At 33.0% G+C, this 72,089-nt stretch overlaps 3 protein-coding genes across 3 annotated transcripts; 1 reads left to right on the top strand and 2 right to left on the bottom strand.

The window, feature by feature from the left end:
- Positions 1-8,438: 8,438 nt before the first annotated feature.
- Positions 8,439-10,820, bottom strand: LOC133327194 (uncharacterized). The gene is made up of 5 exons (XM_061535761.1): positions 10,772-10,820; positions 10,398-10,571; positions 9,194-9,562; positions 8,775-9,043; positions 8,439-8,708 (listed from the first exon to the last, which is right to left on the bottom strand). The coding sequence occupies exons 1-5, from the start codon at positions 10,803-10,805 to the stop codon at positions 8,439-8,441; spliced, it is 1,116 nt and encodes a 371-aa protein (XP_061391745.1). The 5' UTR covers positions 10,806-10,820.
- A 9,044-nt stretch (positions 10,821-19,864) lies between these two features.
- Positions 19,865-30,548, bottom strand: LOC133327227 (glutamate dehydrogenase, mitochondrial). Its single transcript, XM_061535791.1, has 7 exons — positions 30,086-30,548; positions 22,252-22,844; positions 21,441-21,602; positions 21,163-21,367; positions 20,773-20,811; positions 19,943-20,227; positions 19,865-19,903 (listed from the first exon to the last, which is right to left on the bottom strand). Exons 1-6 carry the CDS (start codon positions 30,492-30,494, stop codon positions 19,956-19,958), a joined length of 1,680 nt encoding a protein of 559 aa, XP_061391775.1. The 5' UTR covers positions 30,495-30,548; the 3' UTR covers positions 19,865-19,903; positions 19,943-19,955.
- A 4,080-nt stretch (positions 30,549-34,628) lies between these two features.
- On the top strand, positions 34,629-56,575 carry LOC133327205 (probable aminopeptidase NPEPL1). The gene is made up of 5 exons (XM_061535771.1): positions 34,629-35,656; positions 37,577-37,733; positions 38,844-39,020; positions 56,123-56,233; positions 56,444-56,575. Exons 1-5 carry the CDS (start codon positions 34,629-34,631, stop codon positions 56,573-56,575), a joined length of 1,605 nt encoding a protein of 534 aa, XP_061391755.1.
- The last annotated feature ends 15,514 nt before the right edge of the window (positions 56,576-72,089 follow it).

Raw genomic sequence — 72,089 nt, 5'->3', positions numbered from 1 at the left:
CCACCTATTCGTCGACTATAAAGCAGCATTCGACAGCCCTATCCATTCAGAGGTGTTTAAAAATATGTCTGCGTTTGGCATTCCTGCAAAATTAATACGGCAATGCAGGATAACTTTAACTGGTACAAGGTCAGCAGTTAAAGCCAGAAAAGACCTCTCGGATCCCTTCAATACCGAACGAGGATTCGGACAAGGTGACAGTTTGTCGTGCGGCCTGTTTAACATCCTGCTGGAAAAGCCATACGAGACGCCAAGGTGAACAGAAATGACACTCTGTACACCAAACAGAATATGTTACTTGCCTACGCCGACGACATCGACATTATGGGTCGAACATTTTGAGTGGTAACAGCCACCTTTGAACGAATTGAGAAGGAGTCTGCCAAATTGGAACTGGCAGTAAATTGCGAAAAGACGAAGCTGATGGTATCAACGCGCAAGACGTCCAGTAGACTTGGACCAACCGTGGAACTTGAAAACTATAGCTTCGAGGTAGTGAACAATTTTATATACCTCGGTACCGCCATAAACAAAACTAATAAAATCAGCTGCTTTCAAATCCGGCGGAGAACAGTGTTGGCGAAAAGACCAAGCTGATGGTATCAACGCGCAAGACGTCCAGTAGATTCGGGCCAACTGTGGAACTTGAAAAATACAGCATAGAGGTAGTGAATGATTTTATATACCTCTGTACCGCCATAAACAAAAATAATAACATCAGCTTTCAAAACCGGATGAGAACAGTGTTGGCCAACAGATGCTATTACGGTCTGAGTAAGCAACTCAAAAGCAATTTTTTATTTTCTAAAGCTTTAACGTTTTTTATCAACAGAAAAAGTTAAGTGTTTTGGAAACTTCCATCTCTGTGTGAACACATGTTAAATTTTGTTTAGATCTGGCAACTCCTTCATATAGAAACAGGTGTTCAAAAAAGACAATGGAAAAATAAGTGTGTGCTTTCATTGTAAAAAAATTTTGGATGCGTTATTTTTGAACACTTGTTTCTATATGAAGGAGTTGCCAGATAGAAACAAAATTTAACATGTGTTCATAACAGAGATGGAAGTTTCCAAAACACTTAACTTTTTCTGTTGATAAAAAACGTTAAAGCTTTAGAAAATAAAAAATTGCTTTTGAGTTTCTGTGCTAGGCTACGAACTTTCCGAACTGTATTATTAATCAAAATTATTTTTCAAATTTAATTTTATTACTTAACAATTATATTTTATTAAAAGCATGTTTCTCCTTTTGAACGACATATAAAAATAAGCTGTAAATTTTAATCTTATTGACGAGTCATTTATGTCGTAATCGTAAAGTCTGGTCAGGAAAGAGTATTTTCGGACTACCTGTACTGCAAGAATCTACTGGTTTTTACTAGTTTGTTAAACATAAAGGAAAACTTGTTATCGTAGGGCCCGATTATGTATCATTATGTTAATATGGATGTGTATTTTGATATGCCCAATTTAATGTATATAATAAAATCACACAAATTTGCGTGTGTGTTATATATTGTATATATCAATAATCTATGTCAATTAATATTTAATTAGACTATTTGCAAAATAGGTGCTAATTTATTTGAAAGAAATTTGCAATATGCTGGTTTTTTGGTGAGCAGTAGTTAAAACGTTGTTAAGGCAGTGAGACTAACGCACAATGATAACTATTAATTTGCTTTCTATAATAATATTAATCTTTGCTAAACCTGTGCTTCCAACTACTTCGCATGGAAGCCATACAACTAAATTCAGACTCAATAAACGTCAATTACCTTTAATATTTCAAGGTAGTTTTGAAATATAAATACAATATTACGAATTGTAATCATTTTGTATGATTCCCATAGATTTTGGGTTGTCGCAGTTTGTATGCGGTATTGGTATACCAATCGAATCGGACATCGAGTCAGTTACATCCGGAATTGTACTGAAGTCGCAGTTTCGTTTGCCCACAAAGTCGACAGATTTAAGAAATCATACAAATTACAATATAAAGGGGAGACTGTTTGATAATTTAAATGAACTACCGCCAATGAAACAAATGCGATGGAATCTATATAAGGCATTGGAGTTATGGGCTTCCAGGTACTCAATGAAATGGAAGTAATGACAAATTAAACAAGTTATTTTTTTTTAGTATTGGGCTCAATGGCCACACTTGTATTTTAAAGTCATTGTGTGAAGCAAATCAGATTCCTTTCATGGCTGATAGCGGTGACCTCTGGCATGAGATTGCTCATATAATATTTTCGTAAGTATTGTTATGGATGTAACAAGTAGGTTTAATAGCCTAGACAGACGACAGCCTTAATTTGCATTAACAGCCTTAATTCAAATTAACTTGTACATTATCCTCATTTTTATGTGTTGTTAATGCACAAAATCAAACTGAATTTATACTGAATTAAGCAATTTCAGTATGGCAATGCTGTAGAAAATAAATTGATTGTTGTCAAATTCGTTTACGTTTACGAAAATAAAAATTAAAAAAAGGCAAAATTCAACATTTCTTCAAATTTGAAGCTGTTTTATCTTCATTATAGCTGTTAGTTTTCCTTCCTGCCATGTATCAATTTCAAAAAGATGTAATCCTAAAAAGTATTGTAAAGAAATGTCAATATTTTCTTCCTACACACAGACAAACAATAGTTTTGAAACAAAAAACTGGTTCATAAATGCAGAAACTCTCGTCTGTCAGGGGTACATTTTAATTCAAATTAAGAACTTTTTAATGCAAATTAAGGCTGTCGTCTGTCTATGGTATAAAATAATTTAGATTAATTCCATTAATTTAAGAATTTGAATAGTATCGAAAATTTATACTTCGCAGTTTATTTGAAAAGTTTACTCCAACAACTACTGTATAGAATTTTCTACATCCTTCCGTTTATTTATTTTTGATGTAGTGATGTTAAGGCAGTAGTTAGTAAAGCTGTAATATGTCATTGTCGTAATCGTAATCTGCAGCGATCCGCATTTTGTTTGATACAGAGTATCGGGGAATAAAACACCGTCTACGCGGGTAAACATAAACCCAAAAATGTAACAGTATATATTTTGAGTACATTTAAACTCAACATGTTTTACAGAAATCGTCGTTTATTTCGAAAGTGGTTTAAGTAAATTTTGGGTTCTTTCAAAATTTTTAGTTTTTTTTTAATTACCGTAAATTGTTGAGTATTTTAATATAAAAATTTAAAACTTCTATTTCGTTTTCAATTTTTTATTTCATTTTGTTTTAGGCCATTCTCTAGCAATGACGATACAGGTGATTATTTAAACATGGAATATTATACAGCTGCCAAAGCTGGACTATATGGCAAATGTGATGATGCATTTAAGGATTGTCCCAAATCCATTTTACAAATAGTTTCTCAAGTACTTTGAATGTGTACAACATAAAAATAAATTATTATGGTATATGCACGAATAAAACTAATAATAAAAAACATGTGTCCTGTTATAATCAAAATTGTTTATCTTTTAAAATCTTTATAAAAAATGGAAATCCACATTTAAAGTGCATAGACTAATCCTTGTTGTTTAGACTGGTATTTAAATCACATATAGATAATTTGTTAGATTTGTACATACGTACATATTTTACTACTTTTATAAGTACTGTGTGTGTGTTTCATAATTTTTATAGGAATTGCTTCCCATTGCATAAAAAACATTCGTTGTTTTAAATTATAGTAAGATTTATTAAAAAATTAAAATTTTCATCAGCAACCATATTTTTGGTAGGCAACTTTTTTGAATTTTAACGTATTTTGTAACATACTTTAAGAAAAAGTAATACTTTTCTGCCACAAGGAAGGGTTGTATTTGAAATGATATCGATTTACCTTAGGATCGAGGTGTATTGGGCTCGATTTAACAATTAAATCGAGATAATGCACTTTAACATGATAAAGGTGTAGTCTAAATGCGCCTTTAGTACTGATTTATATTAGACTGTTGTAATTGCCTCAATTCTAAGTCTGTCGTTTGTAGGTGAGAGAGTTGAGGGGAATGCCAACTCTCAACTCCCTCACAAATTACCTAATGTAATTTATTTGATATATAGTTTTGGTTTAATGGGGCGACAGCGATATTATAAACATGTAAATGCCTTCATTTACATTGGGATACATATGCACTGGTATATTGAACAAAAAATGATTATCAACGGAAGTCTTGGAGTTTTTGCGGATATGTTGAGTAACACATCTCCATCTCTTCTCTATCTCTATCTTCTCTCTATATATAAAAATTACATGTATGTTCGTGATCGCTAAACTCAAAAACTACTTCACCGATTTGGACCAAATTGTATATACACGCTCTATGGGGCGTGAGGAGTGTTTCTGTGTAGTTTTAAGTTCATCCGACAGATGACGCAATATTTAGTTTTTTTGTGGTTTATCACCATAATTCAAGAACTACTGCACCGATTTTGACCAAACATTGCGTATATGCTCTATGGAGCGAGAGTATCGTACTTGTGTTTAATTTTAAGTTCGTCCAACAGATGTCGCGATATATATAGCTCCTTTGTGTTTTGCCCGATTAGAGATTGGATGCTTAATCGGCGTGTGCCGACGTTAAGTATTCCGAAACCGACTCATACATATGCTGTTTTCGTGAAAAGCCCATGGGAGTCAAACGATTAAAGAATAACTTATCAAACTCAAGTAAAATTAATGTAAATGTACTTATAAAAATTATGTACAAATGTATAGTAACTCATCTATTGAGAACGGCGGAACCGATTTGACTAAAAGTTTCTTTCAGTTGTCTGCAATTGAAGTGGGAAGGCTTTTATGAAAGAACATTTTGAGAAAAATCCACGAAAATCTTGCAAAACGTATTTTGAAGGAACGGCTGAACCGATTTGCCTACCATTATGTGGGACATACACCATAAAGTTCTATACCGACAATTTACAGAGAAGTTCCTTATCCTACATGAAATACCGAATTAAAGGCAATGTATACGGTATTTGTTACTACTTTCAAAGTACATAAAATCGTACATAAGGAAGCTTAAAAACGCACAATAATGGTGAGCCAATTTTTTACATTATAAAACCAACAAACCCACACTATTGGGTGAAACTTGAACGTATTTGAAATAGGAAATAAAACCAGCTTTATTTGTAAAAAATGTCAACACATATACATAGGATATACCAAAATGTCCATTACAAATACCTCAACAATTTAGCTAGCTATGGAAAGTATTATTGAAAATTTTATTATATTCGGGAAGTATATATATATATATAAATTTGAATCCTACATGGACACAATTGCGCATTAGATGCTCTAGGTTTCTAACTTATATGTGCTTTTATGGTTCCTCAAATATATTTTTCATGATATGAAAAATGTTTCCACTGAGAACGACTGTACCAATTTGACTCACATTTTACTTCGATTGTTTTTAATTGCAGTGGAAAGAGTTTTACCAAAGAAATTTTTGAGAAACAAATAAAAAGTCGGAGATTGGAGTAATTGAACACAACACACCTTTTATAGGACTTATGAATCCTATGTGATCAAAATAGGAATAGTTATTATCTTTTGAGATAAGAGTAGTTAGAACAAAACATGACCTTCTCCTGAAAAATGTTTGATGGAATAAGTTCGATCAATTGATAAACTGAAATACCACACATACTGACATAATTTAATACGGCATTTACATTAGAACTTTTTAATATTTAATATATTCAAAGGAATTGAAAATTTAAACCCACTCGGTTAACCAAATGCGGTTCAATGTAAACGACCTTTAATATTTAAAAATGTTTACCGCCATGAGCAAAATATTATGCATATTTTTTGATTGTGGAAATTTGACGAACATTTTTTGGTAAATTGTTTCTGAAATATATTTTCCATGAATTCGTTAAATTTTACCAACCCCATATTGAAGCAATTCTGATAAGGCAAAAAAACGTTTGCCGGGTCTGCTAGTTTCTTTATATGTATATTCTGAATTAAATTCATGGCATAACTATACAAGGTAGTCTCATGCAGTCATATGTTTCCAATTTTTTCATAAATTTGCTTTTGACAACATTCAACTCTTAAAATTTAAAGGATATTCTTCCTTCGAAATGTACGCAAATCTTGTGTCCAGTGGCAAAAAATGTTGAATCATTTATATTTATTAATATTTTTAAGTTCCCGGCCTATAAAACCTATAAATATAAATAACAACATTCTTAGTTAAATCTTGAGAACAATGTGGAGCTTTAGAAAAAAATATTTTTTTTTTAATTTGTTAAAAATTTACCAATCGCCATGCGTAATATTTTAAGGAATTTATATTTCATTTTATTTGAAATTGAGGTTCGTACTTAAGGGTCGTACCTAAATTCATGCGTATGTGTACGATTTTATTCACCTCAAAAGTTAAATACATGTATTTCAATGAATGTTATTCAAATACGCATTGCGTATAAAAATATAAAGTTGAAAATGTTCAACATTGACAATGCGTATTTTGGATTTTTTGTTTTTTGAAAATAGAATTGCATTCATTCAAAATTTGTTTTTCTATATTTGTAAACATTTTTCGGTTAATTGAGAAAATGTTTTCATCCATTTTCGCCGTTTTCAATTGGCACAGATGCAAATAATGCCTTTGCGTATTTGGGTAATACGGACGTCCAAGGTAGATATACAAGGTGGCCGCATCGGCGAATTTCTACAACAAACATCGGTTGTTGTATTTTGATATGTCAAAAATATTTTGCCAAAACAAACAGATTGACAAGATTTTTTTACACAGATTCTTGTAGAAAATGTTAATAAAAGTATTGCAAAAAAAACTCTTCGGAGATTTTCATTCACAATTTTGTTTTTTTAATTTTTTGGTTCAACATTACAACAACATTTTTGACATTTATTTGTCCAACAGCTGGGCCGATGCGGCTACCTTATTAAATATACCTTGCCGACGTCTATCAAACCCTAAAAAGGTGAGTATTTTTGTACGGATCGCAATAAATTAGGTAGGACCCTGATACATGAATTACAAATTAAGAAGGATTGCCATTATCAATTTCTCAAATGAAACAACTTTGTAAGTTATGTCATGATTAAATTGTACAAAAATTTTTATAAACGCTTTTTTAACCCATATATGACGAGTATACTACATGTAGTGCAGACCATATCGCTCTGTTTACCGTTATGTTCTGCACAACCTTAGCATTCTGATTAAAAATTTTAACATGAACCTAAAAGAATCTACTCATTTTACATGTTTTGCAACTTTTTACTCGAAAACCGTGCTTCAACCCACAAAACTGGTAAAACATTGACTCAAATTTAAGAGAGCACAAAACAAAATGGCGTTCCCTTTGTAAACTTTTTACTCGAGAAATTTGGCCGAGTAAAAATGGTAAGCAGGAATGCCTACTTCTGATTGGCTGTTATGTTGATTTTGAAGTATTGCCATCTAATTTTGGCATATTTACTAGTTTAGCGTTCCCGAACTTTTCAAATTATTTTGTACTCTGAGAGCAATTTTTAAATGTTTCGCTTTTATTAGCTTTACTATTAAAAATTTAATGGAACGGACCAGAAGTATACACATTAACCTAACTTTTTTATATATTTGCAATGAATCATCCAAAGGCAACTTTATTACCCATTGTGTTCAAATTGTTGGTAGAAAGTTCGGACCTATTTCTGAAATTTTAATACAACCAATCCTCTACATCCTGGCATTTTTTCGACACCTATTATAGCTATGTTTTTCGATAGTTTTTATCGGATATGTTGACAAAATGTCGGTCATATAAAATTGAAAGACTTCGATCGCAACAACTTGGTATCGACTGTCTGAAATTGCCCCCTGATTAAAATGACGAAGTCTAATTTTCATTTTTGGCACAAAAATATGACAAGTTTATTGTTACAAGTAATATCCACAAATGTGTATTTTTACAAAATTAAATTAAAGAACCACAAATTTCTGTTAACGTCAGAATAATATCAATCAATAATGTAAAGTTTTCACTTTCAGTCCTGGACAAAAATGTATCAAAAATGACTATCATAATACTATAAGTACACTTAGAGGAGAGGAATGGTTAGGCGAATATTCACTCGCCAGATACTGTGATTAGACAATTTTTTTCTGTCTTTTTTTAATTACATACTAAATTTTATACAGTTTAATGTCGGGCAAAAATAGGTGGTATTAGCTCATATGAGAGTAAATGAAAGTAATACGTTTTAAGGTTAAAATAAAATATGATAAATTTTAGGTTACATTCTAATGCAAATTTTATAACTATCATGTGGAAGGATTTAACTTGCATATCCTTTTCTAATTTACCCAACATTAAACTTGAATGAGAAACCATTTAATGGGTGCAGTCTAAACATTCTAGCACAGCACATTCAGATTATAACACATGTCTGCTTGTAATTAAAAAGTCAACGACTTCGGGAATAGTTTTTGCTCGACATAGTCATCAATAATGGCCTTGACGAGTTCTTTTGTCACCTTGGGATGTTTTAGTTGATAGCCGAATTCTTTTAACTTGCTATTGTCCAAATTCAGATGTTTGTGATAGAGCTGTTCTTCATCTAAATAAGGCGTCAAGGGTGTATTTGACAGACCATTTTGTTGGCAAATTTCCGCCCAAGGTTCCATGTGTTTGTCGTTGACTTCGCTCACAGTATCCGAGAGGCTGAGCTGTAAATGAAAGATAAATTCGTTAATTAAACACGATTTTGACTGACTTTGTTATTACGTTCTTACTTTGGTGAGATTTGACATCACTATGCCAAAGTAATCAATACTTATGGAAAATATTTCTCCCAAAATATCACTTATTGTGCCCTGGGTGGATTCCGCATCGTCTACGATGTTGTAAATTTCTCGGTTAGCTTTTTCACTTAAAGCCAACTGCCAAATGGCGGCGCAGACATCGTCGACATGAACAGTAGCAAGTCGCATGGCGTCGTTCCACAATAATTTCATTGTTTCGTTTAAATGTTTGTAAATGGCAGCAATAATAATTCGTGGCACTACAAATATTTATAAGCTTAATATAATAATAAACAGAGGAATTAGGGAATGGTATTATTAGGTAGCCTAGTAAGTATGCCTTTCGAATATATTGTCTGCTAGAGGTATTCATATCTACATATGACCGAAACTGCATATCAAATACTTACTAAGGTAACGCTTATCGCCAATGCCATAGACAATAGGAAGGCGGACGATGGTATAACTAAAGTTCTCCATTGATTGCAGTTCCTTTTCCACCTTTAATTTTTGTTTAGCCACTGCTGTCCATGGATCGGTTTTACAGTCTTCCTTCAAAGGACTCTTTTCGGAGCTATTAATACAGCCAGAACTTAATTCAATATAACGCTTTGACTGAATGTTCATGGATTCGTTGATACAGTTCGTGCTCAACTTAAGAATTCCCTCCTTGTAAACAGCATCAGTTTGATTTGGTCGAGTTTCAGCAGCGCAGTTAATTACTATGTCCCAAGAACGACCGGTTGTTGGGTGTGGCACAAATGCATTTTTACAGGAGTCTAAAATGAGAATTAAATTGCAGTTATAAATATGCATAGCTACAGATTTAATTGCTGGTAAATTTGAGTTACCAATATTGCTTAATATTGGAAATATGGCAAAGGGTTTTTATATTTCAACATGGTATTTGATTGAAAACAATCTGATCTGCTGCAAGCCGCTGTCTAGTTGTAACAAACGTATTTGTAATGTTGAAGTTAATCTTAATAATAATTATTTAATTGCTGGTAAATTTGAGTTACCAATATTGCTTAATATTGGAAATATGGCAAAGGGTTTTTATATTTCAACATGGTATTTGATTGAAAACAATCTGATCTGCTGCAAGCCGCTGTCTAGTTGTAACAAACGTATTTGTAATGTTGAAGTTAATCTTAATAATAATTATTTAATTGCTGGTAAATTTGAGTTACCAATATTGCTTAATATTGGAAATATGGCAAAGGGTTTTTATATTTCAACATGGTATTTGATTGAAAACAATCTGATCTGCTGCAAGCCGCTGTCTAGTTGTAACAAACGTATTTGTAATGTTGAAGTTAATCTTAATAATAATTACACCACAGCCTCCATTATACGTATATTAATATATATGAGTAATCTAGTTTTATTATCAAGTTTTACGTGCATCCATAAGTACGCATGTAAAGAGCGGTGAACATAAAATTTGCATTTCTCCGTACAATGTCGTTTATAGCATCATGTTTAGTCGTAAGAAATTATTAGAATATGTACACTGAAATTCAATAAAAATTTAAAGAAAGCGGCCTGACCATGAAATAACATTGTCTCGCATAACGTATGATTCACCCTAATGTACGTTTTCCTACTTACTTGCGTTTATCAAGTTAGCACTGCAAAAGTCCACTTTTTCATTGTCGAAAGCCTTCGATTGTGTTGCATTCAGCCAAGCCATTTGCGGAGGCGTTTTATCAACCACACGTATTTCGGCGGACAAGTTATTGTCGACCAAATATGTCAGCAAGTTGCGTCCGATAAAGCCGCAACCTAAAAAGAGTCATCAGAAGTTATATTTGTTTGCAACTTAAGAAAAATTGCCATTTTCTATAAATAGACGAATTGGATTTTTGGAAGCCACTTTGCGCTGAGCCCGCTTCGTTGGCCAATGTAACATAACAAGTGTGTGAATGGCAGAAGAACGCAACAATTACTCATTGCCAATGTAATCCTCCAATGTTGTAACCTACCTCCCAGTAATAAAACAGTTGGTTTTTCAGCCATATTTTGTTTGTGTTCGCTTTCAGCTCGGCAAAAACACAGTATCGCTAATTTCTACGATAAATTAAGAAACAGAAAACAATTATTTAACTTATTTATATACGGCAATTCTTATCAAAAGGGAGGGAGTTGATATTGTTTGAATCACAGCACACAGCAACAATAGAAGACTGGTTGCTTCCTCTAAGAAAAACGGCACGAAAACGAACCGCTGGCGAAGTAAATTTTTAAACAACGAAAACGTTCCGCTTTTGCGATACGTAATTGCACCGTAAACGTTAAGTTCGGAATTACGCCAAGGCGTAAGCTAAGTTAGTAAGTTTACGTAACACTAAAGAGGTCCCTTTTCGTAACGCAAAAGCGACACGTATACGTATCACTTATGGGGTACACTTTTTTATCGCCAGACGTGCAGTTTCCGTACTGAATTTGGAACAACTCTAGTTTAGTAAAAACGATCAGATTTATCTGAAATTTTTTCAGAGGTAGGTATTTTTACCCTAATTATGGGAATATCTTTTTTTTTCTTGGGGGACGTATCTGGTTACCCGGTTATATCCGGTTCTACGGATTCGGTTAATATAAAATGGGTATCATTTTAAAGATTTCCATTGAGTGGTGATATGATGGGGTTATCTCAAACCGTTTTGGAGATACAGCCAAAAAACCTTTTTAGAAAAACTCCCTAAAAGTCGAACTTGGGTCCATTATACTCCCTCTCCAATCCTGAATCCAAATGATAGACCACCCTTTGCCCTTTCCAAAATGGTGCGATATGTGGCTGTATCTGTTGTGGATCGAAAGATATGAGCCTTAAAACCCTATAAAAACGAGGAAATTCTTTCGCGTAGCCGGTGTTGGTATCTGTCCACAGGAAAGTCTTAAATCCCCGAATCCGTAGAACCGGTCAAATAACCGGGTACGTCCCCCAAGAAAAAAATATATTCCCATAATTAGGGTAAAAATACTTACCCCTGGAAAAAAATTTCAGAAAAATCTAATCGTTTTAACTAAAACCGTTTATTTTGACTGCGAGTTTCCACTGCCAGTCCTTTGCATATTGGAACCACATTTTGACGACAACAATAAAATCGGTTATCCTCGCGTTGGAAAGTTTGGCCACTGTACATTCTGTATTAATAAATGAAAGAGACGTGATGATCAGTAATTCCATGTCAAATATAGAATTGTTTACCTTTTATTGTAAAGTCTATTTCTTCATCTACAATGTTTTTTACTTCTTTACACAACCAATAATTCGACAAAAACAATTCAAGTTTCATCATGGCGTCCCCATAAACAAAACCAGTTATGCAGTCCGCACCCATTATGAAAAATCAGTTTGTTTTCGTAACGCAATAGCCATGATGCAATAATAAGGTGATGTATAAAAACAAAAACCTTTGTTTTTGTCTAGACCTTCTGATAATATTTCACATGGTCGGCAACATTGCACATCGAATTTAAGTAGAAATTATACATTTCGACAGTTAATCGAGACATCAGCTGCTCTAAATGGACTACCTATTTATTGTGCCATAGCAAGGTAGATATATGTACAAGGTAGCCGCATCGTCGAATTTCTACAACAAAACATCGGTTGTTGTATTTTGATATGTCAAAAATATTTTGCCAAAACAAACAGATTGACAAGATTTTTTACACAAATTCTTGTAGAAAATGTTAATAAAAGTATTGCTAAACAAGCTCTTCGAAATTCAGAGATTTTGTTTTTTAATTTTTTGGTTCAACATTTTTGACATTTATTTGCACCAACAGCTGGACCGATGCGGCTACCTTATTAAATATACCTTGTGCCATAGCAATAGCGGCACGTAAACGGACTGTTTTTGTTACTTGTAGGTTAAAATCAGTTCGTTTCCATTACGCAAAATCACTTCGCTTTCGTACCGTAAAAAACGGCACAGTTGCGAAGCCTTTTATGCCATGTATAGACGAGCGTTGTTCGCTCTCTCATTCGTTGTTCGACCCTTAATTATGAAGTAATTACTTAGTTCCCCATACAAAATTGTCTGAGCGAACACCGACTTTTGTAAGTTGTTCAATTCGAATCACTCTCTGAATAACCAAGAAATTTGTCCCATCCTAACAATTGAGAGTATTTATCGAAGATAAATTAATTTTGACATCATGAAAATTTTAATAAAATTTTCAAACTTTTCAGTAGAATTGATAAATGGTTCGTTCCCGTACTTTTTGATAGTAAAGCTAGTAAAAGAGCGAACTATCAAAAATTACTCTCACATACAAGATTTGCGCAAAAAATAAAGGAACGAAAAATAGTTAAAACATGAAAAAACGTCAAAATCAAAAATTTCATTTGTTAAGGACAAAAAAGACTACAGAAACCTAATGCACAAAAAAATAAAACAAAAAGTTAAACGGCGTCCATTGCGTGATTTTGATAATATAAATATTTTTTGTTTATTTTTTTATTTGTATAATTTAGAGGAAAGCCTTATCGAATATTTGGAAGTGGAGTTTTCGACGACTCCGAGCCCGGAAAGGCTTACATGGCTGGACGCTCCCATAATGTTAATGCTATTGAAATTGGTAGATATTTTGCGAACTAGAACAACAAGATATGGAACAAGTCAAGTTTAGGGGCTCCATTCGGATCATTTTGAAATGATTACCGTAAGTAGCCCTCCTTGTGCGGATTACAGTGATATACATTTCATGTGGGAAAATGCATACTTCCCGAGATATTGGCCGTGGAATTTCGGAACATATTTTGTTTAAAACCCTTTTCCTATTGCCACCAAGGCAATATGGGTATTATTAAAAGTTTATACCGGGTATTTTTTAGAGAACTTAAGAATAAGACATTCACATATGAACAGGCTCATACATGGCTACGCAATATATTCTTCATCTAGTTATATAACACAGACCATAATCTTTAAAATGATACGGCTAAATAAAACAACATACTCTCCGAACTTTCAAGGCCCATATCTCGGGAAGTATGCATTTCTCCCCATATCACTGTAATCAGTTCACCGAGGACTACTTACTGTAAAAATGTCAAAGCGATCCAAGATGAGCCCCTAAACTTGTCTTAAGCCCAAGATATTTTGGATATTTTGGTACGATTGACCAACCCAAGTCTTCATTATATAGTATCTTCATTTGAATCTTCTGCCAGCCATTCATCTTCATTCAAAAGAGAATAAAAAAACTGTTTGTCCATTTTTAAATTTCTTATTTGTTTTTTTTTTTTAAGCAAATGTGTGTGCGTCTGTGCGTGTGTCCCTTTTGTTGAAGCCCTAACTTTCATATGCTTTATTTCGGACTGTATATCTCTGGTAATCAAATGTCAAATTCATAATTTACTACATTTACTAAATGTATTAAATTAAATGTATTAAAAACAACAAAATTTTCAGAAAAAATGGAAAACAAGAATGAAAAGTAAATAGCTATGGATTCTTACTATATTCGGGAGAAAGAGAATATTTTTTCTATTTAAATTCATAGGTAATACACACAAATAAGTTGAGATTTCGGTGTAAAAAAAGAAGCTACAAATTTGAAAAAGAAAATTCTGATGACATGAATTAAGAATAGTGTTGTATGAACGGGTTAATTCATGTAAGTAATTCTGAGATCGAACTACGTTGTTCGAACGCTCGTCGGAACATGGTATTACACAGATTCAATTTCGTCTTATTTTTATATGAAAAAATATACAAGAGTTAGTGAAACGGCGGTCCGTATGTGGTTCATTTTCGCTTCGCAAAATGCGCTACGTTTAGTTTTCTTATGTACAGACGAGCGTTGTTCGCTCTCTCATTCGTTGTTCGACCCTTAATTATGAATTAGTTCCCCAAACAAAATTTTCTGAGCGAACACCGACTTTTGTACATTGTTCAATTCGAATCACTCTCTTAATAACCAAAAAATTGTCCAATCCCTAACAATTAAGAGCATTTATCAAAAATAAATTAATTTTTACAGTATGAAAATATTTATAAAATTTTCAAACTTTATCAGTAAAATTAAAAATTGTATAGTTTTTATATATGCAGTAGGATGTAAATTTTGTTTTCTACATAATGCCATATGCATTTCTTTCCCCTTGGTTCTAATTAGCGTACAAAACACGAAACAAATGTGGGAAACTCAAACCAAAAATTCTCCAATTTTTTATATGAGACATTTGAATTTAGAAAATATAAAAATGTATAAAAACAACAAAACAAACTATAATCACGAGAAAGATAATTACGTTTTCTATTTAGATCTATATACGCAAAATTGTAACATATTCACGCAAATATGTTACAATTTTGGTGTAAAACAAGAAACTATAAGTTTGAAAAAATAAACTCTGATGACATGAATTAAGAATAGTGTTGTATGAACGGGTTAACTCATGTACGTAATTCTGAGAGCGAACTACGCTGTTCGAATGCCCATCAGAACATAGCAACAGCCATATAGTTGGTGCTGGTTATGAACAGGGCTGCCAGATTATTTTTATGGAAAATCGTCAAAATGACGATAAATCGTCCAATCTGGCAGCCGCGATATGAATGCTTTCCTTGAGCGCTTTTTACCAACTGAAAAAAACGTTCCACCTGCTAACGAATGGGAGGAGAAGACAACATTTACGAATGACGTGGGATGGAGACTAAATGAGAACCGAATTGTTTACCATGGCCTATAAATAAGGTCACCCAGGGAGACCAGCTGATAATCGATACCTCTCAAGTTTGCTGTCAAAATGCATTATTGTGAATTGACTTCCATTATGAAAACGTAAAAAAGTCGAAATTTCTGACATTAGACTTGAGAAAAAACAGCTGTTTTCCGATTTCGATTGCTATCTTCGTGACCTTATTAAAAGATCTTGTTGTTTACGAATGAGTTATAGGCTATCTCATGGCCTATAAATAAGGTCACCAAGGGAGACCATCTGATTATCGACACCTCTCAAGTTTGCTGTCAAAATGCATTATTGTGAATTGACTTCCATTATGAAAACGTAAACAAAGTCGAAATTTTTGACATTAGACTTGAGAAAAAACAGCTGTTTTCCGATTTCGATTGCTATCTTGGTGACCTTATGAATAGATCTTGCGGTATCTATGGTTAGCGATAAGTAAATCGACTTTTTTATTGAAAAGTCTAATGCTATGTTCTGATGGAAACGTTCGATGGAAACGTAGGTCGCTTTCTGAATTGTGTACATGATTCAACCCGTTCATGCAACACTATTCATAATTCATGTCATCAGGATTTATTTTATTCAAACTTTTGGTTTCTTGTTTTACACGAACATTTCAACTTATTTGCTAGCATCACCTATGGATCTAAATAGAAAAAAAAATCTTTCTCCTGCTGGCATCACCTATGGATCTAAATAGGAAAATATATTTTCTTTCTCCTGGCTATGTTAGGTTCGTTCGTTTACTTAATAATTTGTACGAATTTGTACAAATTATTACAAAATGTTGTTCGTTTACCCAAAATTCCAGTAAAAGAGAGTGAATTGAGAGAGCAGATTTGACAGTTGTGTTACAGAGTATTTGCAAATTCTTACAAGGAAAATTTACTCAGTAAGAATTTTCTTGTACCATCAGCTGATATTTAATCAGCTGTTTTGTAAACAAACAAAAAATTGTTCTCAAGAAAATTGATTGTTTTGTGAATTTTATTTTGATTTTGTATCATTAAATACCAAAATGGATGAAGAAAATGCAAGTATTTAAAATAAATAAAAAAAGGTAATACAAGTGTAATTGGCGAACGGTTTTTTAGGTTCCAAATCCAAACAAAAAAGTGTGCATCCCTAACATGTCTGGAACACCATCGGTTATGTCCACCCCAATATCAATTGCAGATACAGGAATAACAGGTCACAACCCTTTTAAATGTTTGTGGGGAACAAACAACATCAATTTTCCGCTTGTTATCCATTTTTCTAATAAAAATGCTGTTTTTTAGTTTGCGCCAATTTGTTTGTTGTTTTAATCAGCTGTGTCGAAACAATCTTTTTACTGGATGTTGTTCGTTTACTTTTTGCAGTTTTCTCTCTTGAAAAGGAAAAATTCGTATTTACTCTCTGCAAAGTCTTACTGAGTAAATATTACTGGGAAAGTAAACGAACGAACCTGAGAGAGTCAAGTGAGAGAGCAAGTTTGACAGTTCAACAACAACAAACTTACTGGAGTTTACTGAAAGAATTTTATGCAGTAAGATTTTGCAAACTCATTCGTTTTTGGATCAGCTGTTTTATGACCAAACACAAAAATGTTTCAAAACTTTTTTTTTTAATTTGCAAAGTTCAAATTGAAGATAAGTGGTCTGTTCCCGTACTGCTATGGTAAGAACCCATGGCATAAAAGCTCTGTCTGTTTGCTCGATATTTGGTAACAATTGTTACCAAATGTTGTCTGTTTACTCAAAAATTCAGTAAAAGAGAGTCAAGTGAGAGAGCAAGTTTGACAGTTCAACAACAACAAACTTACTGGAGTTTATTGAAAGAATTTTATGCAGTAAGATTTTGCAAACTCATTCGTTTTTGGATCAGCTGTTTTATGACCAAACACAAAAATGTTTCAAAACTTTTTTTAATTTGCAAAGTTCAAATTAAAGATAAGTGGTCTGTTCCCGTACTGCAAGAATCTACTAGATTTTACTATTTTCTTCGATATCATAAGGGAAAATATGTTATCGTAGTAAAAAATAGTATATTCTTGCAGTACGGGAACAGGCCAAAGTTGTATAAAAATTAGAAACTAATTCCTTATATATTTTTATGCAGGTTCCAGATAGAGGGCAATGTATTGATGCAGGAAGCTTAAATGTTCCCGGGGAACATACCACATCAATTTTTCTTTTATTGTTCATTTTATTTTTAATATTAAATGCAATATGAATAATTATGTTCGTCCTTTGTTTGTTGTTTATTTTGGCGTAAATAAAAAGTTTTCTTTAATTAGCTGTTTATTTGCTAAATCTTACTAAATGTTGTCTGTTTACTTTTCTCAGTATTATCGCAAAAGAGAGTAAAAACGGCTTTCTCTCTGAACTAGAACTTACTGAGTAAATCTTACTGGAAAAGTAACCAGACACACCTATTATTACATAAATTAAAGTTTGAAAATATGACATGTGAAACAGGTGTTTATTGTTTTGATGCTATTTGGTGCAACAACTACAACAAATTACAAATAAAAGGACGTTTTTTATGATTTCAAAACCCGCATTGAACGATTTGATATTATATTATTTAATTATTTATTATTTAATTTCATTTTATTAAGCATAGTAACAAATCATAGTAACAAAGCCAAATAGGCCATTTAAGTTACACAAAACAACATAACTTATACTACTCGAAAAACTTATACCTATAATAAAATAACATATAAAAATTCAATTATTTATCCTTAATAACAATTTAACATAAAGCTAAAAAACGATTCATGTAACCGCAGTTATGTAAAAACAGAAATAAACAAACAAACCAAATTAACTAAAGTTTAGATATCATGAGATTGAACATATAATAGAAGTTTCTTTTTAAACGTACACGGAGAAAAATTGAACGCCTTAAGATATGGTGGAAGATTATTAAAAATTCGAGCAATTCTTACCAAAAATGACCTTTCCAAAATAGAGGTTAATTTCGGCAAAATAATTTGTGCGTTGCGTGTTGATCGCCCAAAGGAAAACAGTTCAATGACAGTAGACGGGAGTTGAAGTTTAAACATCTTATAAAAACAATACAAATTACGTATATTGACATAATTCTTAAAACTAGTACCAAGAAAATTTTCTACATGAAAGGAAATATGCTGATGCCAACCTACAGAAAACACATAGCGCATAACCCTGTTAAACAATAAACGCAATCTACGCATCACAAAACCACAACTACCACTGAAGACTTCAAGGCCATACAAAAATATTGGCATTATAAGAGCATGCACGAGACGTATCTTAATAAAACGTGGCAAAACAATGTCTAATGTGTATAACTTTCTTAATGTAAAGTTAACCTTAGACACAATAGAATTATTTATATTATTATTTAATATAATTTAATTCTACTATTTAATTTGATATTATATCTTCCCAAATTCTTAAAGTGTCCAATTATTATATGATTTGCTGCTCCTCCTTTATTTCGCCCTTCAAATTATGCACATGATAAATTTGAAAGAACAATATTTTTTGTAGTTTTATTGTTGTTCTTTCATAATTCTTATTTCAATTTATTTCATAAACGTGAATCTAGCCCAAAGGTCCAAAAGCGATTCAAATTCGGCTTAAGTGTTTCTTATAGCCTTTATACATTCTGTGGCAATATTTGATTGAGTATGCATCGTTAACAATAGGATTTCCAATGACATTTTATTTGTAGTTTTTGAGTTAAAACTATGCATACAACTATTTATAATATTCAAAATCGTCATAGAATAAATATTGTGTAGATATTTTTTCATACAAATATTTAATACATATTATTTGAAGTACCATTTATACAGGTTTAATTATTTTGCGATTTAGATTTAGAAAATCCACTTTTCCCACTCCCCAACATTTGAAAAATAAAATAAAACATTGTTTTGATTTTTGTTTATTTTTATTTCGTATTTTAGCTATTATCGTATTAACGAATAGTTTTATATTATTTATTTAAAATGCATTTGCTTAATGGACTGACTGACTTTGTTCAACTTAAATTCAATAAAGAAAAACATCAGAGTAAACGAGAGAATAGATTTTAAATATAGTGGCGGGTTATTTAAAATAAATTAAGACACTATTTAAATATAACTAATACAATTAAATACACACATTTTAGAAGTCACAGCGACAGTTAAAACTAAAAGATAGCCGAAGGTAACGGTTGGCTAATTTCATCTGTTATCAATTACGCTAAGATCATTTGTGACAAATGGGAGAGCAGTAAATATGTTATGATTTCAAAATTCCATTATTGCTTTGCAGAGAACTTAGCACATGTACTTTTCGAGTGTAGTTGTTTTAAGGTTTCCATACTATTTTCTGTTTAGCATTTAAAAAATGTTTACTTCTTTTTAGGCTTAAAATTAATTAAAAGAAATTGCTGTGTACTCCACCTCTTGGTCGGTGTTTGGGTACTGTTTAAGCTTTTTAGAATGCCAAACCAGCATCGCGATAAGTGGTGAAAATCTTTTCAATCGAGTTAACATAGGCAGCTGTTCTCAAATCGAGGCCCAAGTTGTATTTCATTGCGGTCTTCATGATAGCACGGGCGGAACGCTCCATGGTGTAGTCCAAGCCGGAGTGGACAATATCCTTTTCAGAGGCACCGGAGATACGTTTTTGGAAAGCTTCGGATGGAGTAACGGGGATGCGACCACCAACACGGCCAAAACGACGTTCCAAAGATTCTTGAACGGATTCTAAGAGAGGAAATAAAGCAAATAAATATAATTCGTATCGTGTTCACAATACAACACAACATTCAACAGTGAATGTATATAGGATTTGGGAATAGAGGTGCTGCTACAAACATAAGGCAAATTTATACATAAGAAATACGCAAGCGTTACATAAATAAAACTAAATCTACATAAACAAAACAAAATACAAGGTGGTAAATAGTGTTGACCCAAAGCAACAATAATCTATTAACACACATTGACTTTAGTCTGTAACTCGAAATACATATGTTGAATTGTACATTCTTACACAAATAACAATCACTAAATGTTTTTGAAAACGAGTTCCAAGACCTATGGTCGTTATTACAAAAAATAGATTTTTAAATGATTCTCTAAAATTAAATTCCAATCAAAAAAGGAGTTCGTTTTCACAACAAATATGTATTTCACAAGTCTAGATATACATGTATGAACTAATAATGCCGTGACGATTAAAAACAAAAATTGAAAATAATACATAAAAAAGAATATAAGTTGAACAAAATAAAAACATGAAACTGTACCGTCCAAAATAAACCGTTCAATAGACTGTTGTACTGAGGCTATATTGGTTTTAAGAAGAAATAGAGAAACGGAAAAAGAATAAACGAATTACTATGGTAAAAATGCAATATACCATACACATACAATAAAATACAATAGCATAAGTATGAATAAGGGAAATCAATGGTCTAACAGTCTTTCGTACGTCTTTACAAAATGAAGTTTACAAAACCATTATTGTGTCATGTCGCGGTGAAGGTGAAACAACCCAAAGATATTTGTGTGTCAGAACTAATTCTCAATATATAATTTAGCAAAACAGCTATATCGGATAATAAAGCCGCAAATAAAAACATGTTGTTTTAAATAAATGTAAAGGTCTTATTAGGAAAAATCCAACCAATACTCACCCAACAAATGATAGTTTGATTCACGTTCATATTTGAAGGTAAGACGGCCATATGAGACATGGTTCAAGTTCTTCAGCCATTCGAAGAAGGAAACGGTTACACCACCAGCGTTGATGTACAAGTCAGGAATAACCAAAATGTTGCGATCAATCAAGATTTTGTCGGCAGCGGGTGTAGTAGGTCCGTTAGCAGCTTCAGCGATAATCTATGATTATACGGGAAGCACAAATTAGAATATTACAATATATATATATATATTTTTTTTGTAGAATACCAACCTTGGCTTGGATTTTGTGGGCATTTTCACTGTTTATAACCTTTTCAACGGCAGCAGGAATGAAGATATCGCAAGGTTCAAACATCAAGTTTTCACCTTCATAGGGTTTGGCATGAGGGTATCCAACAATGGTACCATGTTCATTCTTGTAATCTTCCAAAGCCTATAAATAATAAGTTAATTATAATTGTTATTAAAATTCTAAACAAATATAATTTTCAATAATGGTACAAAAATACAAGGTAGGATATACTGAGGTGAAAAAAAAAATTGTAAAGAAAACTTTGCATGCGCAACAAGTTATTGTATTAATTTGACATTTTGTCAGCATTGATTTCGTTGCAAAATTGAAAAGAAGAAGAAATTGAAAATACCAATTAATGTTTATTTAATCCATCACTAAGGAATGAAGTAATAAATGGTTTCACGCAATTTTTTATAAAAACAAAAATATGTATTTTGATAAAATAGGACAGAATTGCGTCATTGTCAAATTCTAAGTGGTTAACAATTAATTCTAAATCTTTTGATTAAGAAAACATTAATTTATTAGCTTAGTTAATGAATGTAACTCTGCAAATATTTTGAACTGAGTTTCTTAATTTAATAATAAAAATATTTTGTTCACAGACAAGTATTGTGTTTTGACTTGGTCTTTTCTTACAAACAAATTTTATCAAATAAATTAACCCATTCGCTGGCCAGAAAGTGTTCCTTTTTTGGAACAAATGTATGTGCATAGTTGCTACAATTCAGAAGTCTACCCATTATGCACTTTAAGCCCTAATGTAATTTATATATGTATTATTTACCTTAGGATCAATACCCTCGGGATTGAAAATGCTGCCGTCGTGTTCAATAACACCGATGCAAGTGGCACCGGCACGGGTCAAATAACGTGTAGAGTGAAGACCGACATTACCGAAACCTTGAACGATGAAAGTTTTGCCACCCCAGCCGGGAGTTGTGCCGATCATGCTCATGTAGTTGGCTTCATTGATGAAATTCTCCAGACCGTGGAAAACACCGCGACCAGTGGCAGAAACACGACCGTGAATACCACCTTGATTGATGGGTTTACCAGTAACACAAGCATGAGCATTGATATCCAAATGACCGATGGTCTTGGCATAGGTGTCAGCAATCCAAGACATTTCACGTTCACCAGTACCCATGTCAGGGGCTGGTACATCGACACCGGGTCCAATGAAACCCTTCTTGGCCAATTCAAGAGTGAAACGGCGAGTGATTTTCTCCAATTCGTGCTCAGAGTATTCTTTGGGATTGATTTTCAAGCCAGCCTTAGCACCGCCGAATGGTACATCAACACAGGCGCACTTGAAGGTCATCAAAGCGGACAAAGCTTTAACTTCATCGCGTGACACATCCATAGAGAAACGGATACCTGAAAATACAACAAACGTGAAAATAGTAAATTGAGGTATTACTCATTCGAAATCATGTGTGTAGTATGTATGAAATATTCAATAATATTGTCTGCAATAATGTTTCATTTGCTGCAACAACATCGACAAAAACATTTGGAAAAAAGCCAAATATTTTCAATTTTCTTTTTATGCAAACTGCTTTAAATTTAGATCCTGAAAACGTATGTTTTTTAATGACAAATATTCGAGAGTGTGTGTTTGTGTAAATAAGTGAAAATTGCAAAATAAAAAACTATTTCAAGGTTCTTTAAAGTCTATTGACTCGCCCGAGACGACCCAATTGCAACAGAATGTGAACGAAGATCGTTGAATTTACTCGTAGTGAGTCGCATACACGTTTCAGTTTCTTTTGCCCCCATTCTTCAATTTATATCGGCAAGTAATTGTGCCAGGAATATTACGAAATTAACGTGCCATACATCAGAAGCACGTGATTACAAAACGTGCGGAAACAAGTGGCACATGTGATCAGTGCAAATGAAAAAAAAAAACAAAAACATTCTTTTGCCAACAGATGTGAATAATTTGGCATTTATTTGCAATGCATTTGCCATAAATAGCAATTGTAAGGAATTTCCATCACACATGTTAATTTATTACGATATCTTAAACATTCCTTTTGATGTTTTTTTAAGCTAGCTATTGTTATGTTGAAGGTCCAATATCCAATTGGATACAATAAATATAAATACATATCTAAAAAAGATATCAGTATTTAAAAGAAAATGTGTTTTGTTTTTGGAAATTCTTTATCGTAAACAAATAAAAGTATCATAAATGGCAATTATTGCTTATGATATTAAAATGGACTATTATACTGTGATAGTTCACATTGCCAAGAAATATGATTGATAATTTATTACCCATTTCTTTCATAATCGTAGTTCAATATCATACATTTGATAACACAAATATAGTAACACCTATAACCCATTTCAATTACAAAATGCGCGCGCTTTTGAATGTTAAAAAATCGTTGGTATTTTAAATTTTGGAAAATTACAACATATCGAATTTGTACAACATAAAAACAAAACAATTACTGGGGATCAAATCTTCAAAATTATATCCCTATGAAATGTGTGAAACTGAATTTGATAAACAAAATAATAAAACTGCAGAAAAAAATGTTTTTTTTTTTAATTAATATTTGTCTAAACTGTACCTCTAGTAACGAGCATACGAAAATAACGAATTATTTATGATGCCATCACACAATGATACATAAAATGGCAAAAAATGTATTGTTATTTGTTAGAGGGCACTTTTTACGCCACAGACTGACAAACAAACGTTTATCAGTTTCTAAAAGAGAACAGCATTTATTGCCGAAATACATACAACGATACAAACAAAATGGCAAACTAACAACAAATAAAATAAGCAAACATCGTAGAAACGATAATGAATAAAAAAACCTTATCGGCTTTTTGGTTGGCGTTTTGTGTATGAGTAAACAACTCACGGCACTGAAGATCACCATTGCAGAATACCAACACCAAAAGTCCCGACGATTTCGGCCAACGCATACATTGATCGCGTGATAATGGTGTCAGTTTTGAAAGAGCCTCTTAATCTAATCAACAAACGTACTTTGAAAAACTAAAATCGAATTTTTGGCAAAACAAAAAAAGCCAGCACGTTGTTGGACGGCATAACATGTAGCAACAATTTAACTGGCAAACAGTGAAAATTGGGGGCTCGATCACTCGTCGCCATGTGGGGTGTGTTCTTTATATAGCGACAGATAACGACCAAGGTTAAATAAACTAAATAAACTTCTTATAACATACCAATTTCGTTTCTACAATAGAAAAACATATACATATATTTATATATATATATATATATAGTGCGATAGTCGAACACTATCCATATGACTTTGAAATAAAGAACGTCATCACAGCAGCGTATGATACTGTTCCTATAGCTAAAAACAGCAAAACAATCTGATATTCAATAGAAACTATAAAATAAAAACACACTCTAATGAATTTTGTCACCGCCTATAGCTGAAAACAAAAACATATTAAAACGGAAAAGAGTGAGACGCCCGAATACATACTTGCTTGCTAAATATATATTTGATTGTTTTTTATTCATTCTTTGGTTTGTTGTCAGGTGACTAGCTGCGAACTGGCAATAACAATAATAATCATATTAATAGATATTGTTGTTCAGGTTGTGTGCACTAATATTTTTGAAACAACAACATCAAATACAGACTTATTTTGTTTCTTATGATATACATCGCAGTAAATGCTTGTTTTATATATTCTTTGCATTTTGTTTGGTGCAATTTATTTGCTGTAAATGTAGATAATAAATCAATTGTAATGGAATTTCAGGGCTTTTGAAGCAACAGCTGTTATGTTTGCTGGTTTATATGGTTATATATGAGTGTCAAATAAAATAGAAAAAGAAGTTAAGTTCGGTGGGGCCGAACTTGTTTTACCGTACACAACAATTAAGAGAACTATAACAATTTAGAAATATGCCGGTCCCAAGCAACAACAGTATGAAAATTTAATTAGTACATTCATTATACGGGAAATCGTTGGTCCTTCCGAAGCGTATAAATCGAAAATATGGTCGCCTATATCCAATCCTATATATACCTATATCCTGGATATATCTGGTTCAAAAACAGTCAAATTGAAATTATTAAGAATTAATTGTTTTTTGCTTTTTCATACATTTGTGCTAATCAAATACATTTATGTCAGTGTTAGCATAAAATTCTATTAAATTTCCAACAAATGCTCTGTTTTTATTTGAAAATTACATACGGTAAATATCAAACCGACTACCGATAAATATTAGAGAAACCATTAAGTACGTAAATATTAATTTGGGAATATAACACAAATAAAGATTAAAAAGCGATTCCCTGGTCAACACACTGGCTATCACAAAAGTACTTATATCAGCAATAAATCAATATTAGAAACTATATCTAAGAACTAAGGTCCACTAATTGTGGTCTTAATGTATGCTTATACAAGCCGTTTACTATTCGGACGATCCTCGTAGTTTGATTGAAATGTGTACATATGTTAAGCTGTTGGGTAAATTGATAAGCGTTGTAATTTGTCACAAGACTTGATAAACGAATAAACAAATAAATGCATATTAAATTTATGACATATCATAAATTCTCGTACAGCTCAAGATTGTGTTTATGTGTAGTGTGCACATTGTGGAATACTTAAATTGTTGCAAACTGTCATGGAAGATTGTATGTGGAGAGTGAGTATGCGTATATATTTATTATCAATTATTCTAAGACAATCGCGCTATTTTAACTAATGAATTTTCAATAATATTAATAGAAAATCGATACTAATACCTATGGGTTTTATATTTAAAAACTGGTTTTATTAGCACCTATATTTATATGCGCACGAATATTAAATCTGTGGATTAACATATAGTAAAAAACAACAACAGTTTGTGTATTTATAAAAAACTACTTGTATTCTGTTTATTTGTCAAACTTATCTAAGAATATGTTTATCAATAAGATAACATGTTTATAGATCATGCGAATAACTGATGCTTGCTAACTCGATGTGGTTGCCAACTCGAGGCTCGAATTATTATTCGTTGATAACAGTTACTGCCTAATGCACCTATAATAGTAACATTGTTCACCATTGTCAATAAAATACCATGTGTTAATTGATTTCACTTTACGTTTTGCCTTCGACATTTAAAACGATAACATTAATAACAAAATACAAACAATTTCATTAGGAGGTTTAGAAGTTGTAGAACAACGTATTTGTAAATATTTGAGAAGTTGTTTGCTCACGTTCAAAAATCACTAATCTGTAACTTTAAAATATGTAAATCAAATAATTTTGTACAGTAGCTAAAATGGAATAGTAAATTCAAAGCTATCTGCTTAAATTTAAAACAGAACACAATTTTCGGCATTTTATAAAAAATAGCTCTACCGACACACCCCCTTTTTTCTGTGCCAATATATTTTTATTTATTATCACTGAAAGTCAGTTGGATATAAATTGAAAATATTTTAATAAAATTACATCTTCCGATATTAAGTATTAAAAAGATCTTATCTCTTTTTGGAGCACCTTTGACTCCATTATCAACTTAAAGAAACCGCCATCGAATTCTAGGCAAAAGTTCCAACAATTTTAATGTTGAAATTATGTTACTAAGTTTAATTTTTTATTACTATTTTTGTAGTTAAAATAAACTTTCAAAATAACGCAGGTATTTTATATTCTATATTGTAATTATAAATTTTAATTTAAAATCGACGCCTTTAATTTTACCATATACAGTGTCGGACAAAACATATTGAACTGAAATTATATTTTTAGTATTTTGCACTTTGAGGTCACAATTATAAAAACGGAACTTGTAATTTGGTTTCAAATTAATATTTATACATCGTTACGTCTTTTGCTGGCAAAAATATTCCAAAAAAAGGAAGTATTGTTTGGATTTCGTACTGTTATCATCAAAAGGAACTCGAATTACTTAAAAAAGGTCGCGACAAAACAAATTGGACTATTGCAAATGTTATCAAAACAAAGCTGCAAATGTCCCGTTACAATTCGCAGCATAGAATAATAGGACAAAAAGAATATTGGAACATGTGATGCAATAATTAGCTCTTGTTAGTCGTTAAATGTTGAAGGTGACTGGCTACGAAGTGAAAAGTGAAATTGTTATTAATTTTAAAGTTAAAGTGAAAATGGCGCGAAATAAATACAACGCACAGTTCAAAGAATTAATAATTAAAGATTTTCGAGACGGATTATCACAAAAAGATATTTGCAAAAAGTATGGTTTGCCGAAATCAACCGTCAGCTTCATTATAAAAAAGTTTACAACAACCGGAATACTAGAAACTGTTCACTGTGGTGGCCGTCCAAGGGCCACAACATCGAAAGACGATGCAAGAATAGTTAGAGAATTCAAAAAATATCCGGATAAATCAGCTACGAGTGTGGTAGAAACTCTCAACTTAAGTATAAGCAGTCGAACCGTACAAAGAAGAGCATGTGCTGCTGGACTTAAAAGTTATCGGGCTGCAAAAAAGCCATTCATATCGGAAAAAAAAGCTCGAATAAAATTTGCCGAAGAACACATCAGTTGGTCTTTACAGAAGTGGAACACAGTTTTATTTTCGGATGAATCAAAATTTTATTTAAAATGTTCTTATGGAATGAAGAGAATACGGAGACCAATAAATAAGAGGTTAGATCCACGATATTGCCAAGGCACAGTAAAACATGGGGGAGGTAATGTGATGGTCTGGGGTTGCTTTTCTGGAAATGGACTAGGACCCATACACAAAATAAATGGGATTATGGATAGATTCATGTACCAAGAAATCTTGCAAAGTGTTATACTTCCCCATGCAGAATGGAATATGCCACTGGTATGGCAATTTCAGCAGGACAATGATCCCAAACACACCTCAAGACATGTAAAAGATTGGTTTGAAAAAGAAAATATTCGAGTAATGAAGTGGCCAGCACAATCATCGGACCTAAATCCGATTGAAAATTTATGGAAAATAGTTAATAAAAAGATAAATAGAGAAGGTGTGGGAGGAGATAAGCAAAAACTTTTTGAAGCCTTGGAAGATGCTTGGATTTCTATAGACAAAAAAACGATAGACAACCTTATAGCTTCCATGCCCAGAAGATGTGCAGCCGTCCTCAAAAACAAAGGATTTTCGACAAAATATTGATTGCATTGTTTGGTTCAATATGTTTTGTCGCGTGAATTTTTGACATATTTTGGTTTTTTTTACAAAGATTGAATTTTTTATAAAATGTAGAATAAATCCTATTTGTTTTTAAAGAATAATAGTTGTGTTTTGAATTTCAATGCATATTTCTTTTTAAACATGAATAATTTTATATGTTCATGAAGTTTAATGAAAATTTAAATATAGTCCAATATGTTTTGTCCGATACTGTAGTTGCAGTCATATTATGTTCCATTTAAATGCAATAAATGTCAATTACTGGTACATTGCAGACATATGAGAATCCTCTTTAGAAACTTTATTACAAAATATCTCTTGACAAAATAAACCAACTAGAATCTAATAGAATATTAATAACAAATAGCTATTTCTATGTTATAGTTATAAATTAAATCCCAAGGGAACTGTTCCGAAAGTTATTCATTTTATGATAATCTACATTAAGAACAATCAAATGGGATATCATGGTTTGCGTCTTGTTTATTTCGACTATGTTTGCTTGTGGTGTTAAACATATATTAACGAACCACGCTTGCAATACAATGCACATATGTAATTGTATGCGAGTGTGTGTATGAAATAGGGAGACATTAATCAAATTATTGGGCAGGCGAAAGGTTTTCTTTTTCAATTACGGAACAGGTGAGAACAACATCCTAGCATATATGACTTGTATAATAATCTTCCCTTCTTTCCACCTACCCATAGTGGTCTATGCCACTAATTATGCGACAAAAGAAAAAACGCTTAAATCTGTTTAGCCAACAAAAAACAGACTTATGTATGTCTTATGCATACATGTACTTGACAACATACCACCTCCAGAGGTGGGTGACTGGTAAAAAGAGGATCACAAGGGTTGAGTGTAGGGCAGTAGCTAGCACCTTATGCAATTTCTTTTTTTTATAGCCACTCGTGCAGTTTCTTAGTCGGTCTGTCAGCCACCTATGTATGTTAACACACAAACATACTGCATTATTCGCATGTTGTGAAGGGGAAAGCATTTGATAGATAAAATATATATTTTCGTTTATTACTGAACGACGTACATACATTGTTTGTCTACTACTAGTGCTTTTGCTTTTGGCCAAGATACCAACAACAATAGAGATTGTATGGCAATAGAAGAAAAACAAACAACTGCAAAAATATTATATACAATAATACGTTTTTTTCGGTGGCGAATTATGCGTCAATAAGAACATGTTGAGCAAAAGGAAAGCACAAAAATTGTATTACATAACCAAATCGCATCAAAAAATGACAACTCGCATACGAAATTAGGCGAACAAACAAAAACACACACACAAACGCATTGTCGCATGGAGATTTTGCAAATTCTATTGATATTGAACTAACACACACACCGACGGTCTAATCCGCCTGCGAATTGTTGCTTTACTTATTTATGAACAAAATTTAGATTTTGGATTTTCTACTTACCGCCCTTGGTGGGAACACGGTGAGTGCTGTGTTGGGCACGGTAACCGGTGATAAGTTCAAAATCGCCTGAATCACGACGTAATGGGAATGCAATTTCGATGATGTGGTCACAGGGTTGCATAAGCATCAAGATACCCTTAACCTTCTTCTTCTTATCCTCCAGGGACAATTTGCCTTTCATGTCCTCCAACAAGCGGTCTTCGGCGATTTGGCAGCCACGGTGGAAGAAGTACTCTACCATATCAAAGAAGCGAGGGTCTTTGGCAGTGGGCACATCCTTTAGACGGTCTGGAATTTGGTAATCGGCATAGCCGCGAGCCTGCAAAGCGGCAGTTGGCAAGGCCTTGACCAATGTTGCCGCTTCTTGGCGGATGGCGGCATGACGTGCTAAATTCTTCAGGTGATACATTTCTCAAGCACAATTCAACTCCTCACACACAAAACCAAAAATCTTACTGCTACCTCGGCTATTTTCTATCTCCACTGTTTAATGTCCGGTGGAGCTTCTCAACCGATACCTCGAACTGACTGACAAAAATTCCCTTTGCAATGTTTAAATTGAATTTTTTACGATTACACTCGGCTATATATATGCGAATGTGTGTGTTCATGTCTTCGCAACAGCATTGCCAGCAGCAATTGAATTCTGACGTGGGCATAGAAAATCAATATGAACGATTTGTTGGCCAACAAAAGGGCACTATCGGTAAAAGACAGAAATTGTAAAAAAAATTATATTTTTTTACAAAGGTATAAACTAAATAATTTGTTCTTGGGATTTTGATAAATTGTCAATTAATTTTAATCATGGTATAATTATAATATATTATTACTTTAGAACGAAATCATCTGGCGCTTGCTGTTACCTTTTATTATTATATCATGAATTTTAATCAAGGTTTATTTAATAGGTTGTATGCATTGGCAACAATAACTAATATTTTACGTAAACAATATTGTTGTTTGAAAAATATGGGTAATTTTAAAATTTTCATAATAAAATTGAAAAACATGAATGAAATATATTAAATTTATGATTATATGGCCTACACATACTTCTTGTAATTGAACCATTATCGGATGTGTCTGTAACACATATAAAAATGCTGAAAATCGGGAATTATACTATTGGAAAGATTTACTGCTTCAAACTTTCTCAGAAGGCAGATTAAATTAAATAAGGAATAATTTTGAATTTAAATTCTACTAAATTTTCCTGCTGTATCGTTTTTAAAAAATAATTTGTCATATCGAACTTAACACGATTATTACGTTGGAATAAAATCAGCTGAGTACTGCAATATATATTTAATTTAATTGTTTTATTACTGTTAATAGTATAGCTTGTAAATTTCTTATATATGGTATTCGAATTTGGAATTGTGAAATACATAGAATAAATTAATAAAATGGAAATTGAAACTAATCTTCGACAACACGAATCTAACCGCGCTTTGATTTATCTTTTTGATCGAACACGCCATTATTTATATACTATTTTCGCTTTTCTTATAAAAGAAAATCATCTGAAAAAGACAAAATCATTTCAGTGCACACATCGATCAACTCCATAAAATGAAAAGTTGAGAAACCCAATGATATGAATTCAACTATATTTAAAATCATTATTATTATTAAGAAAAGTTATTCTAAATTTAAAAAATTTACGAATATTGCCATGTTCTGACGGGCAGTCGAACAACGTAGTTCGCTCTCAGAATTACGTACATGAATTAAACCGTTCATACAACACTATTCTTAATTCATGTCATCAGATTTTTCTTTTTCAAATTTGTTGTTTCTCCTTTTACATCGAAATCTCAACTTATTTGTGTGTATTACCTATGAATTTAAATATTTTTTTTAATACATTTTTATATTTTCTCATTTCAAATGTCAAATACTGTCACATATAAAAATTTTGAGAATTTTTTGTTTGAGTTTCCTCAAATTTGTTTCTTGTTTTGTACGCTAATTAGAACGAAGGGGAAAGAAATTCATATTGCATTATGTAGATAACAAAATTTACATCCTGCTGCATATATAAAAACTAGACCATTTTTTACTTTTCATTCATTATTTTCCATTTTACTAAAAAAGTTTGAAAATTTTATAAATATTTTCAAACTGTCAAAATTAATTTTTTTTCGATAAATGCTCTCAATTGTTAAGGGCTAAGCAGAATGCTCGCGTTGAGCCATCCGTCGCGTTATATGTTATCGAAAATACAACAACCACAAGGAAACGATAACACAAACGCTCGAAGTTGATGTGCGCTGCGCTTCGGAGTTAAATATATTTTAACTTTTTGCGTGCGCTAACGCGATAACAAAAAACGTTTGCGTTATGTGTTATCGAAAATACAACAACCACAAGGAAACGATAACACAAACGCTCGAAGTTCATGTGCGCTGCGCTTCGGAGTTAAATATATTTTAACTTTTTAGGGCTAAGCAGAATGCTCGCGTTGAGCCATCCGTCGCGTTATATGTTATCGAAAATACAACAACCACAAGGAAACGATATGCGCGAGTGTTATCGTTTCCTTGTGGTTGTTGTATTTTCGATAACATATAACCCGACCGATGGCTCAACGCGAGCATTCTGCTTAGCCCTTTTGCGTGCGTTAACGCGATAACAAAAAACGCTCAACGCGAGCATTCTGCTTAGCCCTTTAGAGATGGGACACATTTCTTGGTTATTCAGAGAGTGATTCGAATTGAACAACGTACAAATGTTGGTGTTCGCTCAGACAATTTTGTATGGGGAACTAAGTAATAACATCATAATTAAGGGTCGAACAACGAATGAGAGAGCGAACAACGTTCGTCTGTACATGGCATATACCAAGGACTTTGACACTTATCAAAAAGTGCACCCAATCAATTATCTACTGAGCGTCTCATATAATGAGAACTGCTAAAATTTTTAGTCATTATAAACAGATTCCAAAAAAAATTTTGCTGGGTTGTCGATTACTCGTAAAGACACAAGTAACGATTATAGAGTAGGCAAGTACTTGCCAACACAACCGGCAATTCGCGAAATTCATTTTGTTTGCAAAAACGCCTGTCATCGGTTCGCAGATTGAGTGCTTGTTTATAAACAATTTTTGGGGATTCTGTAAGGGCTATTAAAGCGATTATCGCTTTCCCTATTTAAGTTCCAAAGCGTACAGCTGCCGGTTGCATGCATTTTAAAGGCTTTCCCTATTTAAATAAAACTCTCAAATTGAAAATAATTAACTTCTTTGTTCGGCACGAAGGATCTGGAGCAGCACAGCGAACAGCACCAGCATACGCTTACAATACAGTTGCTGCAGGTGTCGGCAACCGCATATTTTCCACTACTGCAACAACAACGTTGAAGGCAGCAAAGTGCCACAAGGTTAGTATGATTTGAAATAGAAATATATAACATTTATGTTTTTCATTCCGAATATACTTTTTCATTGTAGACAAAGTGTGTGTAGCATTTGTTGGTTCTTTGCCATTAGAAAATATGATAAGTTGAGCTGTTTTCAGTTGTTTCCAAACATTTTTCTTCTGCTTTTGTTCATTGCAGTCAGTTCAGTGCACCACAAAATATATTGGTTGGCGTCAGACGACAATATCGGATGCTAGTTCTATTTATAAACAAGTGTTTGTTTTGGCAATCACAATTGCTGCCATTCGCATATTTTGTTATCTTCTATGCACATCCATACATACATATACACAGTGTATAGATTGGTTTTGAAAGATTCCCAAAACTCGTTGTTAGGCGGTCTTTGTTATAATGGATAATTAGCAAGTCTATTGTTTGAATGTGACGTATATACTACATATCTATCTATGCCTGTGCTTGGCAGGCTATTGAAATTTTATAACTGATAAGAACACATTATGATCTTTACGTATCAACTGCAAATAATGGTCAGACTGCATTTAGCTTATAATTGCAAAGCATGTCATTATGTGAACATTTGTGGCAGTACGAAAATGAAAAAAGTTTTGATATTGAGAATGAACTACCTCCAATGCCTTGCCTTCATAGAAATCTGTTTTTTTAATTTCATAAAACAATTTGAGTAAAATGACTCATATAATTTAAAAACTTTTTTCGTCATAACAAAAATTTATCGCAGAATATAAACTAATCAATAATGCTTCGATTTTTACGAGATTTTTTATTTCATCATAGTGAATGCCCGCACGCCAGCGAATAAGTAATAGTTTTTGTTTTTTACTTTTACTACGGTGGCTATAATCAATAAAAAATACTCGTATGTACTTATCTATTTGAGTTTAAAGGTATTCTGGTGATTGTTATTAATCTCGAAACGATAATTTTTGTTTAGCTAACTGAATCTAAGATAAGTCTGAAATCATAGATAATAATAAGATTAATTTGTTAATTCGCCATGTGGTTTAGTCAGGTGTAGTGCGTATTGACCGGACAAACATGTGGGAACAACGCAGGAACGAGCCAGATGTAGGAGTTTATATTAACTTTTCTATAAAACAATAATTTTATTTTCACATTTATTCTTGTTCTATTTCAGATGGCAATTGATTTAAAATTCAATGCTACGCTCACAAAAAGTGATCCTCACTTTAAACCAGTATTGATTATTGGCCAACTGAAACATTTGAACTTACTTAAGTTTTCCGATGTTGCTTGCAAGTTGGAGCCTCGTGTCACCGAAGACACATTTAATAAAGCTGTGTCCTGTTTACATCCATCGCCAACTGATAAAATATCGTTGTATTTGGACGTAGCCACTGTTGCTGCTGTGCCCCTTAAGTGTTCACGTCACAATACACCATCTCGAGCACATGCCATAACACGTTTGGTAAAGAATAACGTTCTCAATGTAAGTGAAGAAAGCATCGTCATAGTTTGTGAAAGGGCAGATCTTTTCGCTAGCGCTTGCGCCGTGGTTCGAGCTTTCTCTCTATATTCTCGTAAGACCACTAACAATGTTAGCAGTCCTTTGTATAACCGAACTGGGGATCAAGATGTACCAATGAAAAATGCCGGGGACAACTCAGTCGTTAGCATAGAATTTGTCATCATTGAAAAGGATGGATCAGTTTCGGAGACACCTTTAGATACTTCTGAAATTTGCTGTTTGGAGGTTGCTGCCAAGGGTGTACAATTAGCAGCTCGCATAGTTGATACTCCCTGCAATGAAATGAATGTTGACCATTTCGTAGAGGAGGCAGAAAAGATTGGCAGTGAACTTAATATCAAACCTTTAGTAATACGTGGCGAAGAACTACGAGAACGTGGTTTCGGTGGCATCTATGGCGTTGGAAAGGCTGCGGCTGTTCCCCCAGCATTGGTTGTGTTGTCACATGAACCAAAAGGTGCCCAAGAAACGATAGCACTCGTTGGTAAGGGTATTGTTTACGATACTGGCGGCCTAAGCATTAAAGGAAAGACTGCTATGCCTGGAATGAAACGTGATTGTGGTGGAGCAGCAGCAATTTTAGGTGCATTTTATGCGGCTGTAAAATGTGGATTTAAGGAAAATCTTCATGCTGTATTCTGCATGGCAGAGAACTCGGTTGGACCAAATGCAACAAGGTAATATTTTGTTTAAATGTATTTCCTGAATTCAGTTACTCTATTTTCTAAAAATTTTAGCGCCAAAACAAATTCGCCAAATTCTAGTCAATTCATAGTGTAGGAAAATATGTTAGTCCCGAAGGTTTAGGAGAGAGATTTTTTTTAAAAAAATAACGCTATTTAGTCAACTTTTGAAAGGGACACCTAATTAGCAATATATATGGGCACTTCGGAAATCGAAAACAATTACATTTTTCACAATTATCCCTTTATACCCCTTTTTTGTAGAACATTAGGAGTACATCAGTGGTAAAACGATTTTTTTAAATATACTTGACTTTAGACATCACTACTAATAATGGGAAAATTCTGCGAATTGTGTGAATATTTTGAATTTTTAATATTCTTTACATGAATAAGAGATACCAAGCATTATTATTGCACTTTCAAAATTTCAAAATTTGGCATATCCTTTATTTGCAAAGGATTTTTCTCGGTCACTCACGCGACGTAACTCACGCGACATTGTTGATTTTGCTGTTTTTATTTCTGCAGTGTCTGGATTTATAGTCATTAAATAAGTATTTATGCTAACAACAAGAAGAACAAATGAGGAATGTGGTCTTTCTTTGTATTTGTTGCCTTTATTTAAGCACAAGAAACAAATTCTTCGATTTTGGTTTACCTTTTTGCGGAAGTGCCCATATACAAAAAATATATATACAACTTCGTGTTAGCAAATTAAGTCTGATAAGTAATTTTCAGAAGAAAAAATAAAATTCTGTAAAAATAGAGACTTATACTTGTCCTTTAAGTGAATTTCTAACTTTTGAGTTTTTATTTCGATTTTTGTTAATTTTTATAAATAGCGGCATTTAAATTAATAATTCAAAGGAGTACGAATTAGATGTCCCTTTCAAAAGTTAAATTGTTACCTAAATACCGTTATATTTCACAAATTATTATACCCATGATTATTTTCTAATTTCACACTTAATCGTGTGTGCTAATTACGTGACCACCACTGTACGTAGCTATCGTATGAACTAGGATAAATGTTATCGGTCAAGATCTTCCTTATTCTATAACTTGGTTTGTATCCAAAAATATGGAATTTTACAAAACCCATAGGAACGCCATTTTGTTAATTTTTGTCTGATGTTAATAATCCTAGTTCATACCAGAAGTTCATTTTTGTATTCGGACATCACAAAGGTCGGAAATCATGCTCGCCGTCGAAAATACTAAATTTTCTTTAGTTTCAAAACACAACTACAAATCATGGAGGGAAGTTTATAAATAGAATCCCATTTATATGATATTTTCAATTTGTATTGAAATTGGTATATCTCTACTACATATGTCCTTGCACCGTTGTAATCAGGATCTCAAAAGCAATCCGAGACTGGGCCTTTTACTTGACTTGCTCTAAACTCTGTAAAATAATGTTTTTTATAAGCATGCATGACTTGTGTCATAATATCGAAGCTAAGCTCACATATTTAAATAAAAAAAATACTAAATTATTTTATTACTTGACCGCATATATTTTTCTAAATAAAATCTTTAATGTTTATGATGTATTGTTTCACTTCTTCCCTTTCCATGTCAATGATATCCTTTTTAATTCAAAAACAACAATCGACCCATCTTCCAACAAAATATGCGGGCTGGCAAACGAAACCTGCGATGGATAACAAACTATTTAACACAACACAATGACAATAACCATTATGTGTGGGGTATCCCCGTGTGAACGATACTTGCTCGTTGTTCGTTCTACGGTCTGCATTCTGTTCATGGACTACGCAAAATCAACCAAACGACACCAACTCTGACAAACACATGCATTGTATATACAACAATTAACATGGCAACTATGTATGTGAATATGGCAATGTAAACATAAATATTCGCACGGATGCTCGCTCATTCCAGACCCGATGATATCCACACATTATACTCCGGACGTACGGTTGAAATTAATAACACTGATGCCGAGGGTCGTTTGGTATTGTCCGATGGTGTTGCATATGCTCACAAAGATCTAAAGGCAAACATTATATTGGACATGGCAACACTAACTGGTGCACAGGTGCGTATACGTATTCAAAACAAGATATGAGGCATACGTACAGTGGAATCGCGATAACTCGTAATGTCAAAGAACAATATGAATTTATACAATTATTTATTAAAGTTTAAAATGTTAAGGAGATTGTTTAACATAACGACATATTTATACACCGGTTTCTTCAAATTGTTGGAATTCTAAGTAATTTTAGAATTGTCCTGGCTGTCATTGTACTGAAGCAACTAAAGGGCTCAAATATATTTTGAAATTTGGGTACATGAGACTATATTGATTATATAATTACGCACTAAGTTCTTGTTAGTTAAATACACCAAATGCAGTATGGCGCGGTCATAATACATCGCAGTTCATCTCCGGTTACCATTAAGTTCTTATTGGTCGCCGTTTCAATTTCATTCCGATGGAATTCTCTGTACCATAAGTATCATTAAATATTTGCATTCATTGAATGTTCAAAGCAACTGTTGATATTTATCACAACCAAATATTGACTAGTGTCCGTTTGTTGCCACTCAGACGATTTTATCGACCGTCATCATGAGAAATGTTTGAAAATAAATGAAGCATATGTTAACCAAGGTAAATATAACGCTATTGTTTTGAATATGGCAATTGTTGATTTTAAATGCCGATTGAAGGTAGACATTCAGTCTTATGTATATATCCATGTGTATGTTATAACTAAATATTCGTTTTTTAGTACCTTCGCCATAGAGTGCATATTAATTTTATTATTTCGTTTGCAATATTCGTCGAAGACCATAATGTTTATCCCTGAATTGTGTAGAATTATGATTATAATTATTGTTTTTGTATTCCATCCTCATAGATCGATATTTGACTTAACTACCCATATAACCCCGACCGAAATTAGGGACCTCAATAGGTATTGTGTGGATGGAACTATTCAAATAGTTCCCATATAAACAAAAACCTTTTCTTGCGTTCTCACACTTCAATTAAAATGAACGTTACCATACATGTGAAAGACACAGACATACTCGTGGTTTCGTTCATTGTGTGTATATGACTGCACGGTTAAATTTTAATAAATACAAATTGACTTGAATCGCTTGCATGCACTTTAACAAAATTCATTCTGTTTTGCAGGGTATTGCTACAGGAAAATATCACGGTGCCATATTGACAAATTCTGAAGAATGGGAAATTAAGTCCTTGGAAGCTGGACGTAAATCTGGAGATTTATTGGCTCCCTTAGTCTACTGCCCCGAATTGCATTTCTCTGAATTTGCATCGGCCATTGCCGACATGAAGAATTCTGTTTCGGTAAGTAGCGGTTTAAAACGACGAAGAATATTAAATTATTTATTATGGAGAAGAACTGGGAAGGAGTGATAATGTATTTACAGAAATTTAATTACCACACATGTTTATACAAGTGTTGGATTTCAGTGGAAGAGTAACGAATTCGAATAGTAAAAAATAAAACAAGCATAAACATATATTTACTAACTTTTTCCACGTGAAATATTCCAAAAAAATACACTGATTGTAATTGTGAAAAAATTTAAACGTTTAAACACATCTAATTACGATATATATTTCTGGGATTGTTCAAGGTAGATATATAAAATTGCCGCATCTGCGAATTGGGAACATTATATCTCAAAATAAATTATGAATTAAAAATAGCGTAAAAGATAAAAACGATTCGGTATTGTTAATGAAGGAATTAATTTTTGGCGATACGATGACGTGAACCCATTTCAAACACAACATAAGGTGCGAAATTACAAACAAATATTAGGTTAAGGAAAAAATCCATTATTTTTTTTGGCAGATGGCTGTACTGATAGATTTCTCGTAAAGTATCGATTAAACAATTAATACTCATTTGAAGGAGACCAGGAGCTAAAAATCGACCTTAAAACTATTTGCAATTGACCAGAAACGGCCAGAATTGGCCAACAGTAGAGGTGTCGTGTTCCACCAGGACAACGCTAGGCCACACACATCGACAGTGACTCGCCATAAACTTCGGGACCAAAACTTTCCAAGAAAGGGAAGTTTTAATGCATCCGCCGTCCGGACTTGGCACCAAGCTATTATCTTCTTTTTCTTTCATTGCAAAATTTCTTTAATGAAAAAAAATTGGAATCTAGGGAGGATAGTGAAAATCGACTACTATGAAGTTACCTTTTAGAATGGCAACAAATCATACAACAAAACGGTGCATATTTGGCCCAATTCGGTCATTTCGAAGTATGTTAAAAAATTCCTATAGTTTATATAAAAATAATGGATATCATTTTCCCCAACCTAATATTTGAAATAGGGACTTATAATTATATGGATGCGAACATAGAGAGTTTTTAAAATTTGAAAGAAAATTTGCATTCAGTTAGAATCGAAAATGCAAAACTAAACAAACTGAATTCTTCAATACTACAACTCCATAATGTAGTTCTGGATTCATTGATCTTTATTCTTATCATGCAGAACTTTACAAGATGGCCTTTCTTATTCGAAGCCAATATATTATCTTATAAAAGTATAAAAGCTCTTCTAATTTTAAGCTATTCTGGACATGACCTATATTTATGCCGTTATTTGTTTCTTAAGAATTGTTTTCTGCCATTCAAGAACAACAAATTGTTGTGACATATTCAATTCCGATCGTTCTTTTTTCATTAGATTCTGATCGATTTGATGTATTCCGAAAATCTCTGCATATTTTAAATATGGCAATATTTCTATAATGAAAACATAAACCACATAATTGAGAATAACATAAAAAAGAATCGGAAAAAATATTGTGTTTTTTGTAGACGCAGGCACGGTTAAACTGTTTGGTTTGTTGCTGTATACTAGCAACACCAACAAAGTCGTTGTGTGCATTTATCGCGATGTGATAACACACAACAGTGGGAAAGGTACGGAATTGTTTGTAAATGCCTTGTTAACTTCGAAGTAAGGCTCCAGCGAAATTCTCATACAGTTTATGTCGTTGGTCAGCTAAGTACTTCGCTTTGTTACAAGAGACATTTGGGTACGAACTGTTTTTTGTATAGAAGCAATAGCTTCTGGGGAGAATATCCCAACAAAAAACTAAGGGAACTGATGAGGATCAGTGGCGTGATCCGAAACTATAGTCTTCCCTGCATTACCCCTCGGCAAACAATGCCATACATTCCCCACTAATACAAAGTTGTTTTTTTATCAAAAACAACAAACTGGGATTCAGCCTGACTATTTTGCAAAAACAAAATACAAATGGTATCCCAAATAAACCGCCAACACTTCTGTATTACTTCTCTCAAAATATTTTAAATTTAAAGTAAAAATAAAAAAAATTGAATAAAACATTTCATAAAATTAAGTTTTTATAAATAATTAATAATTATATATATTATATAATAATTTTTATTATTGAAAAAAAGTTGTAATATTTCTTCATACATACAAATACATGCGTTTTGGAACCATCAGATTTTTTTGCGTTCAGACTAATGCAACACTAAGATTTTTAGTGTTCCGGGAAGTGGAACACTACTATTTTTAGTTTGGGATATTTTCTTTCGAATTTCATACGATTTTCGGCAAAATGCACAGGAAAATGTGCAGAAATTCTAAAAGAAATCTCAAAGAAAATCGGTCCAATTTCTAAGAAAATTTTAGAGAAATCGCAAAATTTCTAAAAAAAAATCAGAAAGCTCGAAAAAAATTCTGAAATCTTGAATGAAACGGGCCCTCCACCATAGTATGAAGCGTATATTAATTTTGTTTTTCCGTTTGTAACTCATCGAAATAATCATTTCCGACCCTATAAAGTATATATATTCTTGATCAGCGAAAAATTCTAAGACAATCTAAGGGGTTTTGAACGTAATTTTCAACCGAATTGGCTGTAATTTAGTGCTTCGAGTTCTTATTGGGTAGCAAATCTCTCCACAAAAAATATAAATATAGGTCAATTTTTTTCTGGTAGCCCCCATATAAGGGTACCCCCCAAATGTCGGTATTTTGGGGTTCTTGAGCGCGTTTTTCAACCAAATTGCAGAAATTTGGTTCATTTGGCTCTTATTGGGTGCCAAATATCTCCACCAAAAATTATAAATATAGGTCCAATTTTTCTGGTAGCCCCCATATAAGCGTACCCCCAATTTTCGCTATTTTGAGGTTCTTGAGCACGCTTTTCAATCGAATTCGCTGAAATTTGGTATTTTGTAGTCGTATATTGTAACAAATTTCCCTACAAAAAATTATTAACATGCACCCCCTTTTTGGGGCATTCCCCATTTAACCCCCTTTTTATATTAAAATAGTTATGCAATTTGTTCCGCGTTTTGGGTTTGGTTCTAAGACTCTGTTGTAATCATATCACCTACGGAGGATATCGAGATAAAAACTAGAACGTAAGGTTCGATAGTGAACTATATTTGAACTATAACCCGTATTTAGACCTAGCCCCTGTGTGGGAGGTACCAGAAGGAGTGGACCGATATTCCCCATCTTCGAACTTGAACTAAGTTTGAAAGAAATAATAAGATGGCCAAAGTTTGGATGAAATCAAAATTTTCTGAAACAAATTTGGTCCAAAGAAATATGGGGTCTAGAACCATTTTAACCGTGTCAAAGTGTATACACCCTCATTATGCATAAAGCTGAAGGTATACTTGTCCATTAAAAATGTTTGAAATTTGTTTACTCTATGTTAAAATATTTAAATTCCAGTTTCAAAGTTTTGCAATAATTTGTTGTGATAGAATTCCATATTTTATTAATTTCTCCTCCAGTTATTTGGGGTTAATTCCTTAACAGCATTATCTTTATAAACCCCGGGTCCGCAGAGACTACAGGTCTGTATAGAAACCAAAACACAGCTTTAATTAATGGGAAATGTGATGACTTTCAATGCTAAATTAAGTTTATTAATGTCGTACGAACCTTTTATGGTCAAAATTAAAAACACTCAATTATTTTTAATATTATTAAAAATAACCAATTTTTAACACAACACAAAAAATTATCTTTCAAAGAAATGTAATTTGGTTTACTTTAGACCGTTTTTGTGGAGAGATTTGAAACTGAAATTTTAATATTTTAATATGGGGTTCGATCCTATGTATATATACTACCTTAACCAATAGGGTAGTATAATACATACTGGTGTACTGTGATATGACGGCTGATACAAAATTTATCTAGCCACGAATGTACACATATATTCAGTTCTTATATGACTCTTGTGCTTCCTGTCTTAAAAAAAATGCTATACCAATATGCAATTCACAAATATTTTCACTTACAATCATCCAGCAATCCAACCAAACATTGGGTTAAATTCTACTTTAAGGAATGTTTATAAATTTTTAATTCTACCATACATATATATGGAAACAATATAATCTTTTAAAAACATTTGTCTCGTATCACTCGATTGTTTTTAACAGAAAACTCTGAAGAAGATATTCGTACTGACAATGTAGTACTGCATGGTTGACCTTGTAGTTGAGGCAATTCAGCGAAGTGCGTATTACTATAAATAATTTACAGGAAATTAATGCACACATTGCTAATAAAATTAATCAGCGTCAACCTCCTAAACGGATCTTTGTAGCTTCCGCCGCTTTGCACCGTGACTTGTAATCCTTAGCAATTCTGGTGATCTTTTGGCAACATATCGATTTTATGGACACATTTTTGTCACTACTTTCACTTTTTTCAGTTCCTATTTTAGAAAATTATGATGATTTATCCTTCAAATTAGAAGTTGCATACAATATACCCCAATGTGGCATTCTCTCCAACGCAATTTATTGTCTTAAATGCTTCAGACACCATTAACTGCTTTTGGTTGTGTTTGCCCAAAAAACCTGAATATTTTTGCCATTCACGTTGGTGTCCGTAAGGATTTTTTTGATTTGGTGTGTGTGTATGTGTCTATTTTTGCTTCATTCCGGATTGCCCATCAACTCGGACTCCATTGCAATCAACTAGGTTTCGTTGTTTTATTTTCTTTCACTGGAGCCGGTCTGAAACAACATTTCTCAGTCAGTGTATTATTATTCCGAAAATTCCCCATTTTAATTGTTCTAACGGGGAGTGCTTTTTCCGTTCAAAGAAATGATTTTTTTCGGATGTTTCCATTCAAGAAAATGTAAAGCAAATCTTGAATTAATTCTGGGAAATATTAGATTCTTATGTACTTTATGGTAAATTCAACGTTATTTAGAAGAATAATACGCCGTTTCGTTTAAATGTTAATCAAACAGAAAACAATCCAAGGAAAACATATTTAGGGTATTTAGAACGTTGAAAATTAGTAAACTACTTTGTATTGTGTATTTTAATTAGGTTGAGCACAATGGACCAAAGGTATCCGGTTGAAGCGACCGCTGCATCGCTGTAGGTTGCGCATCCTGCATATTCTTATATTTATTACTAACATATGCCGCAACTTCGTTAGCGAATGTAGGAAACATTTAATAATGTATTAACATATTATTTTATTTTTAGATAGAACTGCATATGGCCGAAAAAAACAATTCACACATTTATATCGACCATAAATTAAATTTGAGTATCATTTAGTACCAAATTTCATGATTCGGTTCACCCAAATCCAAATTTTAACAAATTTTCATTTAGAACACATTATTTCCATAAGTACCCTCCTCAACAAATGATTCCGAATTCAAATTTCAGGATTCCAACTCTACTAATTCACCCACAATTGAAATTGTACCGAATTTAGTAGTAGAATTTCCAAAACTTCCTACTTAACCCAAACCTACACCCCGACAGTGATTTTAAATTCAAGTTTCAGGATTCCAACTCCATAGGTTCACCCACAATTCAAATTGTATCAAATTTAGTACACAGTAGTATGAATTTCCAAAATATAAGTTTCAGGATTCCACTTCTATCGGTCCATCCACAATTCAAATTATACCAAATTTTGTACACAGCAGTGCCAAAATTCACCCACCACTATTGGTTCACCCATACCTCAAATTCTACCAAATTTAGTACATAGTTGTACCAATTTCCAAAACTTCCTACATACCCCAACCCTACACCCCCACAGTGATCATAAATCGAGGTTTCAGGATTCCAACTTTATCGGTTGATCCACAATCAAAATTGTACCAAATTTAGTACACAGTAGTACGAATTTCCAAAATTTCCTGCTTAACCCAAACCAACACCCCACAGTGATCCTAAATCTAAGTTTCAGGTTCTACCGGTTCACCCACAATTCAATTTGTACCAAATTTAGTACACAGTAGTACGAATTTCTAAAACCTCCTTCCTAACCTTAGTATCCAAATTTAGTTCCACATATCAATCACAATTAAAATTGTACCAAATTTAGTACACAGTAGTACGAATTTCCAAAACTTCCTACATACCCCAATTCTACACCACCACAGTGATCCTAAATCAAAATTAGAGGATTCCAACTCTATTACCCACAATTCAAATTGTACCAAATTTAGTACACAGTAGTACCAATTTCCAAAACTTCCTACATACCCCGATCCTACACCCCCACAATGATACTAAATTCAAGCTTTAGGATTCCAACTCTTTGGTTCACCCACAATTCAAATTGTACTAAATTTAGTACATAGTAGTACCAATTTCCAAATCTTCCTACATACCCCAATCCTACACCACCACAGTGTTCATAACTCAAAAGTTCAAGATTCCAACTCTTTCGGTTCACCCAGAAAATCAAATCGTACTAAATTTAGTACATAGTAGTACACATTTCCAAACCCTCCTACATACCCCAATCCTACACCTCCACAGTGATCCTAAATCAAAATTTCAGGATTCCAACTCTATCGCTTCACCCACAATTTAAATTGTACCAAATTTAGTACACTTAGTACAAATTTCTAAAACTTCCTACATATCTCAATCTTACACCTCAACAGTGATCCCAAATCCAAGTTTCATGATTCCAACTCTATCGGTTCACTCACAATTCAAATTGTACCAAATTTAGTACACATTAGTACAAATTTCTAAAACTTCCTACATATCTCAATCTTACACCTCAACAGTGATCCTGGCTCCAAATTTCATGATTCTAGCTCCATTCGTTCACCTAAAGTTCAAATTGTACCAAATTTAGTACCATTTAGTACCCATAAGTATTATTTTCGTAAACTGAATCTTGACCCCAATCCCACACTCCTACAGTGAACCTGACTCCAAATTTTATTGTTCCCGCTCTATAGGATCACCCAAATCCAAACTGTCCCGATTATAGTACGATTTAGTACTTTTCGTACACATAAGTAACAAATTTCCAAAACTACGTTCACATCCCAATCCTACACTCCGACGGTAATTTTAATTTCAAATTTCAGGATTCCACCTCGATTTGTACCTCCAAATCAAATTTGTACCAAATATAGTACCATATAGTACTTTTCGTACACATGAGTACATGCTTTCCAAACTCTCCTCATATCGACCCTAATTCTCAACCTTAATTTGCATTCCAAATTTCAAGTTTTTAGCTCAATCCATTCAAATGCTACGAAATTGTACCAAATTTAGTACATTTCAGTACTTTTCTGATACTTATAGTTCGAATTTCCAAAAAGTCCTTTGCTACATCTATTCTACACTCCATCAGTGACCCTCAATCCAAATTTCAGATTTCTAGCTCAACTGGTTCGCCAAATACAAATGATACCATATTTAGTACTTTTTAGTACTTTTCGTACGGTTCTAGTACGAATTTCCAAAAACCCAGCCTTATCTGTCACCTTTGGACTAAGAGTGACACTCACCCAAAATTTCAAGATTCTAGCTTCAGCCGTTTCGCCTGGGCGTTGATGAATCGTTAAATCAGTCAGCCAGTCAATCACTTTACTCTTTTATTAGTATAGATTAAATTTGTACCACATATAGTACCATATAGCACTTTTCGTACACATGAGTAAGCGCATTCAAAACCATCTCCTTAAATGAACTGTACATCTCAACCTTAATTCACACTCCAAATTTCAAGTTTTTAACGCTATCCTTTCACATGCTACAGAATTGTACCAAATTTAGTACATTTTCGTACTTTTTGGATAGTTATAGTTCGAATTTCCAAAAACCCTTTGGTACATCTATCCTACACTCCATCAACGACCACCAAAGCAAATTTCAGAGTTCTAGCTCCACCGGTTCGCCAAATACAAATGGTATCACATTTAGTACTTTTTGTACTTTTCGTACGTTATAGTACGAATTTCAAAAATCCAGCCTTATCTGTCACATTTGGACCAAGAGTGACCCTCACCCAAAATTTCAAGATTCTAGCTTCAGCCGTATCGTCTGGGCGTTGATGAATCGTTAAATCAGTCAGTCAGTCAGTTAGTCAGTCAGTCAATCACTTTACTCTTTTATTAGTATAGATAATTGGACGTTCTACTTTCTTAACTTTTAAACAAGTATGATAACAAATCTTACTTGTTTAAAAGATAAGAAATCGTTTTTTATTCTGAAACTGAAAAAACATATTTTGTAATAATATCCAATAGAACTTTTGAACACAAATTCCAAACCATTCAATATAAATAAAAATTAACATTTGTTTTTATTTCGAACCAATAAACCTGTTTGTTCGATTTCTTTTAATATTTGTATATACTGATAATTTTTGTTTACTGCTTCTCGGAAATAAGCATTTACTGGCTGCATCGTTTTCGTTTAAGCGTACTTTTGTTTGTTTGTGTTTTTTGTTTTGTTACTTTAATGATGCCGTTCTTCCTTCTTTCCACACTATCCTCGACTCTCCGTTTCATGGCATGAAAATCATAAAAGCAATTTGAAGTTTCATTTTTATGACTTATGCAGGTCGTTGGAATGTTTACTTCTTTGTTTCCCTTGGTGGTGGTGGTGTTGTTGATGTTTTTGTTTGAGTTTACCCTAATCTCAGTATTATCCAGAGTTTCTTGTTGCTACATTTCGAACTGATAATATTTGGATTGTCTCGCAGCAATTTTCTCATCACAAAAAAGTGTTGTTGTTTTTCGTTTTTCTTATTCCGTAATCTTATTTCGTTTTATAGCTTTTGAAAATATTAACCTACAGTAGGCTTCGAAAATATTTTAGAAAATAGAGAAGCTTTCTCGGTTTCAAAAATTGTAATTTTGTTTTTTCTTATTTTTATTGAATACGAACATACACTAATTCAAGAATGTTGCTTTAACATTTCAAATGGAAATCTCAACAACTGTGGAAGATATAGCCGATTTATTGTGTTTATTATGTTATGCCATCGGTCAAGATCTTCCTTATTTTCTAAAATGGTTTGTGGTCCGATGTTAATAATCCTAGTTCATACCAGATCCAAACATGCACATTTCGAATGTAGTTGGAATTTTTGGAAGGTTCCAATGATCCGAAATCATGCCCTTCGTCGTAGGACACTGAAAGAGTTAATCAATGATTTATATTATAACGTGATAACCTCCATTAATTGGCTGTCCCGATACTGTCATCTATCGGCAGCTGACATGAAAAAGTGTCTTCACAATTTTTATGTGAAATTTAAAACACATTAAAAGAATTTTATGACTTTGGTTGGTTGTTAGGTTTGTTTACTAGCGTCTTTTGCAACCGAAATGTGTTGTGTCATCGGTTCGTCTTTACTTTTTTGCAATGGACAGAACAAACAGCTTCGGTACATCCATCTGTGTTCGGTACATCCATCTAACTTTGTCTGTGCGAAATTAAAGATGACCTTTTGTCAAGGGTATTATCGTTATTGTGCAGGATCTAATTAAATCGGAGATATAAAATGTCCATTAATTATTAAATTGTAATTTTATGTTTCATTTTTTGTGTGCTGTGAGCCCCTTTGAGAAATTCAATTTCCTTCGTCGTTTCCTCTTCAAGTAGGCTCGACAATAAAAAGATTGTGATTTATATAACTTTTTAAATCAGTTTAAAATTAATTATACTTTTAGATAATTGTGTGGAGAAATGCGAAAGATTAGAGATTATTCAAGTGTTTTCGTAAATGTACGAGATTCATTTTTTTAAAAAAATCTTGTTGAACACAAGCAACTTTCACAAATTCCATAATAAATGAATGAAAAATAAGCTGTCGGATCAACATATGGGCTTTTTGAGTAAATCAACATCTGAAGGGGAATTTTGGCAAGATAGAAAGATAAAGACGAATTCGTCTTGCTTGTATATATCGTATGGGCCCCCTTTTTCCAGATCACAGAGGAATGCATCGAAAGCAAATGACAAATAAAACCACAAGAAAGGCTTCTTTAAGTTCGGCCACGAAGAATGCTTTATGTCCTCAAATCGATCGGAAAAATGCGCCTAGGACCGAGGACCCCGAAAGGAAATAAATTAACCGATATATCCCATATATCCCTATATTTTTATTCAGAATAATGTTTAATAACGGTATATACATTTTGATACGACAAAAGTCGATACACGGCCTATAGATCTCTAGTGTCTTTCCGATTTTATCTAAACTTAGTACAACCCAATATGTTTACGAAACTTACATATATCATGTAAATGTGGTACATCGATCCACTCGTTTAAATTTATTTTATAAAACTGAGTATTTTAAAATGGAATACTTCGACCTACTCCTTCTGGTTCATGTTTACTGACTTGGAAGACTTGACTAAGATAACACAAATTTCTGGATAAATCTATACTACACATATAATGGGGTGAGTGTATATTTCTGTCGGGAATGCCGATTTATATATATATATATATATATTTTTGTTGCTCAGATTTATTACCTTATGATTACTTATAATTTACGAATGATACGGAATTATGATATTCTTTAAGAATTTACCAATTGTTTTTACAAAACAAAAACAAACATTTCACACAATCGTACATAAATGTCTCAATGGTCATGTGTTCCATTAAATTACTTCATCGTTGGACATGAAACGTCTCGTTCTGTCCAATAGATCTGCGAGATGATGTTTCCCTATTTAACTACGGATAAAAAGAAATTCCGAAACAAAAAAATGCTGGCGTAGATGCAAATTCTGGCGATGGTTGAACTTTGCCGAACCTACAACTTTCATGTACAGCCACCTACAAGCATACGCCCACACCAGCAATTCACTTTGCTTCGAATAGAGTGAAGAACATTAACGGTACGTGAACACGTACAATATTGGTTTACTGGACTTTGATGACGTCGTATGGATGGTTGGTTAGTTGGTTGGTCGTATGGTTGGGTGCTTCTGTCTGGTGGCGGTGGTGGTGGATATAGTCGCTTTCTTCATGGGATTCGCTTGGATTGTTTCCAGTTGGCTGGTGGCCTTTGATTGGTAGTTTTTGAATGTTTCTGTCCACTTCCTTTTGTCCATTACAGGTGTTTTTTTTCTCTCCCACGAGTAGCAGTATGCTATAGCCATTCTTTACATTGTAAATCGCTTGTAGTTTAATACGCATCACAAATTGTCCATGGTTGTTAGGATGGGATGCCAAGGACATTGTTCTTTGGTAATATCGGCAGGTAGTAGTAAGTTCTATGAATATCGGGGGTGGCTAAAAGCGATGGCAGTTCATTTAATTTGCCTAGTTTCACTGATGGACACTATTGTGTTTGTTAAACATTCTGATTGGAATTCTTCTTTTCTTGTTGGCAGTTTTTCAGCTGCTAGTTCGTTGTATTCTTTTCTATTCTTGTTTGCAATATCCGTTACCAATGGATAATATTTAATTCTCAGTATATTGAAAAAATAAAAAGTAAAATTTGTCCACTATTCTATTTAATTGGCTAACCTCGTCCGCAACTATGCTAAGTTTTTCGTTGGATCCTTGAGACTACATGCCGTCGATGGTAAGGATAAGGAAATCACATCTTGGTCCACATTTCTATCACGATAAGAAAATACAACCTATACCATAAGACCTTTGACACCGAAATTACAATTGCACCTAACTATATTATTCGTATATCGTGTCTGCATTAACTTTTAACTATAATATTTGGTTCTTTAGATTAGGTAGAAAATCATAGAATACATAGAAAACCACGTCCTCTGGGCTGTGAACAAAACTAACCAATAATACATGCATACATACAAGGTCATATCATAGTTTCCCCTTTTAGATTCACTCACAGTATGTTTGAAAACCGTTGGAGGCCAATGGTAATAGTTTTGTTCATGTGTAAATCCATTCCTGCTTGTTGAAGTTACTTCATTTTATTTACTTCGTCATATGGTTTTCAAAATACTGTTAAGTATGAACCGGAACCGTTGGATACTGTAGTTTATGAACATGGATTTTATTGTGATGAATAATACATGTTCCACTAAAAAATAAAGCTCGATAATGGGCTATATCGGTCCACGTTTAGGCAGAGCCCCCATATAACAATACAAAATTTTCGGTATTTTGATGATTTGGACTAATTTTTTCAACAGGTTTGGTATGTTAAATTCTTAATGTGAATCAAATCTCTTTAGTGTAGCCCCCATTAAAGGTACCGCCGATTGCCGAAAATTTGTAATATTGGCCAATTTTTGGCTCATCCTAAATTTTGATATATTTTTGCTTTGAACACATTTTACAACAAATTTGGTTGTAATTCGATATTTTGTAATTTGGTATTTTGGGTTCTCATTTAATATCGCATATCCGTACCAAATATGATTAATATTGACCCAAGTTTCAGGTTAGCCCCATATAACAGTACCTTCCATTATTCGGTATTTTGGGGACCCCAGTCATGGCGTACAAAAGCTTGTACTAAAGTAATCAGCAACTAAGACCAGGAAGAACCACATCCGTACAAACAAATAATAGAGAATATATCCGATTTTAAGATTTGCTTCGTATGCGTTGAGATTCACAATAATCGCGTGGAAAATTGTCTGTATAAGGTCCACTTTTTGGTATATCCCCTATAATATAGTCCCGCCCATTATTCATTACATCAGATGTCTCGACAGTATAATATAGTTCCTCGTGGAGTGTGTAACTTCATTGCAAATAAATGTCAATACCATATTGGAAATTTTTCGAAATTGTTGTCATCAATAGTGGCTGCAATTTATTATCTTTGGTCTTCAATAGTTTGCAAGATATCATCGGAACATATTGTTTGCATAGGTTCGCGTATGTGTGATATCGTCTATAAAAAGAGTTCCATGTGGGGTTCCAATTTGCATTTCAAGTAATTGTCAGTATAGCTGTGGTGGAGGGTATCTAAAGTTACTTAACGCTTTTTTCACTTGTTTAATATTACACTACTAGGACTAAAAATGCCAGTACCTGATCGCAGGTCGAAATTTAATTTATGTTATTCTCCACCACCGAGCACATACCCTGATGATTTTGCTTAAAGATTTGTAAAACTAGGGCGATTAGAATCAGGGCGTTTCTGTGCATAATTCATTCAATACAATTTTTTTTTAGCTATTTGATGATATATCTTATATAACTAGAAGTAATATCTGTGACATTGGACGCAGTGTTTAATTGCAATGCCAAATTAATAAGGATACGATATTTTCACAAACCCCTGTCCCTCTATCATATTTTGATGATTTTTTTATCTTTTATTAGAACAATATTATATAAAAACATCACGCCTGAAATCATTTGGGCATTTCTTTATGCGAATTTATAAGAATTGTTGACAAATGCTTAAGTCATTGAATATCATTTCAAGACTGATTTGGCGTGACCTTTTTAATATAAAAAAATCTTATTTTAGTCATTAATCGGCAAAAGTTCATCCATTCCTGCTACAGCAAATCATTTGTGTAAAAAAGTTATAACCAAAAGTCGGAACCATTCTAATATATCCAGGAATGTTCTTTCGTTCTTCTTCTTCCCTATCATTCGTTGTACGGACGTAATGTTAATTTCGTGTTGCATGCACCTGTAGATTGTTAGCCGAGAGTAATTGTGTTTTGTATGTTTCGTTGTTCGTTTGTTAGTATTCATGTGAAATGAAAGAATTATTACAAAAAAAAAAAAACACCACACACACAGTGTGTATAACCGCAAACACGTTACACCAACAAGACTACTAAACATATTGCAAATAACAACAAAAATAACCACAATGGAGTGGGCGTTGTAGGGATAGGAGTAACAACTTAAGCTTGTTTTTTTGTCTTTTTGTTATTGTTGGAGTTATTGTATCAGAAACAAACAATGAAGAAAATACTTACTTTCACATCCTGGTAGGTGTGCTTTTGTTGTAGTCCTTCAGCGACAATCCCCTGGTTTAGTATGCTGTTATTTATATGAATATTTATGTAGGTGTGTGTATGTGTGTTGTGTATTCATATAGGTCGTTTGTTTTTGTTCTCGTCCTTTTTTTCACATATCGTATAACGGAAATGTAACAATACCGTTTTCCTCCTTTAGATTCGACGGAGCGAAGGAAACGGAAATTGTTTTCTTCGAGTAATGTTTATGTTTATTATTTAGATAAATATTTAATAAAAATTATGTTCTGTTTTTCTTGTTTCCTTCATTTCTGAAAGGTTCTGGTTTTTTACAGCGTTCAGTGGATGCTAAAGGAAATTTTTAAAACTTGGTAAAATTTTTGTGTTAGTTGGATATAGAGGGGTGTGTTGGAATTACGAGTGTTTTTAATTTGTTAAGTATTATTTGTTTGTTTGCTAAAAATATCTGTTGTTAAACCCTGTTTTAGTTCTTCTAGATTAATTCTTCTTGGCAATGTGACAGGCAAATATTCCAATATATGCAATATTATAAAAACCGAATTCTGAAATGAAATTTGTATACCCTCAGTCTTATGGCAAAGTTCGAAGATGGAGAATATCGTTCCACTCTTTCTAGTAACTCCCCCACAAAATGGCCAAAATTGTACAATCAATTAATTTTGTAATATCATGCGATAATTATTTGAAACAAACATTGTACTAAGCCCAGATCGAGTAGGAAGATGGAAATGGGAACATGGAATGTTCGATTTGAACCAAATCTTGTACAACCTATTATCTTTAGCAAGCCTAAATGAAGTCCGAAGATGGGACCCATAGATCCATTTATTCTGTTACCTCAGCCAAATGGTCAAAATTTCCAATATTTATAAATACACTATTGGGCGATTCTATTATCTTTACAAATTAATTAAAAATACAAATTAAAAAAAAAAATTGCCACTCCGTTAGTGTATTGAAAAATGACAACAACATTGGACACATTAAATTTACAATGCATATTTTAATTTATGACATTTGGTCAAATCATTGTATCACAAATACACAAACGCCTCCTCTCATGCACATCACACACACATGCGTACGAAAATGACTTCGACTGATTTGTGTGAAATCGTATTTGTGAAAATTGCATTTGTTGAGGATAATTTCATTGGAGGACAAAACTGTGTGATGGAGGGAGGGTGTTCGGTGGACGATCGACGACGGAATACTATCACGTTGCCCCAATCAATTATGTTGACAAACATTTCTGTTGACATATTTCAAAATTACCAAACATAAATTGGTTGCTAACTAAATAATATTTTGACATTTTGTATACAAATTGCCTGACAGGCTGTTTGTTGCCGTGTGCGTTTGTGTCTGTGTTTTATTAGCATTTGCGATTCATATCGAAGTGTGTGAGATATCTAAAACAGATAGCGAGATTAATATATATTTGAACGAGATGTATGGATAGAGATAACATATCATTGATTGGATATACAGTGAGTGTAAAAAGTATTTTGCCTCAATAAAAATTTGAAAAAATTCCAATATATACGTCTGAAGCCAACAAACTAAAGATGTAAAATGACTTATGTATGATGGGGTATATTTGTGGACATATTTAGATCGTATTTCAGCAAGAATCACAGCGAAAGACCTATTGGTCTCGACGATATCGGCCGAAATATATAATAACCCAAAAATGTTTATCACAAAAAAGTATTTTGCTTTTTATTATAATTTTAGAAAAAATTGTTACATTGAACACGTTTGGTCTTTTTATAGTTACAATTGCGGTTAACCACATACTATAAGCGATTTGACCACGATTCCATTACATCACGGCATTTTTTCGTGGGTATTTTCTCACATTTACATTCAATACACTCTCCATCAGTATTTCATTTAATATTTGGTATTTTCTCGTCCTAATCTTAAGATGAGAGTATTAAACATAGCCATTGCGGCTTCAAAACATCCCAAATATGTTTAGAATAATAAAGAAGAGGTTTTGCCAAATATAACGCGAGGACAGAACCTTAAAAACTATAAAAACCAAAATCCAACAAACAAATTATTTAAAAAAATTCGCGAAACCCAATTTTTCTGACTTCGAAATTTGTATGGTCCAGTAATATTGATCTAGGAACCAATATATGCAATAGAAATACCAATAAGGGGGTCAGATTCAAAGATATGGACAGTTCTAAAACGATAGTAATAAACAACAATACATGAAGTTGGGAGAAAACATCATTATTCGTCAAATCCTATTGTCTTTTGAAAAACTGTGGTTGCTGGTAGCGAATACGCATTCTATATTTTATCTCCGATTAACACCATCAGTTGCGAATAAAATGCAGTAGGGAATAAACGGGTCGATGTATTCATTTTCGAAATAAGATGTATTTCTATTGCCAGAAAACCGTCCATATATTTTGTAAAACCTCCTTTTTATTATTCTTAACATATTTGGAATGTTTTGAAGCCGCGACGACTATATTTAATTCTCTGATTTTGAGATTAGGACGAGAAATTACCAAATATTAAATGAAATATTGCTGGAGAGTGTATTGAACGTAAATATAAGAAAATACTCGCGAAAATATGCCGTGGTTTATTAGAATCGTTGCCAAATCACTTATAGTATGTCGTTACCCGCAATGGTAACTATAAAAAGACCAAACGTGTCCTATATAAAATTTTTTTCTAAAATAATAATAAAAAGCAAAATACTTTTTTGTGATAAACATTTTTGGGTTGTTATATATTTCAGCCGATATCTTCGAGACCAATAGGTCTTTCGCTGTGATTCTTGCAGAAATACGATCTAAATATGTCCACAAACGTACTCAATCATATATAATTCATTTTACATCTTTAGTTTGCTGGCTTTAGGCGTATATATTGTAAAATGTTCATATTTTTATTGAGGCAAAATACTTATTACACTCACTGCATGTACGTACTTATATACAAATTGTATTCGAATTAAACGTTCGGAAAAATTATACGAGCTTTTAAAAAAGTATAATAGTTTGAATTTTTCTATATCATTTCTATATACACCAACATTAGAGCTGTTAAGCTATATTGTGGACTATAGAAAAAAACTTAAATATGTTAATAAATACCAACATAACATTCTCCATTCTACCCAAAATATAATTCTTCTATTAAGTTGTATTTCTTTTCTTACAATTACAGGATCGCAGCAATGCTCAATCTTCATGTGCTGGGTTGTTCGTAGGTGCTAACTTGGGATTCGACTATCCAGGTATTTGGATGCACGTTGATATGGCTACTCCTGTTCATTGTGTAAGTAGTACAGAGTGGAAAATGATAGTTATTTTAAATTTTATTAATATCCCAGCCCGTTTAAGTCCATTCAAACAGGACGTTGTTGCCATCCGCCAATGAAATTTCGATTTAACTTTAGCTGGCAAAAAATTTGGAACGAATATCAAAGGACGAGAAATATTATTACTTTAATGTTTTTTTTTCGCGTTTTTTTTTATTTATTTTTAGGGTGAACGTGCCACTGGTTATGGTGTAGCATTGTTGCTTACCTTGTTCGGTAACCACACCAATTGCAAAATGTTGCAATCGATTGCATGCAGCGACTCTGAACCACCATCGAAGCGCATTTGTCGCGACTAAAACAGAATGACTGAGACACTGCCATTGTGCGGCCATTATCGTTTCCCAGAACACTCTTCAACGTTATTAGTTTTCGTTTATTATTGATTTTAATATTGTTCATTTTCAAAATAATAATTTCGAGTAACATTAAATGTAATCCGTAATACGTTTCATTTGTATTATCCTAAATATAAAATACTTAAACCTTTTTTTGTGAAAATAAATGAAATAAATGAATTTAAAAAATAATAACAATTTGAATAGAATTTATTGAATAGAAATGAAATATTTAACTATGAATTTTGGGATTTTTTTTGGATATGGAAAATATACCAAACGGGATAAGCTTGAGCGATTCTTACAACATGTATAAAACGAACTATGCGAAGTGTTCCCTCAGGCCCCAATAAATTTGAATCGCTATCTCTACTTTTATAACGAACTACGAAAATTCTGATAGTTTTAAATATGTTATAACTTAGAATCTATTTGTTCCGTGATATTTCTTCAATTTAATTACAAATGTATAATGAATTCTTTGTTGGCTAATTATTTACATACTAAATCTATAGAAACGCCATAAAGTTGAACAGTTCGACAAATTTTCCTGCTCCTCCTATAACGAGCTAAATTGGCCCGTCTCATTGAGGTCGACTGTACTAGAAATTACAAACACTTAAAAAATATACATGTTGACTTTAATAGTTGCAGTTAATGTACCGTTTAGACAATTGAGTAGTAACAAAGAAAAATATAACATACAAATTCACGTGCAACGACGTTTGCGAAACGGTCCTACTGATTATTTTAATAAAATGTTAAATTTACATTTGTACATCTATTTGTTATTGCTGTAACTGGAAGGGGAGGAGACTTGCCCAACGACATTGTACTAGGCGGTGGTAACTACAATATGGTTAAATGAAATAAAGCTACCCCTTTCAAACAATTAACCAGTAAGGAAAGTAGTAAAGTCGGACGGGGCATTTTTAAAGGACCAGCAAAATGAAATTGGATCTATAAACATATCTTTCTGCAACCTATACTAATTTCTTGCATTTGGTCAGATAAAGAAGCTATTTCTAAATCTGAACCGATTTCAACGATTGCAGGAAATTTAGCACACATCATCCTAGGCCTAATTCATTACGCTGTGCCAAATTTCGTGCAAACCGAAAGATTTTAAGGGACTTTGGTACACCATTTACATAAATCGGACGAAAATATATATGGGAGCTGTATCTAAATCTGAACCGATTTTCACCAAACTCAGCACACATCATTCTGCGCTCTTCCAAATTTCGTGCAAATCGAATGATATATAGGGACTTTGGTGGACCATTTACATAAAATCGGACGAAAATATATAGGGGAGCTATATCTAAATCTGAACCGATTTTCAGGAAACTTAACACACATCATTCTATACTTTATTCATTACGCTGTGCCAATTTTCGCAAATCGAAAGATATATAACGACTTTGGTGCACCATTTACCTAAAATCGGACGAAACTCTATATGGGAGCTATATCTAAATCTCAAGCGATTTTCATGAAACTCAGCACACATCATTCTAGGCCTAATTCATTACGCTGTGCCAAAATTAAATCGGACGAAAATATATATGGGAGCTATATCTAAATCTGAACCGATTTTTCCCAATTTCAATAGGGTTCGTCCTTGGGCCAAGTAAGTGACCTGTGCCAAATTTCATCAAAATCGGATCTTAAATGCGACCTGTACTTTGTTCACAAAAATACATGGACGGACGGACAGACAGATGGACATGCGTAAATCGACTGAGAAAGTAATTCTATGCATATTATCAAAAGGAACCATGTGTCTATCTCGTTTCCTTTTGCCTGTTACAAACATATGCACAGAGACATAATACCCTGTACCACAGTGTGGTGAAGGGTATAAAAATAGAATAAAAAAAATTATGCCCATTAAGGATGGAGACTGTATTTAGAATTTTAATGAAATATATACAAAAAAGGTTATTTAGTTAAGTTGTTCGCAAAATATTAATGAAGCTTCTAAATACAGAAATTCTAATGCCGAACCCTTATGATAAATTACAGCTGATTAATTCGAAATGCGGAAGAAACCGAAAAATATCCCGAAACATCTTTAAAGGCAATTTAGCGTGCACCCAAAGAACAAATGTGGCTACCTGCTTAAGAAATTTACAAGATTTTACATTTTTGATCCTTTGTGGTGGGTTCCATTTTTTGAACATCTAAGTCACTTTATATTGGATTTACAAAATTCCAAAATAATGACGCGTTGTCGGTGAGGTTCCAGACGAATTAGACCGATGGGTCTCATCTTGGCACATATAGAACAAGTTTGGCATCCATCCATTTCCATAATGTATTTAAAATTTTTCAAAATTGTTACACTTTGTGTAGGGAGAAACATTACAATGTGCAAAGTTTGGATGAAATTGCTTCTAAGCATTAGATGATTGATGTTTGGAAGACATATTACGAGGAGCAAAATATGTATGAAATCGATTACTGCCTTCGTGCGCACCAACCAGCCAGACAGTGGATGAACCCAAATTATGTGAAACGGATTCGGACGGATGTAAAGAAAGAACCCGTAGCAAAGGGTATAAAAATTGTAAATCTTTTCAATATAAATGAAAATCAAATTTTTATCGCATCTGTGATGACGTTTAGTTGTGAAATAAAAAAAATACAAGGAAATGTTTTGATTGTAAAGTTGTATATATTTTTTTAAATGTAAAAAAGCAAAAACGTGGTTCGGTTCGATCGGAACGAACTTTGTATACCCTCTAGCATGTCTAATCGGTCGGGACCGTAATATTCTCTGAAAAGGTTAAATACCGATTTACAGACATTCAGTGACATTTATATGAAATTTTCGGGTTTTTAGAAGGGGGCTCAGAAGATCTTAGTTGTATGCTGTAGCAATAATTTAAAAGGCTTGAAAACTATACAGTATTTTCAACATGAGTCCACATGCATTCCAATTTCTGAATATCCTCTACCATTTACGACGGAAGTTGAAAAACTTGCAAAAATGATCGATTTGTCATTATTTTACCACATCTTCGAATATCTTTGTAATTGACACTGAATGTGAATTTCTCAATGCATTTTCTTGCCATTAAAAAGAAAACAATAATTTCTTCAATTTCAATAGTTTCTCGTCATAAAATTTACATATTTTCATGTTGAGATTTACCAAAGAATAAAAAAAATTTCGAACGCTATGATTTTACTTCCTCTTAACTCCTGAAGTTATTATTCGAATCGTTTTCCTATTATTTTCGGTTGTTTTGTTCATTCGTTGTATGAGTATTGGGAGGTGGTGGTGGAACTTTTGCAATTATGATTTCGGGATCTCTGGTGTTATTCAGGGCACAATGCCGTCATCCATACTGGCTGGCTGGGGGCTAACTAGGTGGCTGGTATTTATGTAAGCATTTCGAACTTACAGATTGGCAAGAGTATTTATTCAGTGATGCCGCTAAATGCAGTTTTTGTCGTTACCGCCTCCTTGCCTTGACTTGCTTTGCCGAGCAAAAGTTTTAATTATTTTGTTTTTGCTGTTTTGTTTGTCTCCAACAGCTGCGGAGCAGAGGAATCGCAGTAATAGTTGTATCTTCCATCAGCAGCTTGTTTACACTCTCGGTTTAATTTTTCGTTTCGTGATTTTCCCTTATTAAAATTTACAAATGATTTGGTTTTTGTGGTGGCATTATTTGTTGAACTTTTTATCGAGTTGCTTAGGCATTTCACCCTACCTACAGTTATTCGTAAATAGTCAATGAGTTAAACAATATTGCTAAGGGTTTTAATGGGAATATTCATAAGGGAATATATATATATATATACAACTCCACAACTGATTCGAAGTCAGGACATTTTCTCAAAATGTGTACCAAAAGTCATTGATGTAGTACAAAAAAGTTGTTTTTAATGGAATATTAAAAAATATTAAAAAAATTGCCCAAATATGTATATTTGTATAGCTATAGTTGTAATAGTCAAAATAAAAAACTCTATAAATTAGAAAGGTTTGAAAATTATTAGTGATTTGTGGAACAGAAATTGTTCATTTGATTTTAAATGGAATTTCATCAATGTTCGATAACTATTTTGCTGACACCCACACATGTACATGCATACACATACAATGATGATAACAGTTTGGCCTATGAATATTGCTTATATACTAGCTAACAAGTAAAATTTATTTTTGAGTTTTTTTCGAAATTCGGAATTCTTTCTGATTCCAAACAAAAAATTCCACGGAAACATTCGAGTTATCACATGAATTCAGAAGAACCATTTTGGGATATTCGGAGGGAAATTTCGATTCCAATTATATTTTTAATTATAATGGCCATGACATACAGAAGGTAGTCTCATTTGAGAATTTTATGATGGCAATCCTTTTTAATTTGGAAATCATCTATCAATTTGAAATAATATGAAAAATTGATTCCTTAAATTTTCAGGGTCGTACCTAAATTCATGCGTATGCGTACGAATTTATTCACCTCAAAAGTTAAATACATGTATTTCAACGAATGTTACCCAAATACGCATTGCGTATCAAAATTGAAAGTTGAAATTTTTCAACATTGACAATGCGTATTTTGAATTTTTTGTTTTTTGAAAATAGAATTTCAGACATTGAAAAATTTGTGTTTCTATAAAAAATAAACATTTTTCGATCTATTAAAAAATTTTTTGGCACAGATGCAAATAAGGTCCTTGCGTATTTGGGTAATACGGACGTCTAACAAACCCTATAAAGGTGAGAAGGTGAGTATTTATGTACGGAGCGCAATAAATTAGGTACGACCCTCAAGAGAAATAAAAATATTATCGGAAAATATGTTATTTATTTTTGTTTTGAACAATATTGTTTACATAAATAAACGTTTGGTAATATGTAAAATAATTCATTCGCTGTTTATATTACAGTAACATTTACTCAGTAAAGTAAACAGACAACATTTAGTAAGATTCAGAAAATAAACAGCTGATTCAAGAAAATATTTTTATTTGCGACAAAATAAAAAACAAACAAACAAAGGACGAACACAATTATTTGTATTGCATTTAATATTAAAAATGAAATTTGCCTAAAAATATAAACAATTAGTTTCAAATTTAATGAAACTTTGCATTACTTACGAAATTTCCTCCATTTTTTGTAATTTATATACAACTTAATTTCAAATTGAACTTTGCAAATTAAAAAATGTTTTGAATAATTTTTGTGTTTGGTCATAAAACAGCTGATCCAATAATGGCGGAGTTTGGTAACAATTGTTACCAAATGCAGTATTTTTCGGTTAATTGCACATCAAAATTTGCACAAATTTGTGTTCAATTAACCGAGGGACCAATTATCCGAACCCGCTTAATTGAATTGTTTGTTCAATTACAGTAATCACGTATAATTGGAACTACTAATGATTGAAAAATCCAATGTCAAATACAATGTCGCAGTTTTTCCTTAGCAATATACATATGTTTTGAATTAGTAGAGATGACTCCTAGTCTTTTTAACAAATTATGTCAAATATGTATGTAAAAAATGGCAGATTATTTTTCAATTATTATTATGCAATTAACCGGTGAAAATCAATTAACAGGGTTTAATTATCCGAGAATATTTACATGTTCCTATGAAATATGTGGTTCATATGTGATTCAATTAAGCGTGGAAACCAATTAACCGTTGGGTCAATTAACTGAAAAATACTGTATCGAGTAAATAGACACAACTTATATAAAGTTGTCAGTCAGCTGATATTTTTTTACGTATACATACACATTTCATGATTTCAGAATTGCTTTTGGCAAATAAGTTTGTTTGATAACTTATTGAGTAAAAATTGAATGTATTTAATTTTGTATGGTAAATCGAGGTAAAATCCGATGGATTTAGTAACAAATACAGATAATACACATTATAACGATAAAAAATATAGTCTAAACGCACGTTATGTCTAAATGATATGTAAACAATTAATAGATAAACTGTACATTTGCACATGCCTCAACACTTCAGCTCACTACAAAACACTTTCCGATTTAATAATTTTTCAAAAAAAAAAAAATATCATTTGATTGTGAATATTCGCTGATTACTTTGTTGATGACGACGCCGACGATGGAATGGGAGGGCTATCATATGTTCGACGTTGGTGAGCATAATTTCCTTGTCCTTTTGTTTTTCAGTTTTTGGTTTCGCTTTAAGCAAATACCATTCGTAGTTATATCTGCCGAATGATGACTGGTTAGTTCGCCGTTCAGCAGCTGTTGGAGTCGGTGTCGCTTCGCTGTAGTTTTTCCACTTATTTTTCGCTGTTTCGCTTCAATTTTAATTACGTAATTGTATTCCTTCCTCCAGCATTGAATGAATGAATGGATGTTTATTATTTTTGCATAAATTAGACATTTTTCTTCTTGTTGTTGTTCTGTTTTTTTATTATTTTGTTTTATGTAATTGATAATAAATTATTGCACACAAATAGAAAAAGTTGGTCGTTCTCCTTTGGCAATTGTGATGGTGCATCGGACAAAGTAATTAAGTGCGGTGAAAAAATCGCAGTTTTGAACTTATTCCGTTTCGATGGCCATAAATTATTCGAAATGGATTTAACGATACAATTGGAGAGTTTGTTTTTTTTTCTTTTGTGGACCTATTTTATTGTAATGATCGGCATTAAGATCATAATTTTTTGGTAATTTAGGTCATTCGTAAAGTAATTATTCAAATCATCCTTAGGATATGCTATACATGTCAATAGGCACGCATATGCACTCATAGCACTAAGTCGTAAAATATAAAGCATACTTTAGGGATGTTTCGCGTAAGTGATGTGAATTATGGAGGAGGTGAATTATGAATACAGATTCTAAATCGGCATTTATAATATGGTATGCAATGAACCAGTATTTTTTGGAGGACTATTGACATGGAATCGGACGAAATTTAATATGTGATCTGAACCAATTTAAAACAACGCATATATCGTTAGCTGAAACGCAAAAAGGCGTAACTAACAAAAAATTGAAAATTGACTTTTTGAATGAATATTGTGAATGTCAATAAACTACATGTGTTGACATTCAAAAAGTCAATTTTCAAGTTTTTGTTAGTTACGCCTTTTTGCATTTTAGCTAACGATAAACATATACATATCGGCGCCTCCGAACCATAGTATGCTAAGTCTGAAAAGTGAGTTTTTCAGTAGAAGCTCTCAAAGTATGGAAGTTTCATATATCTTAAGGGCCATGCTAAGTACATTTTTGCTTATAACTTTGGTTTGGATTGGTGTACCTTTGTATGAAATCGAGCAAAATTATGTATGAGGGCTGCACCGATTTGAAGTAATCTTGACATGCACCATTCGATATGTTTTACAAAGCGTGATGTCCAAGATTTCATATCGAACACTCGTTGGGTATTTAGTGCACAGCTTCATGAAATCGCACGAAAAAATATTTATGAGGGTTATATCTAAACCTGAGTCGAATGAAGAGATACAAAATACACTTCATTGTAGACTCAATTAGTTACGCTGCCAAGCTTTTCATTGAAATCGAAAAAACTTTGGTGAGTTCTAACATAAAATCGGACCGAGAGTCGAGCTTATTGTCCAACAAATCCGCCTTAAAAATGGTATCGATCCGGATCTGTATCCCGATAATAAATGTTATTAACGTGTTTAGCATAATGAGATATATTCATGGTAAATATTCTCGTCTTTGGGGATCTCTTTTTGTGGTAATTTTGGTTACGGTTCAAGAAAATAAGAGAGAAAAATATGCCCAAGTGTTCGACATAGAATGATGATATGTTTTAGAAGAATATTCCTCATTCGATTATAGTCAATTCGGCTGAAAAAAATTTTAAAAATACCAGAAATCGGCGGTACTTTTAAGTAGGGGCTATACCTAAAATAGGACCCATTGAATATCCTAAAATTACCATACCCTTCTACATTTAACCGTTTGGAAATTTTAAATTTTCAATTCCTTTGAATATATGCCAAATAAATCCTCATCAAGTAGGTTAACCCAGTAAAAAGTTATAATGTAAATGCCGTATTATACGAGGAAATTTGTATATCGATTTTTGGAAGTTAGCTTAAAGTTATATCCTGATCAAGAAATCAGTTTTTCGATGATTAAAAAACTAAATGTCACTATTAATACAACCTCCATACCACAGTGACCGGGTTAGGAGATCAAGGTGACTTTAAAACCGTTAATGGTTTAATTTTGCCAAAAAATATATGTTTTTGAGAACAGATCGGGTAAAATTTAAACCGACAATTAAAAGTCCCAATTTTGATTTCTTGTCTCTAGAGATCCAACCTAAATCTTCTGAACTCCATTTTCAGAGAATATTGGAATCAGCACCACGTTTTATTATTTCATTTAATATTCCAAATATTTAATTTCGATTCAACAATTTCAGCCTGATATAAAGAATATTATATATTTTTTTGTTGGATTAATGGGGAGAGAATGATATTCTAAGCATGCAAAAGCCTTCATTTATATTCGGTCATATCTTATTATAGCATTACAAAAACATATTTCAATTTTGGTGTTGATTCCTTCAAATTGTCCAAGTTGAAGTTCACCCTTGTCCCCTTGCCTCCTATCGTTCAACTTGCCGAGGAGAGAAAGGCAATACCAGGCTGTGGCTGAACATAAAAAGCTGTAACAAGCAATCGTCCGATGTTCTATTTGGCATTTGCACTTGAATGCATCCTACAGCTGGGCTCAATTAAGCTGCTTCGGCAATTCGTTGCAGAGTACAAAGACACATGTGTCCATGAATAGATACATACATACATATGTATATATGTATTTCCGGGAATAAATTTAAAATTGAAGTTTGGACACAGAACTTAAATTGAATTGACAAGAAATCGGTTATTATCTTAGGGATTTAGAATATTTTTTTTTAATTTGGTAAATTGATTATCTTATCCTATTTAATATTATCTAATTTTAGGTTAGGTTCACCACTGTCAGAATGACAATAATTAAAATTACTTTCGGAATCCCAGAATATTAACGAAGTTACTGATATATAGTTATAGATAGTCTGGGACCAATATTTCGCCGTGCTACAAACACTTGGGTCAAATAAACAATTTCACAAGACAATATTTGCCGACTCAACACGCAAAAAATGTCATGGCCAGTGATAATTTTGAAGCATAAAAAGTATTTTAAAACTTAAATTTATAGAAAAAGGCCTATACTGACCATGCCAAAGATTCTCAATCAGGCATCGGTAACGATTGTTTTGTGAGGCCAGACAATTTAATTTTTTATACCCTCCACCATAGTATGGAGGGTATATTAACTTTGTCATTCCGTTTGTAACACATCAAAATATTAATTTCCGACCCTATAAAGTATGTATATTCTTGATCAGGGTAAAATTCTAAGACGATCTAGCCATGTCCGCCCATCTGTTGTAATCACGCTATCTTCTGAAGGAATTGAGATAGGGTGCTGAAATTTTACATAAAGTTGTCTTTTGTCTGCTGGCAGGTCAAGTTCGAAGATGGAATATATCGGTCCACGTTTAGGCATAGCTCCTATATAATGGTACCCCCCATTTTTCGGTATTTTGGGGTTCTTGGGCGTGTTTTTCAACCGAATTCGCTAAAATTTGGTACTTTGAATTCTTATTGGGTAGCAAATCTCCCTACTAAAAATTATAAATGTAGGTAAATTTTTTCTGGTTCCCCCATATAACGGTACCCCTCAATTTTCGATATTTTGGGGTTCTTGAACGCGTTTTTCAACCGAATTCGCTGAAATTTGCTACATTGGGTTCTTATTGGGTACTAAATGTCTCCTAAAAAAATTATTAATATAGGTCCATTTTTTTGTAGTCACATATAACGGTACCTCCTAACTTTCAGTATGTTGGTGAGTTTGATCGTTTTTTTCTGCCGAATTAGCTGTAATTTTCGCACAAAAATTATTAATACAGGTCCGTTTTTTCGGATAGCCCCCATATAAGGGCACCCCCAATTTTCTGTATTTTGGGGGGTCTTGAGCGCGTTGTTAACCAAATTTGCTGCAATTTGGTATTTTGTAGTCGTATATGGTAACAAATCTCCCTACCAAAAATGACTAATATTCCCCCTTCTTGGGGTTGTCCCCATATAACCCCCTTTTTGTTTGATTTGATTTGGTCCAGAGAAACATGGGGTCTAGAACCAATATTTAGAACCATAATCGGTTTGTAGAAATGTCGGTATAGGTACACTTTTTGGTATGTTCCCTATATTTTTATTTAAAGTACCTGTCAGTATATCTATGGTGGAGGGTATCCAAAGTTCGGCTCGGCCGAACTTAACGCGTTTTTCCTAAATTTGATTATTTTTTCGAAATATTGTTTTGTTGTGGTATGACAGAAAATAAATAGTTCATAGCCTCAATTTGATTAGAAAACTGAATTTTCTGGCATTGACCGTCCTACAATATTCAACCGGAACTCCTGTCAAATGACTGGTTTTGCTAAAGAAACTGGCGACCATTGGCTTCCACGAACCACAAATCATCGAAGACCCCCCAAGTCGATTACTATTACAAGATCACAGTTAATTCTCGGTTTAAAAAAAATAAATTTTGGTTTTCTATTTAATTCGAACCTACACTAATTCAATTAATCTGATTTAAAATTTCAAGTAAAAATCTCAACAACTCTTTCAGATATATTTATTATATTTATTGTGGCAGCATCAAGCGACGGCAGAAGTGCTTCTCAAGCGATATTTCAAAAACTAATGATACAATCCGTTCCAAATTTTAACGCGTTATTCGGTACGTCTATAGCTATCGTATGAATAATAAATACAATCGGCCAAGATCTTCCACATTTTCTAACTTGGTTTGTGGTCAAAAAATAGGAACATTTTCAAAAATGTAATTTCATATGCCCGTCTTTTGGTTTATTTTTGTGACATTTTTGGAATTGAACGTTCCAGTGATCGGAAATCATTCCCGCCGTCGAAAAGAAGGAATTTTCGTTAATTACGAAAAACCACTACAATAACAACAAAACCAGTAAGGATAGTAGAAAAGTCGGACGGAGCCGACTATATGATACCCTTTACCACTTTGGATATATTCAACAGAAGAATCCTAACAGACGTCAGATTTTTGAAGGACCATTAACATGAAATTGGATTCATAAACATGTCATTCTGCAACCTATACTAAATTCTTCATTTGGTCTGATATGAAGTTGCTTCTTACAATGGGACAAAATTATGTAAATCAATTTAAAGCAAATATCAATCGGGCACGCGTTTATTATTAGGATAAATAACTGATAAACATGAGGAGTTTGGTGCACCATGTGCTAAAAATCGGACGAAAATATATTGGCAATATTGCCAATTTTTTAATATTCCATTTTCAAAAAATCAGCTTTTTTGTTTTTGTGGCACATCAATAATTTTTGGTACACATATAGAGAAAAATGTTCTGACTCCGAAACCGTTCGCGATCAAATTTTTGGTTGATGCGCGCAAAAGTTATCGAGGTTTTAATTTTGGGCATAAGAAAAAATCTTAAAATAACGCCGTTTATTATATTGACCAAAAACGTTGGTATATATCTTTCTCCGTAAAATAAGAGTATGAATGTATTATAATAATCGCGATAAAGTTGCACATCTTTGCGAAATATGAGAATAATAAAAAATATAGGAGATTACATCAATATTTTCATTATATTAATGACATACACACACCTAAACATTAATTTAAAAATATCTACATAAACTAAACATCATGATGAATCAAATGATATCAAAATCACACAAGCCCGTGTATCGGTTTGTAAATCACAGCGACAACAAAACAAAATATTGAGGAAAAATATTTTTTTTGGTTCGAAAAAATAGCGTCATCATATTTATTTTTTTTAATTTTATACAAGAAATTTCAGAAAAAATGTTAGGCTTATTCTGCTTTTTTACCCAAATTTCGCCGAAAAATTGACATATATAAAAAAATCACTTTTTGTGTATAAGTATACGCCTTGCGGATTATATCAAGACCCTTTCGATAAATCTTGGGGTTCCATAAATAGGAATAAATCTTAAAATAAAACTATATTATGAAATATACATTTTAAATTGCGTCTAAATCGCGTAATTCTCAAAATCATTTGATGTGCATGCGTTTTCAGGAAGTACTGAAGTTTTTTCTTCCAATCCATATATATATTTTGAAGCTGTGCATACTACATACCCAAAATACATATCAAATTATGCAGATTCGCGACTCCAATAATATTATAATCAATTTTTAGAAATTCCTGTTTGCGTATTAAAGCTAGAATTAAAATTAAAAAAAAAACACTCAAAATCGAGCTTCAAAATATCAGCATCATTTAAAGGTAGATGCAGTTAAAATTTTGAAAAATGATACATAAGGGGCGTAGTCCCCATTTTGTTGGCTTCTAGTTTTCCTTTGACAGGAAGACCGTGAAATGAGTGGCTTAATCATAAATCGATAGAGAACATAAAAAACTGGTTCGCCTCAATCTGTTCTTACACATTTTTCTACATTAAAGTAGACACAGCTTCCACCAAAATAAAGTTTGGAGGTCAATATCATGAACAGTTTGCAACGACAGATCATTTAACCTAAAACTATTCACTTTTTTTCATATACTTAAGTAATTCCCGAGTTATAAAGGGGTGAACCTCCGCTTCAGCTATTAAATTAAATTATTAAATTACTAAAAAATTGGCAATATTGCGCATATATAAAAGTTAAATCGAAATCTAAACTGATTTCATAGAAACTTTTCACATGTGCATATTTGCCACATTTGGAGTTGTTGGTGCAGCATCATTTGAATCGATTTTAACAAAACTTTCCACTTCGGTACATTGTGCAAAATGTTGTGTCAATCGGCCTAACTTTGGGTTTGGTGTACCATTTACTTCAAATCGAAACGAAACTATAAAAGGGAGCTATATCTAAATCGGAACCGATTCCTACAAAACTTGGCAAACGTTAGGCAATACTAATTTCAGTACGTTGTGCAAAATTTTGTAGCAAACGACCTAACTTTCTTTTGTGCATCTTTTACTTAAAATCGGACGAAACTATATGTAGGAGCTATATCTAAATCTGAACCGATTTACAGGAAAATTAGCACACATCATTCTAGACCTAATCCAGTACGCTGTGCCGAATTTCGTGCAAATCAAAAAAATCGACTTAAAAAGTGATTCTATGCATATTCTCAAAAGGAACCATGTGTCTATCTCGTTTCCTTTTGCCTGTTACAACCATATGCACAAAGACATAATACCCTGTACCACAGTGTGGTGAAGGGTATAATTATGTCAATTCATATTGTTATCCTGTAAGTCATCAAGTACTTATATACAATGTTACAAGTCCTCGATGTAATGCACGTCCATATGCCAGCCGATGGAAAATCATAAAAATTTTAAATCGAAAATGGTGGGGAATGATGAGGTGGTTTCATTATAAACCCAAACATATTCAATACAATTGGAAACCTTCAAATCGAGTTAGAGGTACCAAATATCCTCGGAAAAATATCAGTGTTATATGGGGTTTTCGGGTCTCCAACAATATATCTAGTGATGTAGGTTATATAAAATGTAATGTTCTGAATATCTTCAATATAGCTCAAGTATTCGATTTTCTATGCTGACACTTAACAAGGAATTTACAATGCAGTTAGTACATCTTTCCACTAAGCCAAATACAAGTGGCTACGTTTTCAAATATAAATTCATATAAACAAACATACATGTACCTACTACATATGAAGCATATATATTCATATATATATGGAATGTACCTAGTAGGGCATTACTGTTCCTATGCGGCACATTATTTTTCGTATTAAGTGCTAGATTTCATCACATAAACCTCAAGCATTTCTCATTCGTCCCACCATCGACCAGAGAGCTTCAGTCGACTGGCTAGTCAATTCACTATTTTAGTTTCAAAAGACAAAGTAAACACTCATCTGCTGCATTCAGACAAGACCGCACATCACTCTTACCTTCGACTTGGGAGCATTCATCCATGATTTCAAGTGAATTCAACTTGTGTTTGATCGGACGAACGGTATAAATTAAATTCGGCTTTATGCCAAACATTCCTTCGTACACATACACATTGTACGTATGTGTTTACATTTACGTACATATGCATGTATTGGTTATATGTGTATAAAAATATATAACCGTCTCTCATTACAGTGAGGATCGTATGGAACTTAGAACCGATTTTTTATATATTTTTTTCGGCAGTATCGAAAGTTTTCCATTATCGACTATTAAATATCAAACATTTAAAATATGTCTAACCAATCGAGGGATATTCCATTTTTTCATATCGAATATTCTATTTACTGTGGACCCAATATGGCATACCGCAAAATCGGCAGACAATCTGCGATATGCATATTGTAGCAGAACATAAACTTACGACACCCTCTGTACATGGCACTTAAGGCATCTACTGGATAATGTGGAATATTGAAAATGTGTGTATGTGTGTGAGTTTTTTTCTCAGTCCTTCCAAATTTTGTAATTCTGCTGCAGGTTAACCTCATGTTGAGGTATGTTTTCAATGTTTTTACTTGTTATAGAATGCTTGACAGTTACACAGTTCGGTTAGTGTGTGTGTCATGCTGTTGTTACATCTCCCAGGGAAAGGTTTAGTCTGATTCCTTCACAGACTTTGCAAATATCTTTGCAACTTGAATATCCCTTCCATCCAAAATACCAAAAAGAAGGAAAAAAGAAATGAACATTAGCATGACTTTTCATTTGCATTGAACAGTTCTTTCATGTTGCCCTTTGTGCTGTCGTATTCCTTCTATAGCAATGCCTGATTATTTATCTTTAAATTTTTTTCCCAATGCAAAGCAATTTACAAAAGTAATTCTTTAAAGTTTTTGTGTTTCAATTTTCAGACAAATCCAAATTGTATTTATTTTTATAGAGGTATAATTAAGTGATTGGGATTAAATACTGTGGCCTATATAGTTAGACTCATTTTTGGAAAATATACTAATATAATTTAAACAAATGAACCACAAAATAAATTTGAGAATAGCCTCCTCATGTCAATGGTCACTTTCGTCATAAGGAGGCACCCTGTCGTAGTTCTCAGGGTGGCATTCTGACAGGATTGAATGTTCTTCCACAGCATAGCTTAACACCGACTGGTCAACAAGATCTCTTTATCATCACTCCCAGAGCTGCCGGCAAGCGACTTGAGGACCGTGTTCTTGCTTCTTATATTATCGCAAATACCAGTGGCTTGTGCGGATGACTTAAATAAGTTATCGAACGCTACTCCCAAAATTTTGGTCGGAATTGGTACACCGTCGACCATGAGGTTTAGCGGGAGCTTCATATCAACCATCCATGCGGTGAAAAGAGTGGCTGTGGATTTAGCGGCGGATATCCTCATATTCCTCAGAT

This window comes from Musca vetustissima, unplaced genomic scaffold, assembly GCF_032173495.1.
Source record: "Musca vetustissima isolate MV318-11 ecotype Yass unplaced genomic scaffold, APGP_CSIRO_Mvet_v1 utg47938, whole genome shotgun sequence".
Taxonomy (NCBI): Eukaryota; Metazoa; Arthropoda; class Insecta; order Diptera; family Muscidae; genus Musca; species Musca vetustissima.
This window is presented reverse-complemented; position numbering and strand designations above follow the sequence as displayed.

Excerpts from the sequence above, each read along its gene's own strand:
- LOC133327194 (XM_061535761.1), bottom strand. The coding sequence starts at position 10,805 with ATGGCTGAAAAACCAACTGTTTTATTACTGGGAG. Across the intron at positions 10,572-10,771 it reads AACTGTTTTATTACTGGGAG|GTTGCGGCTTTATCGGACGC; the intron begins GTAGGTTACAAC and ends GACTCTTTTTAG. Across the intron at positions 9,044-9,193 it reads TGGCGATAAGCGTTACCTTA|TGCCACGAATTATTATTGCT; the intron begins GTAAGTATTTGA and ends AAATATTTGTAG.
- LOC133327227 (XM_061535791.1), bottom strand. The coding sequence starts at position 30,494 with ATGTATCACCTGAAGAATTTAGCACGTCATGCCGCCATCCGCCAAGAA. Across the intron at positions 21,368-21,440 it reads CCCACAAAATCCAAGCCAAG|ATTATCGCTGAAGCTGCTAA; the intron begins GTTGGTATTCTA and ends GTATAATCATAG. Across the intron at positions 20,228-20,772 it reads TGAACGGTTTATTTTGGACG|AATCCGTTCAAGAATCTTTG; the intron begins GTACAGTTTCAT and ends TTCCTCTCTTAG.
- LOC133327205 (XM_061535771.1), top strand. The coding sequence starts at position 34,629 with ATGGCAATTGATTTAAAATTCAATGCTACGCTCACAAAAAGTGATCCT. Across the intron at positions 37,734-38,843 it reads CAACACTAACTGGTGCACAG|GGTATTGCTACAGGAAAATA; the intron begins GTGCGTATACGT and ends TCTGTTTTGCAG. Across the intron at positions 56,234-56,443 it reads TGGCTACTCCTGTTCATTGT|GGTGAACGTGCCACTGGTTA; the intron begins GTAAGTAGTACA and ends ATTTATTTTTAG.